Raw genomic sequence first — 72089 nt, forward strand, 5'->3', positions numbered from 1 at the left:
GTACACTTGCTAATCGCGGATCAGATAGACTCAAAAAGCTGGAGTAACTCAGCGGGACAGGCAGCATCTCTGGAGAGAATGAATGGGTGATGTTTCGGGTCGAGACCCTTCTTCTGAGGTGATACTCTATTGGACTGTTTGTAAGGAAAAGAGTTTCACTGCGTTAACAATTAACATATGTGACAATAAAAAGCATTATTGACTATTGATTATTGCTGGATAGTTACGATCTTACTGCTGTTTCTTTGACCGATCTCTTTCACTGCATATCCTGTGTTTCCAAGAATGGGACAGTGTCTCTCTCTCTCTTGCTGTCTAAACCCTTCATTATTTGTAAACTTTGATTGCCTCTGAGCTTTCATGTGTGTATATAAAATGATGAGAGGCATAGATAGGGTAGACAGTCAGAGCCTTTTTCTCTAGATGGAAATATCAAATACCAGGGGACAAATACCAGGTTTAAGGTGAGAGGAGCAAAGTTTAAAGGGCAAATCTTTTACAAAGAGGGTGGTGGTTGCCTGGAATACACTGCCAGGGGAGGTGGTGGAGGCAGATAAGTTAGTGGCATTTAAGAGGCTTTTGGATAGGCACATGGATATGCAGGGAATGGAAGCATATGGATTATTTGCAGGCAGATAAATGGGTCTTGGCATCATGTTCCGCACAGATGCAGTACGCCGGAGAGCCTGTTCTTGTACTGTACTGTTCTATGTTCTGAGAAAGCCTCTTGCTTCTTTGTTTATTCTCAGAGCTAAAGACTCTCTTTCCTGGCAGCATCACGCAAATATATACTTTCTGCAAACTTTCAAAGACGTTCACATCCTTTCTGCAGATTCAAGGAACTGCAGCCGCTCGTTTATTAGAAAAAAGACACAAAGGACTGGAGTAACTCAACGGGTCAGGCAACATCTCTGGAGAACATGGATAGTAACGTTTTGGTCCGAAGAAGGGTCACGACCCAAAAACATCATCTATCCATGTTCTCCAGAGATGCTGCCTGACCCGCTGAGTTACTCCAGAATTTGGTATCTTTCTTTCACATCTTTCCGAAAGTGCAATTGTTCAGCTATTGTTCTGTAAACATTCATCATGACTTCTTTATTCGAACAGTCTCTGCCTCCGTTTTATAAAGACCAGAAGCTGTTTGCTTTTAAAGTGTTTTCTCACTCTGCCCTGCCACTTTCAATGACTTGGACACATATGTCTCTAGATCTGTGCTCGATATTCCTCTCAGATTTATGCCGTGATTTATATCGCGTCTCCTTGCTCTTCTCAACAACTCGACACTGTTCATTTTTTTGCATCATCTCTCTATTTGCCATGCATCTGATCATTTCACCAATCTATACACATTCTCTTCAATATTCTTCCTATCCTTCTCACAGTTCACCCTAACTAAACCTCCAAGTTTTGTGTTGCCTGTAAATCTGGAAATTATGTTTTGTACCCCCAGGTCATCAAGATACAGCTCAAGAAAATCAGTAGAGAGGCAGCCCATTGGAACACCACTGCATTTCCCTCCACACTGGGAAACAACAGGTTATTTATTTTGAGCATTTACTTTGAGAGGACTAGAATACAAAAACAGGGATGTAATGCTGAGGCTTTATAAGGGGCTGGTCAGACCGCATTGGGAGTACTGTGAGCAATTTTGGGCCCCATTTCTGAGATAGGATGCGCTGGTCCTGGAGAGGGTCCAGAGGAGGTTTACAAGAATGATTCCAGGAATGGTATGATGAGCGTTTGACGGCACTAGGACTATACTTACTGGAGTTTAGAAGGATGAGGGAGGACCTCATTGAAAGTCCCGAATAGTGAATGGCCTGGATAGAGTGGATGCGGAGAAGATGTTTCCACTCGTGGGGGAGTCTAGGACCAGAGGTCATAACCTCAGAATAATAGGATGTTCCTTTAGGAAGGAGATGAGGAGGAATTTCTTGTCAGAGGGTGGTGAATCTGTGGAATTCATCACCACAGAACGCTGTGCAGGCGAAGTCAATGGATATTTTTTAAGACAGAGATAGATAGATGTTTGATTAGTACAGGTGTCTGGGTTACAGGGAGAAGGCAGGAGAATGGGGTTAAGAGGGGAAGATATATTAGCCAGGATTGAATGGCGGAGTAGACTTGGTGGACCATATGGCTTAATTCTGCTCCTATCACTTATGAACATTTCCTATTGTCTGATGATCCTTTCTTGTTCTACATCGGGATGATTATTGAATGTCGATAAACATTGCGTATTATAGGGTGTGGCAGAAGCAATGGCCAAGTAGTTTCTGTGGATCCTTTCCTAGTTGCAGATATGATTCAGTTCTCCATTGCCTTGCCCAAATGCCACATCCTGCATATCAAGAGAAGATTGGTCGGCACAGGCAAGTTGGGCCAAAGGACCTCTTTCCATGCCGTGTGATTCTATGATCTCAACACTGCACTGGACAATAGAGGGGGCCACTAAATGAAAACTGGGCCATTCAGAGACACATAGAACAGGCCCTTTGGCCCACAATGTCTGACACATACAGAAGCTCCAGTAAAGAACAATCCAAAAACCTCACTCAACTGCCAATGAAAAGATTTTAAACTGTTCCAGAGTTGACGTGGAAAAGCTTTTCCCACTGAGAGTAGGGAAGATTCAAACAAGGGGACATGACTTGAGAATTAAGGGACTGAAGTTTAGGGGGAACATGAGGGGGAACTTCTTTACTCAGAGAGTGGTGGCTGTGTGGAATGAGCTTCCAGTGAAGGTGGTGGAGGCAGGTTCGTTTTTATCATTTAAAAATAAATTGGATAGTTATATGGACGGGAAAGGAATGGAGGGTTATGGTCTGAGCGCAGGTATATGGGACCAGGGGAGAATACGCGTTCGGCACGGACTAGAAGGGTCGAGATGGCCTGTTTCCGTGCTGTAATTGTTATATGGTTATATGGTTATATGGTACAAATAAATACAAGAGCTAATTGTACAAACTGGTGGGAAGTAACCGTGTTGGTTTCCTGCCTGGGGCAAAGACTGCAACTGTGAAATTGAATCAAAAAGTATTGTCAAACATACAGAGAGAAAGTATATCAATGTAAGCTGCAAATAATATAATGTCATTCCATCGAGAACACAAAGGACATCTGTAGACAATCAAAACTCTTTCATTACAAAACAGGTTGCACATTGGAAAGAAAAGCACTAAAACAAGTATTTGCACCGAGATCTATTTAGTTCACAGTAATAAAACTTAATTTAATGCACAATTCTAAGGTGTTCTTAGAATATAAAACTTACAGAATCTCTTCGGAGATAGTTTGAAATTCAACATTCTTTTGAGGCATTAGCCGTTGATAGTGAGATGCTGATGCCCAGAGGATTCACATGTGTGACATCTGTGAGAATTTACACATCTGAAGAAAGATCTCGACCCGAATCGCTGCATATTCCTTCGCTCCTTAGATGCTGCCTCACCCGCTGAGTTTCTCCAGCTTTTTTGTCTACTTTTGATTTTTCCAGCACCTGCAGTTCTTTCTTAAACATTTACACATGTGATATCAGTGAGTGTGTGTAGGATGGTATTAGTGTGCGGGGATAGTGGTTGGCGCGTGGACTAGGTGGGCCGAAGGGCCTGTTTCCATACGGTATCTCTACAGTAAACTAAACTAAGAAGGCGTCAGGAGATATGGCAATGCTGGAGACTGGATCATTGACACAGTAGCAACGAGGGAAGAAAACAGAAGCTTGGACATTATCATTTGTGGCACAGAGCAATGGTACTAACATGTGAGAATAGGTTTCAACAGAATAACACTCGAGGATCATTGGCACAATGCTACGACAGCCAAACAAACAACCCACAAACAGGTGAAGTTGCAACTTCAAGCAGATTTTGATTGGACAACATGATTTACAAGAAACTTTACAGAAAAAATGGTGGTGAATCTGACAAATATGGAGTCTCAGTCTGAAGAAGGGTTTCGGCCCGAAACGTCGCCTATTTCCTTCGCTCCATAGATGCTGCTGCACCCGCTGAGTTTCTCCAGCAATTTTGTGTACCTGACAAATATAACCATATAACCATATAACAATTACAGCACGGAAACAGGCCATCTCGGCCCTACAAGTCCGTGCCGAACAACTTTTTTTTCCCCTTAGTCCCACCTGCCTGCATTCATACCATAACCCTCCATTCCCTTCTCATCAATATGCCTATCCAATTTATTTTTAAATGATACCAACGAACCTGCCTCCACCACTTCCACTGGAAGCTCATTCCACACCGCTACCACTCTCTGAGTAAAGAGTAAATATGGAGTTGGCAATTGCATTGTCCTCAGATCCATGACAACAGCTTCCATGTTGTGTGTTCAACATTTTCACAATGCGGGTCCTGGAAGGACGAGGCTAAATAACTTATCCATACTTCTTTACAATGCTTTTATGGAGCTGTAGGAGTGTACATTCCACATAGGAATCAACAGTGTGCATGGAATCAACAGACTTGCACCTGGACCTTCCACATTCAACCAAAGACAATAAGAAGGGTTGGCTTTGATTGTGAATCTAATCATTCTATTGTTGATGGCACACCAATCTGTTTGTATCCTGGGGGACTTGATGTTAATGTAATCTATGCCATATACACAGAGCTGTGTTATTACCATACATTGAGTTTTATCACAATCTCAATATTATATTAAGATACAACAATGAAGCAATAATGCACAAAACTTTCAGATTTATTGCATGTTTTAGCAAAGCACTAAAGCTGCATTATCATCTCCACAATTTCAATAAACTGATTCCCATCCATAGCTTCCAGCACAGGGGGATGTGTTATCCCGCCAAATTTGTAATAATACTTTATAAAACTGCATGCTGACTGTAATAAAGAAGAACGGGAGAAGACAAATAAAATATTTCTTAGTTTTGCGTTGGTAACTTTTTTGATAGGTAATTACAAAATAAATTTCAAAGCATTTTAATATTCTCTTTCCGGGGATGTTTTGATGTTCATTTCTTTTGTGCCTTGAACTCGAGTGGGTTGAAGAATTAGCCGTGAGCCACGGCTTGTGTCAACTGATCTCCGGGGGTTGAGTTCTGACTGTGCTGGTTCCAGAGAGAAGATGACTTGATAAACTATTACTTGGGGTCACATTGGTGCTCCCAATATAGCTGCTGACAGAGGAGATAGAGATGATAGCAGCGGGACTGACCTTCCCAACACCTCATGTAACATTATTTATTTTTATTTACAACTTATATTATTATGGACAATAGACAATAGGTGCAGGAGTAGGCCATTCGGCCCTTCGAACCAGCACCGCCATTCAATGTGATCATGGCTGATCATTCCCAATCAATACCCTGTTACTGCCTTCTCCCCATATCTCTTGACTATGCTATCTTTAAGAGCCCTACCTAGCTCTCTCTTGAAAGTATCCAGAGAACCGGCCTCCACCGCCCTCTGAGGCAGAGAATTCCACAGACTCACAACTCTCTGTGAGAAAATGTGTTTCCTCGTCTCCGTTCTAAATAGATTACTGGTTCTGGGCTCTCCCAACATCGGGAACATGTTTCCTGCCTCTAGCGTGTCCAAACCCTTAACAATCTTATATGTTTCAATAAGATACCCTCTCATCCTTCTAAACTCCAGAGTGTACAAGCCCAGCCGCTCCATTCTCTCAGCATATGACAGTCCCACCATCCTGCGAATTAACCTTGAAAACCTACGCTGCACTCCCTCAATAGCAAGGATGTCCTTCCTCAAATTAGGGGACCAAAACTGCACACAATACTCCAGGTGTGGTCTCACTAGGGCTCTATACAACTGCAGAAGGGCCTCTTTGCTCCTATACTCAACCCCTCTTGTTATAAAGGCCAACATGCCATTCGCTTTCTTCACTGCCTGCTGTACCTGCATGCTTACTTTCATAGACTGATGAACAAGGACCCCCAGATCCTGTTGTACCCTTTTCCCAACTTGATGCCATTTAGATAGTAATCTGCCTTCCTGTTTTTGCTACCAAAGTGGATAACCTCACATTTATCCGCATTAAACTTCATCTGCCATGCATCTGCCCACTCCCCCAACCTGTCCTAGTCACCCTGCATGCTCATAGCATCCTCCTCACAGTTCACACTGCCACCCAGCTTTGTGTCATCTGCAAATTTGCTAATGTTACTTTGAATCCCTTCATCCAAGTCATTGATGTATATTGTAAATAACTGCGGTCCCAGCACCGAGCCTTGCGGTATCCCACTAGTCACTGCCTGCCATTCTGAAAGGGATCCGTTAATCCCTTCTCTTTGTTTCCTGTCTGCCAACCAATTTTCTATCCATGTCAGCACTGTACTCCCAATACCATGTGCCCTACCATGTGCCCTAATCTCCTATGTGAGACCTTATCAAATGCTTTCTGAAATTCCAGGTATACTACATCCACTGGCTCTCCCTTGTCCAATTTCCTAGTTACATCCTCAAAAAATTCCAGATTAGTCAAGCATGATTTCCCCTTCGTAAATCCATGCTGACTCGGACCGATCCTGTTACTGCTATCGAAATGTGCGGCTATTTCATCTTTTATAATTGACTCCAGCATCTTCCCCACCACCGATGTCAGGCTAACTGGTCTATAATTCCCTGTTTTCTCTCTCCCGCCTTTCTTAAAAAGTGGGATAACATTAGCTACCCTCCAATCCACAGGAACTGATCCTGTCTATAGAACATTGCAACATTTTCCTTATCATTGTTTTTATTTGCATAGCGGATGATGGGTATATGGAATGAGGGGGTAGTTGAGGCAGGTACTATCACAGCAATTAAGCCATTAATCTGGGCGCTGCATATCCATCTCGTCATGAGTTTCCACAAACTTTGCATCTGATCTATGTCTGCATGTCATCTTTTTTCAGACTTGTCAAGTTGTTCTTGGTTTGTCATAACTTTTATTTCTTTCAAAGGGAGTTCCAGAATTTACCATTCCATCTTTTGGCATTTTTTAAAACTGCCACATTTATCACCGTTTTGGAGTCCTATCATAAATGCTTCCACATACACGTTAAAAGCTGCACCTTCAAATCTGCAAATGATTCCATTCAGGAGAGGTCCATCTAACTTTGTGCCAACGTTCACCTCACAGATGCAGATGATTGTGGCCATGTTTGGGAGCAGCCAACAGTCTCTGTCAACTGTCCATGACGAATGGAGATATCAGGTGGGCCCACTGCTGGTCCTCACAAATCATGCATGCATTCAGATAAGTTTAGTTTAGTTTAGAGATAAAGGATGTAAACAGGCCCTTCGGCCCGCCTAGTCCACACCGATCAGCAATCCCTGCACATGAACACTATCCTACACACACTAGGGACAATTTACACATACACAAAGCCAATTAACTACAAACCTGTACGTCTTTGGAATGTCTTTGAAGTGTGGGAGGAAACTGAGGGTCTCAGGGAAAAATCACAGGGAGAACGTACAAACTCCGTATAGACAACACCCGTAGTCGGGATCGAACCCAGATCTCAGGTGCTGCAAGTGCTGTAAGGCAGCAACTCTACCGGTGCGCCACAGTGCCGCACAGCAAGGCTCATTAGAACATCATCCTGCTACCTTTTGGAGAATTGCAGCCCAAAGGTGAGAGTGTTAAATACTGATAGAATAAAGGGGAGGTCATTTAAGACTGAGGTGAGAAAAAACATTTTCACCCAGAGAGTTGTGAATTTATGGAATTCCCTGCCACAGAGGGCAGTGGAGGCCAAGTCACTGGATGGATTTAAGGGAGAGTTAGATAGAGCTCTAGGGGCTAGTGGAGTCAAGGGATATGGGGAGAAGGCAGGCACGGGTTATTGATAGGGGACGATCAGCCATGATCACAATGAATGGCGATGCTGGCTCGAAGGGCCGAATGGCCTCCTCCTGCACCTATTTTCTATGTTTCTATGTTTTCCTGTTCACTCAGTAACCTCACCATAACTAGAAAATAGAACAACGCAGTACAGGAACGGGCCCTATTGTCCATATTGTCCATGCCCAACATGATACCAAGCTGCATGCTTGAACCACTGAATTACTCCAGCATTTGTGTCTTTTTTTAATTAATCAAGTATCATTGCTTTCATCTTACATTATTTATTTTTATTTACAACATAAATTATTATCATTCTTTTTATTTGCGCAGAGGGTGGTGTGTATATGTAATGAGCTGTCAGTGGAGGTGGTTGAACTAGGTACTATGACAGCATTTAAAAGTCATTTGGACAGGCTCGTGGCTATGAAAGGTTCTGGGGTATATGGGCGAAACATGAGCAAATGGGACTAGCTTCGATGGGGCATCTTGGCCGCTTTGGATGAATTGGGCCGAAGGGCCTGTTTCTGGGCTGTATGACTCTATATTGAGAATCATGCAGTTACACAGGGAAGTTTTAGAACACATGCCTTCATTTCTCTATACTATGCATGAAATACATCACACATTTATATGCATTACAATGTGGGAAGCCTGCGTTTTGGAAAGTTGTTCATTGTTCTTGCTGTCACAATGCCATTTATTCTGATTGCTTTAAATAGAGAGCTGAGCATGATGAAACTGTCAGAGCAGTTCTTCAGTCTTCAGTCTTGTCATCTATATCTGCAACCCCCCCCCCCCAGAACCACCCAGAGCGCACAGTTTACTGGGCTCTACTCTCTACTTAATTCACATTGGAAATTCATTTTTTACTCCATGTATTCCTTGGGATCGTTGCGTGTAGGGGACCAATTTGCAAATGTATTTTGTATGATGTGCTGGTGCATTGGATGGGAATCCCAGAGTAGGGCAGGTACCCTGTCCTATTTCAGCCAATTGAAATCGCTGCTCAGGATTATTTCTGTAATAGACTATGAAGACCACACAAAGATGTACAGAGTCTCTTGCTCAGAGTAGGTGGAATCGAGGTCCAGAGGACAGGTTTAACGTGATGGGAAAAAAAATTAATAGGAATCTGAAGGGTAACATTTTCACATGGGTGTTGCCAGTGGAGGTAGTTGAGGCAGGGCCAATCCCAACATTTAAGGCACCGTTAGATAGGTAAATGGATAGGACAGGTTTGGAGGGTTATGGGCCAAACGCGGGCAGGTGGTACCAGTGTAGCTGGGACATGTTTACCAGTGTGGGCAAGTTGGGCCGAAGGGCCTATTTCCGTGCTGTATCACTCTATGCTATGACTCTATGACTCTATGACCAGGGACTAGGAACTATTGTAGCAATCCATGCCAATCTCTGACAATAACTGTAATATAAACAGCGTAACTCTGGGAAAGGCAGCTCTGGCTTGTGGTCAAATGGCATTTGAGTAGGTGTGTGTTCACTTGACTCTAGCCATAAACCTAATCCACCCGGTGTCACAGCAAGCAGGGTGGGTTACATTATCAATCTCTGTTACCGTATCAATATCTGTTACATTATCAATTTGTTATCGCACCAATATCTCTTACATTATCAATATCTGTAACATTATCATATGAGCTACATGGTCAATATCTGTTCCATGGTCAATATTGTAGTCATTGAAACACACAGAAGCCTTGGCCTGCCTATAGTCATTGAGATTTCAGTCTGACCTGAGAGTACTTCCATGCTCAAACCACTGTCCATTTGTCTATGAAAATGTGTGTAATTGAAACTGAAAACAGCCACAATAAATTCAGCCTAAACAGATGACATTTTGTGCAGGGGCAGATCAATAGAAACAGAGTCAAGTTCAAATTTCAGCAATTTCCAACTATGGCAACAGTGAGACAAAAATGTCAATAATGTGATGTTATTATTGATTTGCACTATTCCCCTTTATTACAGATGTAACAAGCAAGACAATTCTAGCAGGAGGCATTTGTAATTTCACCAGTATTGCCTGAAGGGTTGCTTGATTTTAGTGGAACAGGAATTAAAGATTAGTCGCCACTTGTTACAATATGTTAGATCAGAAGGACGCCTTCCCATGTGAAAGCCTTTTAGAACAGAGCAAAATACTGTTTAGTATGAGAGTGATCTATTGATTTTCTCAAGAAGAAATCTTCCAAACTCCTGCCTGTGCATGTCACTGAAATGTCCACTCAAAGTTGCTCCAATCATGAACAGCAATGTTTATAACGAGACCCAGAGTTGAGGCATTCCAAAGAAGTACATCTTTGTGGGTTAATTGGCTTGGCATAATTGTAAATTGTCCCTAGTGTGTGACGGATAGTCTAAGTGTGTGGGGGTTACTGGGCGGCGCGGCTTCAGTGGGCCGAATGGCCTGTTCCCACGCTGTATCTCTAAACTAAACCAAACTAAACTAAATAACATCTGCATTAATGACTTGTATACGGAGGCATGGGTCATGCCACATCCAGTGCGCAGGGAACATTTGCCTATTGTACGATTCAAAGTAGAAAATTAAAATGCTGGATAAAATCTCCAGTCAAGACCATAACTGGTCTATTTAAACTGATAATAGAGCATAGAACATTATAGTACGGGAGCAGGCCCTTTGGCCACCAATGTCTGTGCTGCTACCTGCACATAATCCATATCCCTCTATTTTTTTCCATATCCATGTGCTTATCTAAAAGCCTTCTAAATGTTACTATCATAACTGCCTCCACTAACACACCTGGCAATACTTTCCAGGTACCCACCACCCACTGTGTAAAAAACCTGCCCCGCTCATCCCTTTTAATCTTTGCCCCTCTCATCTTAAAAATCTGCTCTCTAGTCCTTGACATTTCCACCCTGGGGAAAGAGGTTCTGACTGTCTACCCGATAATGTATTAGTTTCTATATCCTTTAATGTGAGAAATCTTCAAGATAAAACATTCATTGCAATGAAAAAGAAGGTGGAATTTGCAAGAGGAATGGTTGTGGTTGGAATGGAGACAGAGAGAGAAAAATGACCCCAGTGGTGGTGATGGTGCCTGAGAGAGAGTGATCATCCTGTTTTAAGGAGACAGAATAAGAGAACAGTGAATAAGGGGAATTGCAGGGGGACATTGAGATGTAATTTGCTAGTGCTGGAAATATTCAGGCCAGGGAGCATCTGTGGAGAGAAAAGCAAGTGTGTGTTTACGTTTGGAATGACCACTCCACATATCACCACCCCCCACCCCTCCCCAAATCCCAGATTCACCGAGGCCGGCAGTGGAAGACTGAGCTCTGCCCTGGTGCCCTTTCCTGAGACACTCCCAACGTGCAGCGAACCTTTGCTCTATACAATCCGCATTCGTCTCGTCTGGGGTTACTCAGCGGGTCAGGCAGTATCTCTGGAGAAAAGTAATGGGTGACGTTTTGTGTCGAGACCCTTCTTCTTGTCCTGGTTTCTTAAACCAATTAGGCAACAAAGTCTACATGTGAACTTTTGCAAAGTTGACATTTTCTGGAACCATAAATAATGAACAAATGGGATTTAAAAATGACTGGACGTAAGTACCGTTGTAATTGGGGGCTTTGGTTTTCATTTTGGTTGGTAACGTGTAAGTGAATTCAGTTTTAAGTAAATAGTATTTGCCACAGTGAAGTTTAGGGTACAATAATGAACCCACTTCAACTGATACCATCTTAAGATGGGGACGACAGATGGCACAATGGGCTAAGTGTTCGGCTGGCGACCGGAAGGTAGCCAGTTCGAATCCCGCTTGGAGTGCTTACTGTCGTTGTGTCCTTGGGGCAAGACACTTCACCCACCTTTGCCTGTGTGTAAATGTAATGTAATTATGTGAAGCACTTTGGGGTCAATGCAAGTTGACTAAAAATGTGCTATATAAATAAGATGATTATTATTATTATTATTAAGGGCCTGTTCACTTGGGTGTCATTTGCACGTCACGTGCGAAGGTTTTGTCCATCCCAAAATGCTGGGGCGACCGCGCAACACTGCCTACGTCACCGCTCGTAATGCGCACCATACGCGCATCTCATGCACGTCATTTACGCGTCATGCATCATGACGCGTAAATGATGCCCAAGTGGGACAGGCCGTTTAGTAACATTAGAAATGATTAAAAGAGTTCATATATATATTGGTTCAGATCAGCAGGTTAATAGCTGATCTGAACCAATATATATATGAACTGATATATTTTTGGAATTCCAATAAATTTAAATCACCAATCAACATGAACAATCTAAAAGAAATGAATGTGGAACTTAAAAACCGGTGAACATTCTCTGTGACGGGCCAGTGCGTTTTGTCCACAATGGTTCCTTGTTATATGTGTATGTGCTGTAGGCACATCAGTGTATTCTCATCTTATATGAATAGACTATTTTAGCAAATTCAGAGCCTTTTGTTGTACGGCTGCAAGTTGTTAATGACTGATTAATGGGGTTGTCCGTAGACAATAGACAGCAAGGTCACCTTAGATCAGTGGGAGTGTACTGAATGCTCCCTCCCGTCGCGTGAGTGTCGCTGGGCACAAATGAACGTTAGAAAACCTATTGAAAAATAAAACTCTTATCATGACTGATGCATGGAAAGGCATATAAATGTAGAGGAGAGACAGAGCAATGCAGGCAAATGCTGCACTGTTTTAGCTGGGAGCTTGAAAATTGTCGATATATACCGTAACAAGAGGTACAGGAACTTGAAAACACATATCTGCAGTTTCAGGGACCGTTTCTTCCGTGCTGTTAACAGGCAACTGAATCATGCTACCACAACCAGAGAGCAGTGCTGAACTGCCATCTACTTCATTGGTGACCCTCAGACTATCCTCGATCAGACTTTGCTGGCTTTACCTTGCACTAAACTTCATTTCATTATCATATATCTGTACGCTGTAAATAGCTAGGTTGTAATCATGCATTGTCTTTCCGCTGACTGGTTAGCACACAGCAGAAACTTTTCACTGTACCTCGGTACACGTGACAATAAACTAAACATAGAGTCATGGAGTGTACGTCCTTCAGCCCAACTTGCCCACACCGGCCAACATGTCCCAGCTACATTAGTCCCATCTGCCAGCATTTGGTCCATGTTCCTCCAAACCTGCCCTATCCATGTACCTGTCTAACTGCCTCTTAAGTGTTGGGATAGTCCCAGCCTCAACTACCTCCTCTGGCAGCTTGTTCCATACACCCACCACCCTTTGTGTGAAAAAGCTACCCCTCAGATTCCTATTAAATCTTTTCCCCTTCACCTTAAACCTATGTCCTCTGGTCTTCGATTCACCTACTCTGGGCAAGAGACGATGTGCATCTTCCCAATCTATTTTTCTTATGATCTTATACACCTCTATAAGATCATCCCCCATCCTCCTGCACTCCAGAGAATAGATTCCCAGCCTGCTCAACCTTTCCCTATAGCTCAGACACTCTAGTCCTGGTAACATCCACGTAAATCCTCCCCATCAGTCATATCAGGCCAAGGGTGGGACAATAAAATGACAGCAGAATGCAACAGTTTATCTGAGAACTCTCGATCAGCAATTGTTGAAGATTAGCGTTTTAAGAGTCACGGGGTGGCCACGGTGGCGCAGCGGTAGAGTTGTTGCCTTAGCGGTAGTGTCTAGTGCCAGAGACCCAGGTTTGATCCCGACCAAGGCTGCTGTCAGTACGGGGTTTGTGTTCTCCCCGTGATTGCGTGGGTTTTACTCCGAGATCTTCGGTTTCATCTCACACTCCAAAAACGTCCAGGTCTGTAGGTTGATTGGCTTGGTGTATGTGTAAATTGTCCCAAGTGTGTGGAGGATAGTGTTAATGTGTGGAGATCGCTGGTCGGTGCAGACTCAGTGGGCCCAAGGGCCTGTTTCTGTGCTGTATCTCTAAACAGAACTAAACTAAAAAGAAGGCTCCTGACTGTAAACCATTGACCATGGTCACCTGTCCATGTTTTCCAGAGATGCTGCCTAACTCCAGCATCTTTATTCAGTCAGTAATGTGATGGTGCTGAGGATGTTTTACAGCAGTGTATCACTACCCAACATGTGTAGCACAGAGAGCACGCACACATATCACACGGTAAAGCACATATAACACAGGCGTGTCCACGACTTGACCCGTGACTGGGTATCAGACCATGATTATTTGCAAGCAAGTTCACAGTTGCCCTTTGGTGCAATCATCTCTACATAGGTTCATTCTAAAAGACAATGATTCAGGACAACTCGTCTGACGTACAGACCGGATAATAATTCTTAACAGGTGTGCTGCAAGCTGCGATCAAAAAGGGTTTTTTAAAGACTATTTGTCTCTGTGCAGCTGGGAGCTGCACACATTTTCTCTGGCTCCACTTTAAAGCCCCTGTCACGTTGCAGAGGGGACTCAGTCCGGGGGCGTTGTTACTAGCTGCCTCGGCCCACGGTCTGCTGTCTTTTTTTTTTATTTGTTATGTTTAGAGTGTGTTTTTTTTTAGATTTTTCAGTATTTTATGTGGGGGGGGGAAGCGGGATAGGGTAAGGGGGGAAACCGTCCTTCAGTAGCTTCCTGGCGAGGATGCGGCTATTATCCCCCCCGCCCCCCGCGGCCTATCAACTAGATTGGTGCAGCCTTTCCTGCTGGGACCGGACCAGAGCTTCCGCAGCGGCGGTGAGGCGCTGGAAACATCGTGGAGCGCGCGGGGCCTTCCTGGGATCTCCGCTTGGAGCTCCAGAGTGTTGGGCCGCTGCTCCAACATCACGGAGCTGTGGGTACGGAGCTCCCAATGTGGGCGCCGCTGACTTTAACATTGCGGAGTCCTGGGACCCTTTGCCGGGGGTCGCCAGCGCGAATCTCCGCCCAGCGCGGCTCGTGGACATTGGGAGCCGCGGACTCCGGTGGAAGGTGGAAGGTGGAAGGTGGCCGATTCAGAGGTCCGGGCCGCTGACGATGTTCTCCAGTTCGACGTTGGGGCTCCATCGTTCCCGGCGAGAGGGCCTGAACATCGGGCCGCCCGTGGCGGCGACTGCGGGATGCTCGGGAGGCCCCGACCATGGATGAACATTGGGGAACATCGATCGGTGAGGATGTTGACTGGATTGTGGTTCCTTCCCTCACAGTGGGGAACTTTGGTGCTGCGTGTGGGGATGTTTGTGTCGTGGACTTCTGTGTTCTGTGTTTTTTTTATTTTATTTTTTGTATGACTAAGGGAAAAATAATTTTATCGTCTCTTAATTGAAGACAATGACAATAAATTAAATCAAATCAAATCAGTGACTCCTCGTCCCCTCTGGAACAGTTGGCCCCTCCATACTCAACTCTTGATCCTCTCCTGGTTACATAGAACATAGAACAGTACAGCACAGGAACAGGCCATTCGGCTCACAAATATGATGCCTATAAACTAATGCCCTCTGCCTGCACATGATCCATATCCCTCTTCTCCCAATGTATCTATGTGCCGATCCAAACACATCTTCAACACCACTGTTCAATCTGACCTCCAACTCTACTTGCCCCTACACCACACTTCTCCTGGACCTGCCGAAGTTCAACAATCTTTCACTCCACTCCAAAGCTTGAGGAAGGGATATATATGCTGCAGGGTTGGTGAGGAGCTGCATTGCAGAGCTACGAGACTGTGGCCCGTCCACCCAGTGCGGAACGACCTGAGCTGGAATGAGTTGTGGGTGAGAGTGTGGGCAGCAGTGGGTGAAGCAGAGATAATATTACTGAAGTGAAGCCCAACACTTGTTGTTCGCTGCATTGGGTGTTGGGTTCAGTCGCCCTGCTGCAGGATAGATGTCATTAAACTGGAGAGAGCGCAGTGACAATTTGTGAGGATGTGAGGGCCTGAACCATAGGGAGAGGTTGGGCAAGCTAGGACCTTATTCCTTGGAGCGCAGGAGGCTGAGGAGTGGTCTTATAGAGGTGTATAAGAGGGGAATACATTGGGAATGTGTAAAGCACAGAGCCCTTTTGCCTGGGTTGGGGAATGACAAGGACATAGGTTTAAGGTGAGGGGAAAGATTTTCACACAGAGGGTGATGGGTATATGGAACTAGCAACCAGAGGAAGTAGCTGAATATAAAATGGAAAAGACATTTGGACAGGTACATGAATAGAAAAGGTTTAGGAGATGGGAGAGGCACAGGTAAATTGGACTGGGCATAGATGGGACATGTGGTATGAGTCGTTCCAGGTGCGACAGAGGTTTACCTGTATCTCCTCCAACCTCATCTACTGCATCCGCTGCTCTAGATGTCAGCTGATCTACATCGGTGAGACCAAGCGGAGGTTGGGCGATCGTTTCGCCGACCACCTCCGCTCGGTCCGCAAGAACCTACCTGACCTCCCGGTGGCTCAGCACTTCAACTCCCCCTCCCATTCCCAATCCGACCTCTCTCTCCTGGGTCTCCTCCATTGCCAGAGTGAGCAACACTGGAAATTGGAGGAACAGCACCTCATATTCCGCTTGGGGAGCCTGCATCCGGGGGGCATGAACATTGAATTCTCCCAATTTTGTTAGCCCTTGCTGTCTCCTCCCCTTCCTTAGCCCTCGAGCTGTCTCCTACCATCCCCCAGCCCTCGGGCTCCTCCTTTTTCCTTCCTTTTCCCCGCCACCCCCCATCAGTCTGAAGAAGGGTTTCGGCCCTAAACGCTACCCATTTCCTTCGCTCCATAGATGCTGCTGCACCCGCTGATTTTCTCCAGCGTTTTTGTGCACCATAGATGGGACATGTTGGTCGGTATGGGCGTAAGAGTCAGTTTCTGTGTTCTTAGACTATGACTGATTGGAAACAGAAAACCAGCTCTAGGATGCTAAAGTCACAAGCTAATTAATTCAACCTTGACTCGTTGATGGGAAAGGTGTGGAACAGTAGTGGTGGAGTTTGAGGTGGTGACTATCACACCCCTGTATAACCTGAGGCACCTGCAGGTCTGATCATCAGGTGCTGTAGCTATTGTGCCAGCATGGAAAATTTGGTGCAGAGTTGCAGCTCTGCATAGATAGAATAGCGTATAGTATGTACCTTTCACTGCACTTGATAATAAATTATCGTTGAACCATTCCTTCTCAGGTTCACTCAACTCTGGCAAGACGTCGTAGGTTGACAGAACGTTGACAAACAATGATGGGGAGTAAATTGGAAAGATAGCGAAAGAGCATTCCCAAAAGGAATCTTCAACTTGTCATTTCAAGGGACTTGACTTCTTAAAGTCTGATTCTACACCCTGGGGAGCTCAGTTTGAACTATCTTTGTATTTTCACATGATGTTATGGACAGAATACAAGAAAAAAACAAAATATAAATTTGATTTGTGTTGTGGTAAACCTTCATGGGAAAGAGACAGGCGATTGGGTTTCAATGGGTAATTTGTCAAACTTAAAAACATAGAAAATAGGTGCAGGAGTAGGCCATTCGGTCCTTCGAGCCTGCACCGCCATTCAATATCATGGCTGATCATCCAACTCAGAATCCTGTGCTTGCCTTCTCTCTGCCTTAGGACTTTGTAAACAGAATACAAAAGCCTTTGTTTTGATCACGCATTTAAGACGATGGAGAACTGGGTCATTACTACTGAAAAATGATACACACTTTAAACCCATAAAATTAGCTTGTTGTGTAAATCATGATAAACATGTCAATATTACCCATCAATTTGGTTAATAGTACTTCACTTTTAATCATTTCTAATGTTACCGAGATGGTATCAGTTGAAGTAGGTTCATTATTGTACACTGCTACAATGCTGGAGCAGAGATCATTTGAGAACAAACCAGATGAGTGCACAATTCCATGAGCCAGCTCTCGTGTGAAGGGATGCGGTGGTGGCCAACACCACTACAAGATCTTCCCCCAGCACAGCACGCTGTTCAATCCCACTCCCGGTAGCAGTTGTGTGGGGAAAAAAAGTCAAAGTGCTGGAGTAACTCAGCAGATCAGGCAGCATCTCTGGAGAACATGGATGGGTGATGTTTCAGGTTGGGACCTTTCAGAATCCACAGTGCTGGAGTAACTCCGAGGCAAAGGCTGGAGCACGTGTGTGGAGTTAGTGCTCTGTGAATGCTATCTCTCTGTTCATAATCCCATTGACAGGAGTGTGCATCAAAATGTAAACAGCTCAGCAGGCAACCTCCAGAAAACAGTATTTTGGGATTTTGTTTTGAATTGAAGACTGATCTTAAACATTTTGTTAATATTAATCATTTTTCTGCATGTGATCATCACTGGTAAGGTATAACTATGTCTTGTTAAGCAATTTCCAGGGCAATTGAGAACCAGTCAGGTAAGGATGGGCTTCCTTGCATCAATGTTTGAGGCTATTTTCAGAGATTTAATTTCCTTAAGATCCACAGGTCCACAGTGAGATTTGAACAGCTCCCTGGATTGCTAGCTCATACACTGTAGATCTAGCACACGCCACTGGATCACTGGGCATTTAACCACCATGGCCATGCAACATTTCCATTATAAAATATAAATCATACACATCTAATGCTCATGTCCCTCCTCTACAGCCACACTAACTAACTACATTTAAAGTAACCTTAGCAATGAATTGGGGACATCAGGAGATAAAGTTTCAGATTAGCCCATTAAACTTACTAATATCGCCCATTTTCATGACCTTGTTCTTCCAAAGTCATAAACAGCCAGCGTCATGACTTTAAACATTTAGAGAGTCATCCATTAACCATTTTAAATGTACACCAGACTTTCATCTTGTTTGCTAGATGGATGACCAATAGCTCAAACCAGTGTCAATTCCAAACGGATATCCTTCTCACAGTCACCACATATCCCAACAAGTGGTGAAAGCATAACATTGACATCCTGCAGGTTGCATTCATGTGGAGGCAGCAAGCAAGCAACAGCATGGAGGAGGTGAAACACCAACTCATCTGTGCAAAGATTCTCAATTAGCAAGGGCATCAAAGTTACTGGAAGAAGGCAGAAGAATAGGGGTGAGAGAGAGAGAGAAAGCCATGATCGAATGGTGGAGCAGACATGATGGGCTGAATGGCCTAATTCTGCTCCTGTGTCTTATGAACAAAGATTGTGGTTCCACTGACACTTAAAAGTCCACCACTGTAAAACAGGAATGGACATCTTCAAGTGATGGAGGTTTGCAGAAACAGCCCGAGATTTCTAAGTGGAGTCTGAAGGATCTTGACCCAGAACGCCACCCAGCCACGTTCTCCATAGATGCTGCCTGACCTGCTGACGTACTCCAGCATTGTCTCTCTTTTTTTTTTTTTTTTAAACAGTGCACGCAGTTCCTTGTGTCTACGTCCTCAGTTATTTAGTTGGCATTCAAACACAGGGTTCATGAAAGCAATTCAACTCATTGAGCAAAGCCAAACAGCAACGACAATACAGGTGGTACATCGTTCCACTTTGCATAAAGTAGTTTCAGATGCAGGTGAAGGACCGACAGCCCCTTAGCATCTTTCCCACTGCAGAAATATTGGTTGGAAAGCTACGAGGCCACTAGCCAGAGGAGAGGAGTTTGAACACACTCAGGTCAGGCAGCTTGAAACACTCGGGTCAGGCAGCTTGAAAACCTCGGGCCAGGCAGCATCTGTGGAAAGAGGACGTGGCAACGTTTCGGGTCAAAGACCATTCATCAGAAGTGTGAAAGAAACTAGTTTCCGGCAGCAAAGGTGGACGATTGGACCCCATGAAAGGGAACGTCTGACCCTGGCCTCACCCTTCTGTCCACCCATTTCTCCCCCACCTCTCCACAATTGAAAACTTGGTCTCTTTACAGTTTTGTTCAGGTCTCAGCCTCACCGCTACCTCCAGCACTCTCCCCAGATGCTGCCCGACCAGCTGAATCTTTCTCACTCAGCTTGCAAACCACTGCTCCAAGTATTGGCAGCAAAGTGGAAACCATCAGGTGTGGTTTCTCAGGATGGAAACAGGAGCATATCTCACCATGACCAAGCGTGCTGCAACTGGAACAGGAATGCCGAGTTTGGGCTGTCAGTATCATTGCATTACCTCCCAACAGTCAAGCTGTTTACAGGAGCAATGATTCCCTGGATCCTAGTTAACCAATACATTCATCTTTTGAGGGCAGGTAAATGGATCTTTTCCAAAGCAATGGCATTGAAAGGCATTTTGCAAAGTGTTGCAGCGTTGTACTCGTCTAAACGGAGAGCTCCCCCCTTCCCCAAGCTGCACATGTGTGTGGGAAGCTCTGCAGCTTTGAGCCGTTAAACTGAGGCAGCTTCTCAGAAGAGTTTCAATATCACGTTGGCATTTCCCCCCAATCATGTCCCCAAATAGTCTACAAAAAGGCACTTCACAGGCAGAACATTTCATCTCCTTTAATGCACACAAGTAATAATAAAATTGCAATACATTTATGTAAAATAAATGTTCCAGTTTATATATACAGAAACGGACTGTACATTGCCCTTCCCAACCCAACATCACAAAACGTACAGGCAAAGCGATGCCCAGCTAAAGCAGAGCTGTGCATCTAAAATCTTAACTGCTCAGTGTTGGAGATTGTTACTTAATCCATCCCGGACTATTTGAAGAGTTGCAAGCAAGCATTGCACTTCACCCCACAATGCTCTAGAAGGCCATGGGCAGTCACTGAACCTGCGATGAGAAGCTTCCGTTCATTGCTCCCTCCTCGTAGTCCATTTGGCAGAGGATCATGTTATTCTTCAGAAAAAACTTGTCTCCCACACAAAACCTGGAGAACAAACCACAAGCTAGACTGAGTTTGGCATCCCGTGAAAACGGCATTAGACCAAGAGGCAGATCACATAGCCAGAGAGGAGAGTTACTGGAGGAACTCAGCAGGTCAGGCAGCATATATAACCATATAACAATTACAGCACGGAAACAGGCCATCTCGACCCTTCTAGTCCGTGCCGAACACGTATTCTCCCCTAGTCCCATATACCTGCGCTCAGACCATAACCCTCCATTCCTTTCTCGTCCATATAACTATCCAATTTATTTTTAAATGATAAAAACGAGCCTGCCTCCACCACCTTCACTGGAAGCTCATTCCACACCGCCACCACTCTCTGAGTAAAGAAGTTCCCCCTCATGTTACCCCTAAACTTCTGTCCCTTAATTCTCAAGTCATGCCCCCTTGTTTGCATCTTCCCTACTCTCAGTGGGAAAAGCTTATCCACGTCAACTCTGTCTATCCCTCTCATCATTTTAAAGACCTCTATCAAGTCCCCCCTTAACCTTCTGCGCTCCAAAGAATAAAGCCCTAACTTGTTCAACCTTTCTCTGTAACTTAGTTGCTGAAACCCAGGCAACATTCTAGTAAATATGGAGGGAAATGGACAGATATCCCAGGTCAGAGTGAAGGGACGGAGCCAGTTTCAAAGAGTGGGAGGTGAGGGGAGGCAACAGTTAACAAGGGCCCGTTTCCATGCTGTGAGAATACGACTATCATGGTCTTAAACCTATAGGTTGCTGTCCTGTTCACAAACTGATGTCACCTCATCCCAAATATAGGAGGTTGGATATCATCCATTTGCAGTGAACAGGGCTGAGAGACAGGAATGCTGAGCTTTATGGCAATGAAAGTTTGGATGATCAAATGAGCAAAGATGGTTTAAATTTGAAAAGTCTAACTGGGCACCAGGTGGTTTGTGGGATCCAGCCCAGTAATATCATTCAGAGTTGCTTCAGATTTTTTCCAGACCTCAACTGCCCAATAATCAAGGTGCTGGATTAACTCAGCAGGTCAGGCGGTATCTGTGGAGAACATGGATAGGTGACGGTGTAGGAACAGACCCCAGGAAAAGTAAACCAGCAACTGCACTTCCTTGTGGGTCTGTCCAACTTGACCTAACTGTCCAATCCCAAGAGGGCTCTGGAAGATTGTGGGTCAAAATTCCTGGCTTCCTGTCAGTCAAGGGCAGTCTGGGAAACTAGGCAGACACCAACCACCTCCTCCCTCCATATTACTAGTGACAGGTTTAAGATGCATTGGATCAGTAAAGTGGTGTAAAACAAAGACAATTGTTTATTCTGCAAAATTTTCTGCTCAAAAAGTATCGACTCAAAAGGCACCTTCAGCTGTTGTCATAATATTTAATTCATGTAATAAGAAAGCTCAAGTTCCAACCTTTCTACATTTAGAGGTTGAAAAGAAAGGCTCTAAAACGTTGACTTAAACTGGAACAAGAGCATCTAACCTTTGGAAAAATTGAGGAAGGCTGTGCTTTTGTTAGCCATTGACAATGAAATTCATTTCACTCCAACTTACCTCTGATTACAAAGTTGACAGGCAAAGCAGTCCAAATGGTAGACGTTATCACGTGCTCTCATCACCATCTCAAAGGCAGGGATCAGTTTACTGCAAGCTGCACAATTCCCAGTGGTACCAAAGAGCCTGGACAAATCAGTGATAAAATGCAATGAACAAAAGAACAAGGCAAATGGTACAAATTGCAGATACGTGGCCGTACAGAAGATAGTGACAATTATTACATCGTCATTTTAAGACAATATGCAATTTGGCAGATTGGTGTCCTCTCTTGGGAATCTAAACGTTTAGCCCACAAGCATTTGATATAGTATGCTGCTTAGTGCAAAGTATTTCACACAAGAATTAGAAATCTTGTTTCCCCAGAGCATCCAGCAGCATCTGTGGAGAAACACATTTTAGGTCAGACCTTCAGAAAAGGCGAGGGAGAGCAGAATGTCACAGTATGGAATTCAACATCAAGGATGAAGGTGCAACGCCAGAATAGCACTTTATCACCGCAGACATTTCAAAACCTAAAAGCAGACTCAATCTCAGATGCTATCTGGATGCATATTACAAACTTTCATTTCTCTAAGACACACTACCCCATTTCTAAAATATTTGGTCAGGGGTGCTCCATTTGATCACTGAATCCACTCAAGTCCGTCGATTTCGTCCACCTATATTCCCCGTCCCAATGTGACATTCGTACACTTTCCCTTGCAACTCCCGTCCCATTCTCCCAAAGGGAGTGTGCCACGTGTTACCATCTCCAACTCTGGACTAATTATAAAGAGCATATCTCTGGACACTTGCAAGAGAACACACACCATCTTTGTCCACCGACTCATTAATAGCATTGCCATGTTCAAACACATAAGCAGCTCAAGCTGCATTTCAAACAAACTACACCAGCGTATCTGTGAATACCAACCTACTGTTAATAATAACACGCCCAACCCCAAAAGGAGAAATTGGTTCAAACTTGCAGGCTAGTTTGCTGCCGTTCCCAATGGTCAGAAAATTGGTGTCATTTGTCAGCTAATTAGATTGAATAATATGCTGGTGCAGGTGGCAATTGTCACATCCATTTTTTGCAATTTTGTTTGTTATTTAGAACTATTTATACATTAAATTCACTGATGTTATTGGGGGGGGGCGGGGGGAAGGAGCGAGTGAGGCTGGGCAGATTAATCTCTCAGTAAAGCATCCCATTTTAAACTTTACTCTGATGTTTAAAACAGCACACGCCACTCCACAGTACAAACGGCTTACCGCTGATTGGCCCCAAATAGCCACCAGTCAGATTTTGCAGCTGGCAGCACTACTCAACCTAGATCCAATAACGAGGGAGCTCTGGGGCAGTCCACATTCCAGCAATCTACCAACCAATCCCCGTCTATTGATACTCTCCTCCACCCAGCGGAGTTGGTCCTGTCCCTTAATAACTTTTTGGTTGACTCCTCCCATTTCCTCCAAATACAAGGCATGGCTATGGGCACGCGCATGGACCCCAGCTATGCCTGCCTCTTTGTCGGGTACGTCGAACTATCCTTGTTTGAGAGGTACCAGGGCCCCATCCCCGAACTCTACCTCCTCAACATCGACAGCTGCATTGGTGCTACCTCCTGCACCCACACACAACTCACTGACTTCATCCATTTCAACACTAACTTCCATCCGGCACTCAAATACACCTGGACCATTTCCGACATTTCCCTACCATTTCTTGATCTCGCTATCTCCATTGCAGATAAGACTCCTGACCGACATCCACTATAAACCCACTGACTCCCATGGCTATCTGGACTACACTTCTTCCCACCCTGCTTCCTGTAAGGTCTCCATCCCTTACTCCCAATTCCTCCGTCTACGCCGCATCTGCTCCCAGGTTGAGGTGTTCCACACCAGGGCATCGGAGCTGTCCTCATTCTTCAGGGAATGGGGGGTCCCCTCTTCTACTATAGATGAGGCTCTCACCAGGGTCTCTTCTATACCCTGTGACTCTACATTCACTCCCCATCCCCCCCCACTCGTAACAAGGGCAGAGTCCCCCTTGTCCTCACCTTCCACCCTACCAGCCGTCACGTACAACAAATAATCCTCAGACATTTTCGCCACCTCCAACGTGACCCCACCACTTGCCACATCTTCCCATCTCCTCCCCTGTCTGCTTTCCACTGAGACCGCTACCTCCGTAACTCCCTGGTCAATTTGTCCCTTCCCACCCGAATCACCCTCTCTCCGGGCACGACACTTGTCGCTTTACCTCCCCCCCCTGACCATTCACGGACCTAAGCAGTATTTCCAGGTGCAGCAGAGGTTCACCTGCACCCCCTCCAACCTCATCTATTGAATCCGCTGCTCTAGGTGTCAGCTGCTCTACATCAGCGAGACCAAACGCAGGCTTGGCGATCGCTTCGCTGAACACCTCCGCTCGGTTCGCAATAACCGACCTGATCTCCCTGTGGTGCTGCACTTCAACTCCCCCTCCCATTCCCAATCCAACCTTTTTGTCCTCGGCCCCCTCCAGGGCCAGTGAGGACCACCGGAAATTGGAGGAGCAGCACCTCATATTCCGCTTGGGCAGTTTACACCCCCAGCGGTGTGAACATTGACTTCTCAAATTTCAGGTAATCCTTACCTTCTCCTCCCCTTCTCAGCTCTCTCAGCCCTCTGGCTCCTCCTCTTCCTTTCTTCTCCCCTCCCCCCCCCCCCCCCCCATTTCCTTCGCTCCATAGATGCTGCCTCACCTGCTGAGTTTCTCCAGCATGTTTGTCTACCTTCGATTTTTCCAGCATCTGCAGTTCCTTCTTAAACATCTAATCTATTTGTTATTCTTAGATTGAATGAAACTAACCATTTCTTCAGCTATGAGATTTCATGCCGATTGTATCTTCTGATGTAATTTGTACCCTACTTCCTGGCTGCTGTTTGAAGGCCTGTAAATAACTCCCATCAGGGTCTTTTTACCCTTGTGGTTTCTCAGCACTACCCACAAGGATCCTACACCTTCTGATCCTATATCACCCCTTGCTAAGGACTCCATTCCTTACCAGAAGAGCAACCCCACTCCCTCTGCCCACCCATCTGTCTTTTTGATAGGAAGTGTAACCTTGGATATTCAGCTCCCAACTCAGATCCTCTCTCAATTCCATCTCCGCAATGCCCACAATGTTGTACCTACCAATTTCTAACTGCACTTGATGCTCATCTACTTTGATCCGTATACCACATGCATTAAAATACAACACCTTTAATTTGGTACTCACCTCCCCCATTCTCACATAGGTCCCGACTCTACCTGACCTTTGTATCCCATCCCTTCTTAACCTCCCTGTCCAATTACTTCTAGAGGCTTCCGTAACCTCTCCTGCACTCTGCTTTAGTTTATCTTCATCCATACATTTACAATTTGTTGACCCCACCCCCCTCTATTTAGTTTAAAGCCCCATCTACCGCCCTGGTCATGTGGTTTGCCAGGACCCTGGTCCCAGCTGGGTCCAAGTGGAGTCCGTCCCTTCAGAACAGCTCCCTCCTTCCCCAATACTGGCGCCAATGTCCCACTAATTCAAACCCACTTCTTCCAAACCAACCTTTGAGCCATGAACTCCTTAATCTTCTCAACCCTATGCCAATTTGCACGTGGTTCGGGTAGCAATCCTGAGATTATTACCTTTTTTAGTTCTGCTTTTCAATTTAGTTCCCAGCCATCCTAGCTGGCCTCTCCTTACATTCACTGACATGCATGGAGTTAGTGCAATATTTAGTTCCGAACACCGATTCAGCTTCCTTGGTGTCCCCTCCTCGTCTCGGCTCATCTGGTCAAGCTTCTAAGATGTAAAAGATCTTGCTTTCACACAATTAAACAATGCTCAGCACTAATACCACAAGTGAGGGACACTGGAGGACTCCATTTGTAAAGTCAACCAATATGCCCTCGCCTCCTCCAAAAAAACCCTCTGCTGCATGTTTGACATCCAACCTGTAGCTTTATCATATTATTATAGAACCTCTCCTGGTGCCTCTACTATTCTTTGCTGCCCATTATTGGAATAGGCTTCAAGATCATTTCAATAAAATGTCAGTTGACCAACATTCTGAGGAAGGGTCTTGACCCGAAATGTTACCCATTCCTTTCCAGAGATGCTGCTTGTCCCACTGAGTTACTCCAGCATAGTGTCTATCTTCAGTTTAAACCAGCATCTGCTGTTCCTTCCAACACATCCCATTTTCATAAACCCTTTTTACTCAAAACAGTCATTTTTTTAAATGTTGATTTTTGATCATTGACCCTATCATTTGCCATTGTCAACAATTCAAACTTGCTTCCATGTTGGAATATAAAACCTCGACTACAGGGTTAGTCTACTTTATTATTGGCACATGTACTGAGGTACAGTGAAAAGATTTGTTGTTATCTAGAGTCAGGGGATATGGGGAGAAGGCAGGAACTGGGTATTGAATGTGGATGATCAGCCATGATCACAGTGCGAAGGGCCGAATAGCCTACTCCTGCACCTATTGTCTATAATGAAAAGACTATACACATTATACACTATATCAAGCTGTCCACAGTGTACAGATACTGGATAAAGGGTACAACATTTAATGCAACATAAAGTCTGATAAAATCAGATGAAACATAGTCCAAAGGTCTCCAAAGTAGGTCAGGACCAAACTCTAGTTGGCGAGAGAATAGTTCATTTGCCTGATAACAGCTGGGAAGGAACTGTCCCCAAATCTGGATCAATTCAGCACTGCAGCAATGTATGGCCTTTCCCTCACCACATACCCGATTGTACCACAAGTGTTAAGGCCAGAATTCCATGAACCAGAATTTCTGAAGTCTCACACCCACAGGATCTATACCATTCCGTAGTTTTACCATTGGGAGCTTTCTTTCCTCAGTTTAGCTCCACTGTAAATTAGTACATCTCATTGAAACGTTCAGATTTTGTAGTTCATTGACAATACCATCGCTTCATGAATCAAACAACGTTACCTTAATTATTCAATGCATATTATTATTAAATCACTTTATTCTATCATCCAAGTCCTTTAATGAGCAAGATGCTGTGGGCCCTGAAATCATGCCATGCCAGAACCTGCCCATCCATCATCCTTTATCTCCTGCCTGCCAGCCAGCCATTTCACATACGCCACAAGGAGCTCATATTATTCCACGAGTTTCTGAAGTTATTCAAAACTGGTCACTTCACAGATGTCTATTTCCTAGTTTATTGAACTGCAATAGAGAAACAGCAGACAAACACAATCTGTGTCCAATCAAAACTTCCTTCTGCAAGGAAACATTGCAGTAACATCCACACATTCCGGGCAGAAGCACAAGGGCAGATCTGTGCTCAGTCGGAGCCTTTAAACCATTTTGAGTTTGTGGCTTGCATTCTGAATTAATGTTCCAAATTTCAAAATATAAAATTAGAGGGCATAGCTTTAAGGTGAGATGGGTCAAGTTCTAAAAATGATGCACAAGGTGGCAAGTGTCTGGAACACACAGCTGGGGTAACGGTCGAGGCAGATATGATAATAGCATTTGAAACTATTGGATAGGCACGTGTATACGTAGGGATATGGATCATGTGCAGGTAGATAAGACATAAGGTCTTAGCATCACATTCGGGAACAGACATTGTGGGCTGAAGGGACTGTTCTTGTGCTCTATTCTGTGTAGAATGTTTCCTTACTGCTACCCTTAATCACATAGAGATTTGCTCTCTTCCTAGTAACTTGAGGTGAAAGGATTGTGAGCACAGCAAAACCTGTTGAAGCCACACTGACAAAGTCCACCTGCCCAGTTTCAGAAACATAGAAAATAGGTGCAGGAGACAACAATTCGGCCCTTCGAGCCTTCATTGTGATCATGACTGATCATCCCCAATCAATAACCCATGCCTGCCTTCTCCCCATATCCCTCAACTCCACCAGCCCCTAGAGCTCTATCTAGCTCTCTCTTAAATTCATCCAGTGACCTGGCCTCCACTGCCCTCTGTGGCAGGGAATTCCACAAATTCACAACTCTCTGGGTGAAAACGTTTTTTCTCACCTCAGTCTTAAATGACCTCCCCTTTATTCTAAGACTGTGGCCCCTGGTTCTGGACTCGCCCAACATTGGGAACATTTTTCCTGCATCTAGCTTGTCCAGTCCTTTTATAATTTTATATGTTTCTATAAGATACCCCCTCATCCTTCTAAAGTCCAGTGAATACAAGCCTAGTCTTTTCAATCTTTCCTCATATGACAGTCCCGCCATCCCAGGTATCAATCTCATGAACCTACGAAAAAGGTTTTTCTCACCTCAGTCTTAAATGAACAAATATGGCCATTGAACCAGCACTAGGTATGGGGTGCAGCATTCGTAACTTTGACTCAGAAGGGTCTTCCCCAACACTGGGTAAAAATGCTGTGCATCCACCCTATCTATTCATTAGGGACCCCCCATCAGTCTGAGGAAGGGTTTCGACCCGAAACATTGCCTATTTCCTTCGCTCCATAGATGCTGCTGCACCCGCTGAGTTTCTCCAGCATTTTTGTGTATACCCTATCGATTCCCCTCGCATTCTTAAACTTCAGCCTCAAGCCACAATATTTACAAATTTATCGTAAAGTTTACCACATTTGTGCAACTAATGGAAGAGGAAAAAAAAAAATGGTTGCAACTGTACACAGAGCAGCCTTGTGATATGAATGGCTCTGACAACCTCTAAAGTGCACATGGCCGACTTCTTCCAACTAATCAAATTGACGGCAGCCAATTTGAAATGAAAGTCACTTCAGAAGCTGGCTTTGCAATTTGCAGAGAGATTTCACTGGTGGACACGTGGAAATTAGACTACTGTATGTAGTTCCGTGGCGCTTAAAGATGAGCTAATAAACATAGTTTATACGCTGGATAAAAGCCGCCATTAATATCATGGAATGAAAACTGCAAAGCACAAAAATCTCTGGAAGTCCATGGCATGAACAGAACAAATCACGGACTCAATTACAGAAGATGCATTGCTCTGGAATGGGCTCAGAGGAAGTGAACTGGGTTTATTTTTAGTCGATGGTTAGATTACAGGCCAAGATGAGATCATTTCCTCCAAAAAACTAGCTAAACATAGAACGGATGCTCAAAATAAACAAATCTAGAACAGATCTAGATTAATCATGGAAAGGATTAACTGGAGAAAAAAATCGATTCAACCTCCAAAATCTTGTGACAATACCATGTGTATTACAGAGATGTGCAAACCATGACTAGTTTGACCAGTCCTTACAGTAAACCAGTTACAGCAGCCGAGGATCCCTGTGAAACATAGCTAATGCTCAACGTTTAATTGCAAACTAGTTCAACACAAGCTCAGTCATACAAATGAGGTACACAAGTGCTCAATTGAAGTGAGCTGCACATAATTTTAATGCCCTGTGAATATTTGAGGTCATTGATTAACAAAGTCAGTTAATAACATTCTCCAATCCCCGCAGCAGAACCGCTGGGTTTTGCTCAGTGGAGGGTTCGGGGAACATATCAAAACAAATCCTACTGCTTAAAACTTAGATTCCCAATGCCCTACATTTTCCTCATTTAACTAAAAAGTAAAAATATTATACTCTGTATTTTGCATCTAACGCACCATTTACACCACGGACAGGGCACAATTGTGTAACAGATCAGCCGGCCCGATTGAGTGGAGCCAGTTTACTGAGCCCAGGTTTCAGCAAACTAGCTAAAAAATGTTACACTTTCTCAGAACTTGCACTTTTACAGACGAATCACTGCTCATTAAAATGCTTCCCCTCGCGCCCAGTTGTGCTGTGAAAAGAACTGCAAGGAATAGAGTTTAAAGTTTGCAAGATCTCCCCCACGTAACATGAAGAATGCATTACTTACATTCCAATGGTAATGAGTTTCAACTTGCACCTTCTACACTGCATAGCAATTATACAAAGTACCAATTCTGAACTCCATCAGGGATTGATCCATTCTAGTATTGCATAACATGCAGTCTGGTCTCAACACAAAATGCTGGAGGAACTCAGGTCAGGCAGCATCTGGGGAGGCAATGGACAGACGATGTTTCAGGTCAAGACCCTTCATAGGTTGCTTGCTAGATACCTCTGCAATAAACAAATCGAGACAAGGCCCCTTGCATTTCTATAGTGCTCCATTTTAAATTGAAACTTCAGAATTGATAGGCAATTTGCATCTCATTGATAAAGAACCTATACTCAAACATTATGCTAATTTTACGACAAATTATTCCAAACAGTTGGAGGCCAAAGTATTTTTCTTTAAATGCCTTCCAGTGATGTCTCCCCCAATTTAACTATGTGCTCTTTACCCAAACTAAAACATCCCTGTCATTTGCTCAAATAGGACAGAAATCAATGCAGATATCTTCACCATCTCACCTCACATGGCCAATACTAAATCAGTTCTTCCTCTTTCTGCAAGCTTTACATTTATCACGTTCCCCAAACAGAACAAAGTCCTGGACTACACACATAAAGTCAGGACAAGTGGCTGCTGGAACCGGGACCATAACAAAGTTCTGAAGCCACTCTGAGTCGGGCAGCATCTGTGGAAGGAAATGGACAGTCCATGACCCAAAAAAACAACCCATTTCTCACCAGATGCTGCCTGACCCACCGAGTTCCTCCAGCAGTTTTAGTTGTTAGGATCATGTCTGCAAAGATTGAGGCAAATACAAAAAGTTCAAGTCGAAGGGTGAAATGGCCTAATCCCACACCTGTTCTTCTACGTTTCCAAGTCTAATGTTTGGATACAAAGAAATGTGGAAGAATTTAGTGTAGCTAACGATCCGGTCATATTTGAACGGGCTGGAGATCAGGATTCTTGAAGCTGAGGAAGTAGTATTTGTTAACTGAGGTTATGGAAACACTCGATTATCCAAATTCAACATCAGAGGTCTGTCCTTTCTCATGTAACCTTACAAACTCCGCATATCAATTTAGTAAACTGGCACTATGGCATTCAACTCCCTTTCCTCCAATTGGCCAGATGAGAACTGACTAAAGCTTTAATTGGAAGTATACCACAGTTGAAGGAATTTAATGTATTTAATAAATGTGTATCGGAAACCCATGCCTGTCTTTGCCATTTGCTTCCCTGACAAACAACAAATGGTGGAAGGCAAGTCTCACCTCAAGTTCATTTCTTGGCTATTTTGGAACGTTAATCCCACACCGCTGTTGGATATTCACAAATTCTCCAATGCACAATGGAAATGGGACTCGCTGAAATCCATAGAAGCAGATGTCCAATTGGGCCCTTCAATTCGAATTACAGGTAAGAAGACGTGGTTTCTAGATTTTGTACATGTTTGATATTAACTCATTTATGGAAGGCAGGGTCCTGACCTGAAACATCACCTCGCCAAGTTATCCAGAAATACTGCCTGACCTGCTGAGTTACTCCAGCAGTCTTAAAAAATTGTTTTTAAATTAACTTTTCCCCAGGCACTACCTTCAACCCAAACGCAGCTTTCCCCATGTTTGTTATCCATGGGGTGTGGAACAGTGATTCCTTGAACACATTACCTACAGAGTAACCGATACAGATCTTGTATCAATCTTCAATGAGTGTTTCCGACTTTAGATTTTTTGCGCTTTTTCCCCCAACTACATTTACCTCAAGTAGTCTCGACGGCAGAGAATTAGGTTTGCTTTTGTGTAGAGCGTAGACCCGACCTCTCCAAGGCGGCAGTCACAACAGGCACATTTTAGACAGTCTTCATGCCAGTATTTGTCCAGTGCCTTCAGCAGGTAGCGGTCCTTGATCTTGCGATTGCAGCCTGCACAGCCCTTCTGCTTTCCTTTCGGTTGGACAGAAAGCATTGGGACACCTGCAATTCAAGAGGAGACTCGTTAGAGATTAACATTCAAGGAAAGCATCCCTTCAGGGATTAACAGTATTAACAAGGAACACAAAACAAGTAATTCTAAGTGTGTAGGAAGGAACTGCAGACGCCGGTTTATAAGATAGACACAAAATGCTGGAGTAACTCAGCGGGGGACAAGCAACATTTCTAGACAGAAGGTATGGGTGGTGTTTCGGGTTGAGAGTCTTGAAGAAGGATCTCGACCTGAAGCATCTTCGATCCAGAGATGCTGACTGTCCCGCTGATTTACTCCAGCTTCAGAATCAGAATTTACTAGGGTACTAGTAAAGCAGTTAAGATGGTAAAATGGCCAAACTTAGAACTACATTTATATAATGCTTTCACAGGATTGGGGACTCAATTGAAGGAAGAAATTAGCAACTTTTTAAAATATCTGTAAACATAAGTGTAGATTTACATAAAGGTTGGTGGATGTATGAAACGAGCTGCCAGAGGAGGTAGTCGAGGCAGGTATTATCACAACATTTGAGAAATGTTTAAACAAGTACATGGATAGGATAGGTTTGGAGGTGTATGGGCCAAACGCAGGCAGGTGGAACTTGTGCCGTTGGGACATACTGGGCCGAAGTGCCTGTTTCCATGCTCTATGACTCTGCCTCATGTTTATTCTACTACAAAATAATAATGTCATTTTGTAGTTTGTGCAGATAATTGGCTGTAAAATCAGAGTGGCAGCCATGTGAGCAAGGATTGTTGATCTTCCAACTGCTACAAGTAGTCATGGTCCTGGAGACCGAGGTCAAGGTTTGTGGCCTTCCTTGTCCAGGAGCACAGAGACACTGCAATTGTTAATGCAAGGGTGCAGGCTGAAGTGTTTAAGAAGGATCTGCAGATGTTGGAGAATCGAAGGTAGACAAAAGTGCTGGAGAAACTCAGCGGGAGTGAAGGAAATAGGCAAGGTTTCGGGCCAAAACCCTTCATCAGACACCAATGCAGTTCGAAAACTGATGCCGTTTAATTATTTACAAACATTCATGAAGATCTACCTGGTGGACTTGCGGCAATCTTCTAGCAGCAGTGAGACTGGGAACAGCAGAAGCTGGTTAATATGCAAAAGTGCTGGAGTAACTCAGCAGGTCAGGCAGCATCTCTGGAGAACATGGATGGGTGGCATTTTGGGTCGAGACAGTTTCAAGAACTCCAGCACTTTGTGGCCTTCCCAGCAACAGCTGATGCTCAACTCAAGACACCTTCCAGTCCACCGTAACCATGGCTTCCTTTGTGAGCACAAGCAATGTTGAATGCTGCATATTGGGTCATTCCAACGCTTAGACCATCTGACAGACAGACTTGAACTTGCCACAGAAGGACTGATGGGGAATGACCAGTTTAAAGCCTTTCCACCATTTTAAATGATCTGGGCATTGCCAACCCTGGGACTGTATATCACAGAGCACTCTAAAGGCAATATTAATAACATGCACAATGCAAGTAAAATTATCTCTTTGTGCAGAGGGCAATGTAGTGTATTATTATACATCTGCAAAGTCTAAGGAAACAGCAACAAAATCAATCTGTCAAATGCAGAGGCAATGTCACCTCTGGGTCTAATTTCAGGCCAGGATCCAAGTACACTATCCAACTGGAGAAGAGCTCAGTTTGAGTCTAAATTTGTCATCCTGGTTTGGTTTTGCCAAAAATGATACAAAATCAATTCTAAAAAAGGCACTATTAGTAAACTAAAACTGAAGATGCTGGAATCTTAAGCAGAAAAGTCAATGGAACTCAGGCAAGCGCAATCAGTTACTGTTTCACGTTGAAGACCCTTCAGAATCAGAGGCGCTAATCAAATAAAATCCTATGTTAAATCTCTCTGAACCATCTAATTCAGAACATTTGTACTGTTTGTGGTTTAAGTCAGTTTCTATGTTCAGTGATCCATTTGCCGAACTGTAGTGTGGTCCTGACATACAACGTGAACTATTTAAGCACATGTTTAATTCTACAACTCAATTTAATTCTTTGGCCACAACACTCAACTGGATAGATTCTGTTTGGCTTGTCTGTAGTGTTTAAAACAAACAAACCACATTTTCAAAGTCTGAAGGAATGCGATCAAACTAAAAAGACTTGAAGCATAAATCATGACGACTACTTTAATGCCAGACACCAAAACATTAACTTGCCATTTCAGTAGCCGATTTAATCAAATAGCAATGTAAAATAAGAACTTACTAATATTAAAACACCTTTAACTGCACATTCCTTTTGGCTCAGGATAGAAAGAGAGAGATTGATTTCCACATCCCCAGATTCTCTTGTGGAAACGTTCCCACAATGTGCCAAGGTTCCAATCCTGAAATCAGCTCAAATCTCAAGGAAACTGAACCAACTTGATGCAAGCCAGCTATAATAAAGACATTTGTGGGACTAATGTTACATAGACCACTTCCATTAAATGTTTTCAATTACATGAAATGGAAACCAAAGTTGCAGCCAGATAATCCATTAGTTTACAATCTGAAGAATGCAGGAGTCAGGGTTATAAATTGGGCAGGAGAAGAATCACAGTGGCAAATGTTGCACGCTCCACAGCAGGGAACCTCCAATGGGCAGCCAATGGCATTTCAAACAGTGGGCTCGTGTTACTGTTCAACTTTAACATCAAAACTTTAGATCCAGGGAGGAAATTGGAGTCGCCCCGTCTCCCAGCACCAGAGAAACTTCATTAAACAGGATGTGGCAGGGATGCGACAGCGAATGTTTCATGTGCAGGAGTTGGAAAGAGAGACTCAAAATTCACAACATAACTTTTCACAAAGATACAACTGTACTTTTCTACAATGCATCATTGTATTTGTAAAGGGGACACACAATTCTCAAATTTGCAGTATCTAACCGCGTTTGCTCAGTTCAGATCATCTCTGGGAAGATGGCGACCCATTAATAAAGAGGGCTGAACCCTTACTGAATCGTTTACTCTCGTTTCCACACTAATGCATTCCCTTTTCATAAGTGCTCATGAAAGCTTTCACATTGGGTCAAGGGTCAATAAAATGCCTTTTATAACATTGTTTGCAGATGCCTCGATCTGGCTTCTGGCTCCAAAACTCTCCGCGTTGTGCAAGATTCAAAGTGAACGACTTGGTGAAAATATCTGCCAAACTGAACTTTCGCTTGGAGTTGCAGCCCCGCCATCGAAGAAACCACACATCATTGGCCCGATACCCATCGGCTAACCAAGGAACCTGTCCAATAAAACTTATTTGCATCCAATAATGGTGGCGTCTATATACCATTCTGAACAGTTTCTTCACTACAGGTATATTGGGATTGAGGGTTGACCTAAACAAATTAGTCGAACTAAAAATTAATTAACAGAAGGTAAATTGACAATTGTATCTGCAATTGAATGAAACAATTTAGGCCCATTCTTTACTCACCATCCTCAAGTATATACATACGGTTTTAAATATCACTACCATGATACATAGATGTTCAGTCAATGAATAACATTGTTCCCAGTTACAACTGAAGTCAAACCATGTTTATTGTGGCAACACCTTTCAGGTGAAGAAGTGATACCCAAGCACATCATGAATCGCGTTTACTGACTGTAGATGATTCGTGGGCTAGAGGGTAGACAGTATAATGCTCAGCTGCTTAACATGTACACAGAGAGTCAGTCAGAGCCATATATCATGGAAACAGGCCCTTCAGCCCAACTTGCCCATGCCAACCAAGTTGCCCCATCTAAGCATTTAGCCAATATCCCTCTAAACTTTCATATCCATGTACCTGTCCAATGTCTTTTAAGTGCTACTGTGCCTGCCTCAACTACCTCCTGTGGCAGCTTGTTCCATATACCCACTTTAGGAGGCTATTATATCTTTCCATTCTTACCTTAAACCCATGTCCTCTAGTTCTTGATTCCCCTAAAAGATTCACCCTATCTATTCCCCTCATAATTCTATACACTTCTATATCGCCACCCCTCAACCTTCTGTGCTCCAAATAATAAAGTCCTGGCCTGCCCCACCTCTCAGGCCAGTCCTGGCAACATCTTAGTGAACCAGTAACTGAAGCAGTTTGCCCATCATGTGGCAATGTAAGGGAAGGTTCATCCATCTCAAATCTTCAGGGCTTATTTTACATCAAATTAATCAGTTCTGCATTAAGCACACTCCCTTACTAATGGAGTTAAAGTGAATGACTTGACCCATATTGTTAATCTGGTGCAAGGCAAACAAACCGGTCAGAGATTGTGCTGTCACGGTGGGATCAGCAAAGTGGCCCTTAGAGTCAGGTGCTCCCAATGCTAGTCACCCACCCCCACCAGACTGCACCCCTCCCTCCCCACCCAGCCCCCCCCCACCCAGGCTGACAGTAACTGCATTATGTGGAAGAGTTGCTGACAGCAATCTAAAGGCATCCTGGTCACACTCAACACTCAATCAGCTGGCCCATTCAACCTCAGAGTTTTATAACCAAACCATGTTTAAAATGTTCACTGCATTTTTGCAAATTGTTTGTTTTAGATAGAGGTTGTCACACGCACACTTAAGATCGCACTAATATGCCTTTCAAAGTTTCCCATTACTGCTGCAGCTCTCCAGGCAGATGTCCCCACCAATTGGTCAAGTTGGAGAGACCACAGCAGTTTCCTGCTGCATTCTGACCAGGTGCCACATGTCACAGTTACACAGGGATTGCAGATGAAAGCTTCCTTAACTGAAGACTTTCAATTTGATTGTCAAAAAGTGCTCAAATAACAAATTGGGATATGTTGCAATAGGGACAGAATCCACACCTTGCACCCCATCAGCCGTTGCATACAGCACATGATCCTACAACATTTCTGCCACCAACGGGATCCCACAAGTAGACACATCTTCCCATCTCCACCCCTCCCTGCTTTCACCATTCCTTCTCTCCATAGATGTTGCCTGTCCCACTGAGTTACTCCAGTATTTTGTGTCTATCTGGGGCCTGTTTCCGTGCTGTAATTGTTATATGGTGTTATAATGAAGATTTACGGGTCGTACCTGGAAAGTGGGGTTTGAAATACAGCCGGATCACATTGTACTTCCAATTCCACATTCATGGGCAGTTTGTGAAGTTACTGGGAAGCGAACAGCATTGCCAAAGTTGTGTACATGAATCGGATGCCAAGAAGCCACCTATCAACTTCTGGAGTTGATAAGATCACTTGTTTAGTTTATACTAAATTGGTTTAATCCAAGTTAAATGTTTTCAAAAACACACTTTGTAAAATGCAGCAACTCCACTAGGATGTGTTATTTTCATTCACTACAGATGCAGTCCTCATTAAACAGCCACCTCATCCACTCAGCAGATGGTGCAATGTGACCGAGACCTCCGTTATGAGGCAGGATTGACCCAGAGAGGACTTCTCACCACTGGCCCAGCCGAGCCATGCGCTTGTTCCAGCTCCAGTGAAGAGATTTGCAAAAGTAGCCGAGGTCTCAGGCCACTACAGGGCGTTCCATGCCAACCACTGCCCAACGGCCACTCTTCCTGCAGCAACCTTTACCATGGACACCGGGGCAAGGCCCAACTGAGTTCTGCAGTTACGATGACCTCGTCTCATCTCTTTCAACAATGGGGACAGGCAGAACCTCACAGGAAATGACATTTGTGTAACCAGACTATGCAGCCACACACATTCGGACATGGTTTCCATGCTGCATCTCTAAACCAGTCAGCCAAAGCCTTGTACACTGTACTGTCAATGGTGGCCAAGGCATTCAGGGATTGACCATCTACACTGGCCAGGCTCCAGCATACATCACCAGCTGCCCGTAGATTCGGAACACATTTCCCCCCACCCCCGGGGACAAGTCGAGAGTTCGAGCAGCAGGTTTGGCCAGGACAGGACAACCTGGGCTATTGAGAAATGGAAGTGGCAGCAGATGTAACTGGCCTTGCAACACAAGGGGTGCCTACAAGTTACGTAACATCGTGCATTAGTGCAAGAGGCAGCCTGCCCTGGAAAAGCTTCAGTCAACCACTGACCCAAAACAGCCGTGGCCAGGATTGCAATGAGGACCACCAGCATTGAGCCCCAACATTATACCCTTTATCATGTATCTGTACACTGTGGACAGCTCGATTGTAATCATGTATAGTCTTTCCGTTGACTGGTTAGAATGCACTAAAAGCTTTCCCCTAGTCCCTCCGACCAGTTTCACTGTCCTGATTAATGGTACTGATATTTTGCCTGGTTATCACCTTCCCCACAGCTCACAATGTGCCATACTACATTTCCTTGACCATCGTCCACTTTGATCTGCCATTTTCACACCATATCCTACCATATCTCGAGTCTCCCCCTCAGTCTGAAGAAGGATCTGGTTCATATACGTCACCCATTCCTGCTCTCCAGAGATGCTGCCTGTCCCACTGAGTTACTCCAGTGTTTGATGCCAATCTTCGAGTTGCAAACCAGAATCTGCAGTTCCTTCCTACACACATGCTACACACGACAATAAACTAGACTCAAACACACACCTCTCTGGCAGATGCCCAGTCTGTACAGGACAAGGAGGACGGGCAGTTGTCATACTCGATACAGTGGGTACGAGTAGCTAGAATGCGACGAGATTCTCCAGCGATGTGCAAGAGAACCTGTTCCTGCAGTCAGCCGTCTGACCCTACATGCATCAGTCCCTGATCATTGGAACAGCAGTGCCCCAGAGAATGAAATACAAAATGTTGTCAATTCACCACAATGAAGGGCTGACCAAGTATTCAGTTTAGTTGCAGTTCATAAACCTCCACATTGAAGGTTGCAATCACCTCGTGTACTTTACAGACATTGTATAGAGCAATCTTACTGCATGAAACACCAAGACCAGCTGAAGAATCCAACAACCATTCCTGCAGCCTAAAAATCAAACTGTTAATACAGTTTAGTTTAGGAAGGAACTGCAGATGCTGGTTTACACTGAAGATAGACAAGGTGTTAGAGTAACTCAGCGGTAGGTACAGGAAGCATCTCCAGATGGAAGGAATGGGTGACGTTTTGGATTGAGACCCTTCTTCAGATTTAACGTTGGTAACTGACTTTTAACCATTCCCATTGTAGGAGGTAAATTCATCTTTATGGTAAATACAGGAACTCCAGGCAGATGTCATCCAGTAGGGAAAGGGCACCCTGGCCTGCTCATGCCAACCACAGATCATCTACACCAATCTCGTTTCATTCACCCCCACACACAATGGTTTAGATTTTACCCCTCACCCAGTCTAGAAACAAATTATAGCAGCCCATTTTCCAACCCACAGCTCTTTGGGATGTAGGAAATAACTGGTGCATCCATGGGAGACAATCGCATGCAAACTCCACACAAACAGGACTCAAAGGCAGGACTGAATCCAGGATGTTGGAACACGAGGCCGCAGCTCTACTAGCTGCACCAAAGAACTCTTCATGGGTTAGGATGTCAGCTGTCTAACCTACATGCAACCAATCTTCTTGCACCAATATCACTAACGTAGATATCAGGAAGGATAGTATTAACGGTGTGGGCAAGTTGGGCCAAAGGGCCTGTTTCCACACTGTATAACTCTAAAAAACATTTAATACCAAGCAGAAGGCCTTGTGTTTGAGAAAGAAATTAGAAGTCAAAAGACCAAGCCATTGATGTTGAAAAGTAGGACGAAAAATTGAAAGGTTCCAGCAATGAACAAATCTGGGTCCCGTAGATTGAAGGATGTTTATTGGAAAGAAGGAACTTGTAGATTAATTGTGTTAACTGAAGCCAAATTTCTTCCTGGGAATTGTGGAGAACTAAAGGGCAAAGCGAGCAAAGGAATTCACATTCAGAAATAAAGAGTTGGCGAGACTAAAGGATAGAAAGCCCCGTGGATTTTATGACCAGCATCATCTCCTTGTAAACAAAGGCGCATGCAGCAGTCACCATCCAACAAAGCAATTCCAGGGTGGATAAAGTAGTGAGAGTACTTGAGAGCGTGGAGAAAACAGGACCACAAACTGGTAAGCTTATGCAGCATTTAGAAAAAGTGTTTGAGGAACTCAGTGGGTCAGACAGCATCCCGAGGGAATGGACAGATGATGTTTTGGGTCAGGATCCATCTTCAGACTGCTCAAGATTCCAGCATTTGCAGTTTCTTGTGCCTCCATTTAGAAATAGGACTGCCAGAGACAACATGGATTTATGTTCAGCTGAGTTTAATTAGTTAAGGATGAACAAGCTGCTGTATTTAACTTGCAGAAGGCCTTCAATAAAATGCTACACGGACAGTTATCCAATGGAAGTGAGCACTGTACTAACATAGAAAGTTAATGAACAAAATGTATAAGAAATAATGGGTTTTTGCAAGGACCATGCTGGGCCCCAGTGTCCACAATCTACATGATTTAGTTCATGGGATCAAGTGGAATATATCCAAGTTTGCTAATGCCTCTGTCCCACTTAGGAAACTGAACGGAAACCTCTGGAAACATGTGTGTGCCCCACCCAAGGTTTCCGTGCGGTTCCCAGAGGTTGCAGGTGGTTGTCGGAGGTTGCAGGTAGTGGAAGCAGGTAGGGAGACTGACAAAAACCTCCGGGAACCGCACGGAAACCTTGGGTGGGGCACAAAGTCTCCAGAGGTTTCCGTTCAGGTTTTCTAAGTGGGACAGGGGCATAACTGTACAGAGCTGGGCAGCAGTGTGGACTGTGAGAAAACTGGAGAAGGACTGACATGTTCAATGGGCAAGGACATGATGGAATGATGCATCGTAGAGAGTCACTCAGTATGTGGAAGAGTGAAGTCTCACTGGGGTACGGGAACAAGAGTGGCACAATTGAACAATGCTGTGTTTGTGTTCAGAGGGCCTGGTGCTCTTGTAAATCCACACTAGACCCGCTGCCTCCGACTAGGAAGACAAATGTTCCTCGTCCGCCTTGCAAGGCAGAAACGAGGGGCTCTTTATTGGAGTTCTTGGTGACTCAACACCTGGGTCACTGCAGTGGTCTGCTTTCCCAATCCAAGGACCAAATATCGAAGGGGGGAATGAAATTTAAAATAGCTCCTGAGATTGTTGGAGAGGAGAAACAATGAGTCTATATTCAGGGTGAGAACTTGGAAGAAACTGGGAGCAGAATAGGACGGTACTGCTGAGATACGACACATCACCATCTCATTGAACCGCAGGGCTGGCACATGGACAGGGTGTCCTCCCGCCATTATTGCCAAAACAAGAGCTAGATTTACACATGCCAGATGGAGAATGGAAATTCTGATCCATTATTAATGCTTTTGCACAAGAGGCTTAATTCCAAGCAAAATGAATTAAAGCACAATATCCAAAACAAATTGAGTGTTCAGGTGGTGAATATGCAGCGGTTTATTGCAGAACGGCAGTAAAGATAGATGTGAACTATATGGGATTCATGGTCTAATGCCCAATGTACAGTAGGATTGTATTCAACAGTTTGCCAAAAAATAATTCACTGTACTTAGGTACTCATGACAATAAAGTACCCTTGAACATTGAGGGTCACTGCAAACAATGTGACAATTGAAACTCTCTGCTACCAAAACATGGCCCCATCCTTTAGTTCTCCAACAGGAACAAGGACTAGCCCAACAAAATGTTGACATTTTGCAATAATTTTAGTCCTCAAGGTGACAAAAATATTGGAATACAGCAAGAAATATATTCTGCAAAATCTTAAACTTCATACTCCAGCATTTTCAGAATAAACTAACATAACAAGGCTAATGCATTTACATCAAGGATACCACGCACAGCAAGTCGACCTACACCACTGCACAATAGTTTGTGGGCAGGTTAAAACAGAACCATCAAGACAGCAGTGCATTTTCACATTATCAGTAGAAAATCCACAAGATGATCAAAATGGATCCAATTTATTTATACACGAAAGAACACTACATGAAGGTTACTGGCCAACAGTTACACAGGGAAGTTTAAGTTTCTTACATCATATATGAATGTGAACATGGTACATTCAGGGCCAACACAAAGGTGAGCAAAGGTGTCCCTGTCAGAATGGCAGGCAGTGGCGAGTGGAGTGTCGCAAGGCTCGGTGCTGGGGCCGCAACTATTTACAATATATATTAATGATTTAGATGATGGAATTAAAAGTAACACTAGCAAATTTGCAGATGACACAAAGCTGGGTGGCAGTGTGAACTGCGAAGAGGATGCTAGGAGGTTGCAGGGTGACTTGGACAGGTTGAGTGAGTGGGCAGATGCATGGCAGATGCAGTATAATGTAGATAAATGTGAGGTTATCCACTTTGGTGGCAAGAACAAGGAGGCAGATTATTATCTCAATGGTGTCAGATTAGGAAAAAGGGAAGTGCAATGAGACCTGGGTGTCCTTGTACACCAGTCACTGAAAGTAAACAGAAGGTACACAAAAATGCTGGAGAAACTCAGCAGGTGCAGCAGCATCTATGGAGCGAATGAAATAGGTAAAGTTTCAGGCCGAAACCCTTCTTCAGACTGAGGGGGTGGCAGGGAGAAGGAAGGATTACTGAAAGTAAACATGCAGGTACAGCAGGCAGTAAAGAAAGCTAATGGCATGTTGGCCTTCATAACAAGAGGATTCGAGTATAGGAGTAAAGAGGTCCTTCAGCAGTTGTACAGTGCTGTGGTAAGACCACATCTGGTGTGTTGTGTGTAGTATTGATCTCCTAATTTGAGGAAGGACATCTTTGCTATTGAGGCAGTGCTGCGTAGGTTCACGAGGTTGGACGGTCATATGGGGAAAGATTGGAAAAACTGGGCTTGTATTCACTGGAATTTAGAAGGATGAGAGGATATCTTATAGAAATGTATAAAATTATAAAAGGACTGAACAAGATGGATGCAGGAAAAATGTGCCCAATGTTGGGAGAGTCCAGAACCAGGGGCCACAGTCTATGAATGAAGGGGAGGTCATTTAAAACTGAGATGAAAAAAAACATTTTCACCCAGAGTTGTTAATTTGTGGAATTCTCTGACACAGAAGACACTGGATGAATTTAAGAGAGAGTTAGATAGAGCTCATGGGGCTAGCGGAATCAAGGGATTTGGGGAGAAGGCAGGCATGGGTTACTGATTGTGGATGAACAGCCATGATCACAATGAATGGCGGTGCTGGCACAAAGCACCAAATGGTCCCCTCCTGCACCTATTTTTTTTATGTTTCTGTGTCTGCACAGATCACATCCTGAACAGGAATCAGGGAGGTCCCAAACTCACATTCAATTAGGCTACTGTGCATCAATCAAAATACAATCCCACACAGCTAGTCACTGTGACTTTGATGCCATCCAACCAGAATTTTCCTCATCTGAGAGATGCACAAGAATTCCATAATCAAAATCCTCCAGTTTGAAAGATCACTAGATGTATAGGTGCTATCATTAACCAACCACGCCAATAGCAAGTTATATTCAAACCACCATATATCCAAACAACTCCCGACTACATACACCCAGTAATTACATTTGTACCTTCACATCCAAATATTACAGATGGACAGTTCATAGCTCAAAATATTGACAAATTAATATTTCCCCCTTAACCACCATGCATCGCTATCATTTCCCAAGCCACCGTTTCACTATCCTCCCTACGGTGAAGAACCAGGTCGAAGCAAACATTTCTTACCGACAATTTACTCTAAAAAGCTCAGTTCAGAGTAGGAAAGCAGTTTTGCATAGAGTTAAAAATAAACCAGGTCCATACCTGTCACACAGCATTGCCACAATTTCTCAGCATTTAATAGCGTTAAATGCCTGTCTGGCATTATAATCTGAAGATCAGCTGTGCACAATCTACACCTGCGTGTGCCCATGTTCACTGTTTCCGACCAAGCACAGGCACTTCATTGGCCTCGATGCCAATCCAAATTTGTGGGAACTTATAGGGAAAAACAGCATATTGAATTCAGAGTATATAATGCAGAATTCAGCAATTCACTACCGAAACTAGTTCTACAAAGATCATCTCCAAGGATTTGGGTATTTAAGATATTATAATCTATTGGAAAAATTAAACTTGCTTCAAAACGGATCTTTGACCAAGTTTGTGAAGCGATATCAAAAAAAAACATTTAAGTCTTTTGCCCTTAAAGAACCAAAATCCTCCTTTGTGACATTTTAAGGTGTTACTTGTATGGCAATGTAGGAGATAGCAATAATTTATCCAGCACTCTTTCAAGAATGACTTAGCATCCGTTACCAAGGAATGGTGAAATATTGGCTGTCATCAAGAATATATTTCAAATGAGCAACCGCAAGTCATTGACACTTTAAAATATTGGGGCAAGGGGAGGAGGGAAGAGGAATGGTCGTTAGAATTCCAAACTACAGATGGATTCATACCAGGAATTTTGAACAAACTAGGAGCTCTGGTACAATTGACAGGAACATTGCCGACTACTTTTCTAGCAGTGGCGTGTGAACAGACAAACCACGATAAGGCATAAAAACACAAAACTTCAACATTTCTAAATACACAAAATGCTGAAGCCCATTTTTTTTTTGCTCCATCAGCAGACTAGTATATTAATATTTGCAAATGTTGCAGGCAGGTTACTCTATGAACATCACTACACAACTGATAACGAGATCTCGGAACAAGTGCATATTGTGTTTAAACTTTCCAAAGGCAATGTTCAGAAACAATCTGGTAATCGGGGAAAAAGTGAAGCTTACAACAGACTGGGTAAAATGAAAAAGGTATCCAAGTTTAAAGGCGACGATTATCTCATCAGTACTGAACTGAGATTAATTAAAGCTACCCGATGGCACCAAATAACATCTTGACCAAATAAGACAAATTGTGAAAATTTGTGCAGAATTTTATTTTGAAGTCAACAGAACGGAACAGTCAAAGACCTACACCACACGATAGTCTCAACTTCAAAACCCAATTGAAGGAGAAAGGCTGAACATAAGGACCAGCGGAACATTGATGCACGGGATGCAGCTGCAGTTTGTGGAATCAGATGTGAAATCCATTTCGCCCTCAACTGTGTGGCAATGTACCAGATACATCAACCCCAACCCCAACATAGACCAGAACTATTCACCTTACTAGAGTTCTTGTAATAAAAACCAGCATTGTCACAATTACACCATACACTACCAGGTGCCTGCGACAGAACGATCCTGTCAGAGACAGCACCCACCACACAATATAACGGGAGCTCCCCATGTTAAAGAGATCGCCTGCAACATCCTCTCACTTTAGGACTTCGAACTAGTGTAACACATCCAAAAGAAACTCCTGCTTCCATAAACCAAGGATTGGTTTCTGGTTCTAGGTACAAGTACAGTTGGAAGATGCAGGAACGTGTACTGGAAAGTAACATACACACCAACTGCTTATTCAGTCGCTGAATCAAGTGGGGAAAGATACAACAGGACAACAGCCAGACAACACTTGCCCTTGTCCTCAGCTTGCCAAATCACAAAATCTAAATACTGTACATTATAAAGTACCGCACATTATCGAAACAGAACAGCCCTCAGATTTCCCCATCTATAAATTGCCATTGTCAAAAGTAGTGAAGCGTAAACATTCCTTCAAGTCTTTCCCGCAATCATTCATGCAGTCCTTCATTTCAATCCAGGCTCAAATCCAATAAGGACTGAGGTACATTTTAAAATGCAATATTTGCATCAGTTACTTTTCAGCCTTGTGGAAAACTCACTGTCCAAATGTCACCGTAACCCAGATTTATTAAATTCTACTTGTTTTCACCAACTCATCCATGAAAGGAGGCAGATTGTGGCAAATTAGTCGGAGGGCAGCTTCACAGCTACAATTTCTCCTCGACAGTAGATTCTGTGTCTGGCCAGTTAGATCAGATTATACAAATGCAGCATATTACAGACAAAAGGAGCATCAAATGTGGAGATGGAAATGTCAATAAAGCTTGCAAGTATAGGTGGCGTGCAAAAAAAAATGAACAAAGTGAATAAACCAAGGCTATCTGGTGCTGGGGTTGGAGAGGAATAAGGCAAGTTACACTCAGTCGACCAGACCAGCACACAAAGGGTGAAGCTTTTAGGCAATAAACAGCAGGTGATCACACTCTCCTGGAAGTCCTAATGCTACTAAAAGCCACTCTGGTGCAGTGTAATTGGGCTTCAGTAGTTAATGTGGTATTGACTGCATTATATGGCCCTGTCTGTCCTCTTTTACTAATGCCATTTGTATCGCCTTTGTACATTTACCATATTGCTCAGCCAATATCTGTTAAAAGCAATCCAAATCATGAATCATACTGAAAACTTTTAACAAGAGACATGCAGAGCAAGGCATTCACAGTTGACTTGGTGCACGGCCCATTTAGAGAATCCGGGTTTAATGTTACCGACTCAACTTGTCATGTGTTATGGTTTTCATTAATTACCACTTACCCAGACAAAGCACTCGCCCTCTACTCCCACCGACACACTGCAAGGCACCCAGCTTGGAGTATGTCACCAATAGCCCGCTCTATATCCCTCCTCCCTGCTCCTTGAGATTCAGAGGAAAGGTGGCTTGAGAGAGGGTGGGTAATAATCCAAAACATCACCCCAAACACCCCTCTCCAGTTGTCCAGTCTACAAATTGTTACGTGTGGGGTTAGTTTCCCTGGAATCGGTTGGAAAACAGACACCGCAGATGAAACGCTGCCATGTAGTGTCGTTTGTAATACATTCATTCAGCACTTCAGAGAGATTTCGGGCTAAATCGTGGCAGGTCGCGGCGTGTTGCGCGGGCGGACGGGAAGGGTACGTGTGGAGAGGAGTGTCAGGGACGGGTTGAAGTAATCGTGTTAATTGTCAACTCCATCTCCGTAGCAACAGGGCAAGCGGCGTGGGGGATGTGGGAGAGACAAGGGGCTCGGCCGTGAGTGGAGGGCAGGCAGCGCCGGCAGCCCCCGATAGATAATGTTTCACATCTATCACAGCAACAGCCCGGCAATCGGCTGCCAACTTTAGCAGGGGGCGAGCGGGACAAGCCGTGATATTGAACCAGCCCGCTCACCGACACGAGTCTGCAGTCCTGTCCCGTCCCGTTCTTGCTGGGGGAGCGGGGAGAGGGAGCTTCAGCGGCGGGGAGACGGAGCGTCGGTGGCGGTGGCGGGGAGAGGGGGTGGCGGGGAGAGGGAGCTCCAACGGCGGGGAGACGGAGCATCGGTGGCGGGGAGAGGAAGCTCCAACGCCGGGGACGGGGAGGAGACGCGGTGTTTACGGGGGCGATTGCATGCACGGAGCCGGGAGGAGCAGGCACCGTGTGCCGGGGCCCGTGGTGGTGGTGGTGGTGGTGTGGGGAGCCGCTGGCAGCGAGCGGAGTAATGCCCGACTCACCTTCCTCCTTGTCCAACACCATGGTCTAGCGGAGACCCGGGCTCGGCGCTCCCTCCTCGGCGGCCAGCGAGAGTCGGTGCGGATCCGCGATCTCTCTCGCCTCCCGAAGACGGGGGAAACGGCGACAACCGACCTCTCGGCGTTGCGGGCTTGTACAATGATCGCACACCTTCCGCGGCTGCTAGCTCAAAAATTGCACGAAGCCGCTGTGAAAAGCCGGCAAACGGCGAGGCTCAGCTTTCCCTTCCAATTTATGTGGTTCTCTCCCCTTTAGGGTCCCTGGCTGGTGAATAAATGCACACATTTCCCAGTATTCCTCAGGTTCCCTGGTTAATTAAATCAATTCATTATGCTCATATCTGATTAGCAGTCCCCGAATCAATTATTCAATACACAAACATAATTGCTTGTGCCAGAGGTGTCTAAGTTTTAGCTTATTTAACTCCAAGGACACTAATTACCCCTAGGGCAAGGGAACTTTTCTCATTAATTCTGACAAATACAAAAGCCCATTTAAGGAGTGTGCGTGGTCGGTTCACAAAGGGATCATTCTGTAACACACGTGCATTCAGCAATGGAGATCGAGAGGGGGGAGGGAGAAAGGCGGGAGGGAGAGACTGGAGGGGGGAGGTGAAGGGGGGGAGCTGAGAGGAGGAGGAGGGGGAGGCGATGGGGAGAGGGGGGGGTGGGGGGGGGGGGGGGGGGGTGATGAGGAGGAGGAGGAGGGGGGGAGGTGATGAGGATGAGGGGGGAGGCGATGAGGGGGGAGGGAGGGTGGGGTGAGGAGAATGGGGGGGTGATGAGGAGGAGGGGGGGAGGTGAGGGGGAGATGAGAGGAGGGAGGCGATGAGGAGGAGGCGAGGAGGGGGGGGGAGGGGAGGGGGGAGGGGAGCGGAGGAGGTAGGGAAGAGGAGGAGGGAGGGGTGAGGAGGAGGGAGGAGGTGATGAGGGGGAGGGAGGAGGAGGGAGGGAGGGGGGAGTGAGGAGGAAGGGGGATGCGATGAGGGGGGAGGGGAGATGGATGAGAGAGGAATGGGAGTGAGAGAGGGGTTGAAGGGAAGGGGTGGGCGGGGGTCCACATGATATTAATTTATAAATGGTTAACCTAATTTCAGATACGACGCAATAATAAACCCCCCAACCAATTATTTATTAAACCTGAGGAGGATACGTGAGATTTGTTTTTTTTGTGTGGGGAGGGGACATTGGATTCAAAGCGATCTTCTCGTGAAATGATAACATACTAATCAGATTCCTTCCTTCCTCCCCACCCTCTCACACCCCCCCCAGCCCCAACACACAGCCCCTTTACCCCTTTTCAACATTGAGCCCAACTTTAATCCCAACCATTAGGAACCGGGCATGCAAAACCGGCCAACCACAGTTCTAAATTACAATCAAACGGTTACCAATTACACAAATTATTGACGGCAGATTCTCTTTTCAACTGCAAATTAAGGCTATTAAGAAAGCCTTTTTTAATGCAAAAGTGACTAATTAACCAACGGATGGGAAATCTGCGGCCCAGATATCAAAAAGTGCTCTGTGCACATTGCGGAAACACAGGGGAACCAATTAGTTTAATTATCAAAACAGCTAATTAAAATTGCACAGTTCCTAATTAGTTCTTTGCTTTTTCCTCTAATTGACAGGATGGAGATAAATGGGCGGCCGATGAAAAAAGAGTGAAGGAAAGAGAGAAACTCTGGCAGAATATTTATGCTGACTTTATCTTGGTCAGTGTGGCAGCCTTGAAATTAGGAAATTAATGGCCTTAATTCGCAAACTCTTTTACTCTTAACTACGCACCCTTCTTCTGTGTTCCCTAAGCATTCTGATCTGTACGAGTCGAGCCACCCCGCCAACAATTTACACGGGGAATGAAAGCTCTTGGAGACGAGGAGGATCCAGCAATTCGCCGCCTAATGTGACAGCTCGCAGTTTGAGATACAGGGGCCTCTTTGTGCCTCTGTCTAATAGATGCCAGCAACCCGATCTGGACGCGTCGTGGCAAGCTTCGGCCCACTTCCAAACGGGATAATTAAACCAGATTCCAGCTCTCTGGCCGGGGAGGGGAGGGGAGGGGGAGGGGAGAGAGAGAGAGGGGTGGCCAGAAACGGTTGTGTGATGAGATGATAGCTCTTCCTTTGCGACCTGGTGTATTTTTGATGCGAAACTGCACAGCGGCGGCGCAGCGTCAACCAAAACAAAAATGATAACAAGCGCTTGTGAATGTAAACTGACTACCCGGATAGACTCTGCCATCTACCCCAGGAGATATCACTGATTATAACAACATTTAAGACACTTTGACCGGTACACGGATCGCAAAACTTCAGAGGGATCTGGGCCAAGCGTGGGACTAGTGTAGATAGGACATCTTGGTTGGAACGTGCAAGTAGGGCTGAAGGGCCTGTTTCCCTGTTGTGTGACTATCCTAGGGGACTTTGCTGTGCGAATGTTTAAAGTCTAGCGGTATTTACTCGAGTGCCGACCCAAAGTGTTGCCTGCATTAAGGAGATTCTGTTTAAATAGGCCCCTTTGGTAGGCGTGCGTCAACTGTGAATGCTCCTGTCTGCCTCTCCCCACCCTTCACTCACCACCCTCTCCCCGTTGAATGGAGCGACTTTGGCCCTTGTGTGGGACCCCGCTGGACCACCATCTCCCAACAGAATAGCTGATAGTTAACATTTCTCAAACCAAAGCACAAAGTGCTGGAGTATCTCAGCGGGTCAGTCGGCACCTGTGGAGTGCATGTCCTCGAGAGATGCTGCCACACCCGCTGAGATACTCCAGCACACTGTGTCTTTTTTCTTGCAGACCAGCACCTGCAGTTCCTTGTGTCTAAAATCCTTGACGTGATCTTGACCCGTAGACAGTCCGTGTTCACACTGCCCGCTTCGTTGGGATGTCCGGGGTCTCGTTTCACTCGCATGGAGATAGATGATCTGCAAATCAACCCCTGGTAGACCCTCCTCAGCCCAGAAACCAACAACATACCCAGCTGGACTGCTGAAGATACTGCAAGCACGGCCCTGCTAATAATGAACTGACAACTACCTTGTAATAAATGTCCCTCGTACCCCGGTGTTTTGTTAACGTCCTATTTTGATAACAATATGTATTATTAATTAGCTTGATTAAAAAACATTATCTTTACAGAACAGGTACATTGCGAGTGTTATATCGCTCAGTGTCCAGATGGAATTGGGAGAGCAAAGCACTTGCACTGCAGATCTTGCAGAGTTTGCAATGCATTCACCAATTTCCGCTTGTGTTCCACCAGGACTAATGGTATGGTCCACCAGTAAATAAATATGTCTCCACAACTCACTCATGAAATTGCCAATAGTTCAGCTTGAATTAATCCTGTACATTTTAAGTTTATTTCGGAGAGCAGTGATTTCAGGAAAATAATTATGCTCCTCAGGATATTGACTGTAAATGTGTTTTATGTGTTCGTTTAAAATATTCCATTGAAAGAAAAAGTAAATAAAAATTGTGGGCAAAATAATCACATCAGATGATAAATGGAGGATGTGGAAAGGCACAAAGTGCTGGCGTAACTCATCAGGTTAGGCGGCATCCCTGGATAACATGGATGGGTAATGTTTTGGGTTGGGACCCTTCATCAGACCCTTTGGTAACCAGCATCTGCAGTCCTGTAGTTTAGAGTTGAGAGAATCAGGGCTGAAAGGGCCTTTGGGTCCCCGCACACTAACACTATCCTACACACACTAGGGACAATTTACATTTCTACCAAGCCAATTAACTTACAAACCTGCACCACTTTGTTTCAACAATGGAAAATGTGGAACTGTTTTTTCTGACTTCACCAATGAAACCTGGCATGTCATCTTTGCTTACTGGTTCCATTCCTTTCCATTTAAACCATTACCCTGGAATCTGAGTAAATGTGAATTTCACCACACCCTGCATATCAAAATGGGCAGATTTTGGCAGATAAATGGCATTTGAAAAACATGAATGTTTCATATTATAACTGAATTTACTTGACCCAATGGGGCCTTGGCATAAACTATCCAAGAGGCCACTCAGCTTGGTTTGATTGATGCTAGTTTTGCCACTGAGACAGATAGTTGGCGGTACGAGCCTTTTCCAATTCAAGATTTAGCTGTCCATTGTATGAGACTGTCATGGAGGGACTTGTCCAGCCCATCATGTGAGCCTGTGATGGAAGTACATGTATTGTCCATTGTATGATGCTCACAGTTACATGTCCTGTCCCAATAACTCACTGGGTGTGATAAAGATTCACAACATGGTTTGAAGCTGGTCAAGTTGCATTGGTCGACATCCCTTCCTCAGAAGGCAAGATGAATACCGACTAATTGGTCATTCGCGTTGTTAGTGATTTTGCCAGCAGAAATGATAAATACAGTTTCTGTCTATTGAACAGCTGAGAACAACCTGACAATGGTGTTTGTAAGTAATTCATTATTGGGAAGGGACTGAATTGCTTGAACAGTGAATGAAGATAATGACACTTCCTGGTGGCATTTTACTGTATATATAATGAATAAAGCATTTTTGAAAGAATGTTAAGTTATTCATTATTTTATGAAGTACTGAGAGAGATGATCACATGTTATATAAATTCAAAGCTATGAATTAATTGGAAGAACTTATCTCTGACTGATATATTCATGAATCATATGCTGGTTGGTTATATATAATTTAATTTTTACATAGATTTCAATTACAAATATTGAAATGTTTTTGGTCATCATATTAAGTCATTGATTTAAATATTTCCATCTCCTCATGATGAAAGTATAGATTGCGCCCATGCCTAACGAGGTACATTTTCAATATAAAAGACTGTCATGTCAACATAATGGTAAAATAATGGTTATTCTACATATATCATCTTTTAAGTGAAACTCAACAAAACGCGCATGAGTTGTAGAGATCTGAGCAGGTTTCACAATGTGACCCCGCTGAAAGTTATTCAGAACAAATGTGAATGATTCTAACTCCTGGACACGTCGAATAAACTACTTGTTGTAGGAAGGAGCTGCAGATGCTGGTTTAAACCGAAGATAGACACAAATAGCTGGAGTAACTCAGCGGGCCAGGCAGCATTTCTGGAGAGAAGGAATGGGTGATGTTTCGGGTCGGGACCTTTCTTCAGACTGGGTCAGGGATGAGGGGGATACAGAGATCAGGAAGTGTAAGGTGTGAAAATGAGACAAAGGGGGGTGGAGATCAAGGAAATTGTAGAATAGATCATTGTGAGTCTCCTCCATTGTCAGAATGATGCGCAGTGCAAGTTGGAGGAACAACACCTCATATTTCTCTGGGGTAGCATTCATCCCAGTGGTATGAATATTGACTTTTCCAACTTTGTAACCCTTGTCTGCCCTCTCTCTCCATCCCTCCCCCCTTCCCAGTTGTCCGACTAGTCTGATTGTCCGTGTTTACATTTTATCTCTGTTTGCTTTGTTGTTACCTTTGCCTAGCTATCAATGATCTATTCTACACGTTCCTTGATCTCCATCCCCTTTGTCTCATGTTCACACCTTACACTTCCTGAGATCCTCTTCCTGAGAGAGGGAGCAGGAGGGGGCAGAGAGGGAGGGGGGTATAGTTTGAGGGGTGGGGGGGTGTGCAGTGTCACAGGGGTAGGCTGGTTCCTGAACGCAATAATCCCTCACTCCGGCTCCAGGAACCTCCCCACCATGCGCGGACCCGGGGGCGAGTACAGCCCCCGACTTGCTCGTTCTTTCTGCGCCCCTGGGGGGGTGTGCCATCACTCGCAGCACGAAGAAGACGGCACGCGACGCAGACCCATTGTGACATCATCACGAAAGGCAGTTGTTTTTAAATTCAGTTATGTCATATTTTTGAATATTTTCAGTAATAACTCGAGAAATAAACCGTGACATTTTCAGATAAGGCGAGTTTGGATTCCATGGGAAAAATCTCTACCGGAATATGTAAACATTTTACCGTTACCGTGTCGTTTTTTCGCGAAGATTATACACAAGACAAACACACAAACGCACACACACACTAATACACATACACATACACATCCAAGATCAGACTTTTAAGTATATAGATAGATATGAGAGTTTCATAGAATGGTACAGTGTGGAAGCCGGCACTTCGGCCCAATATGCCCACACGGGCCAACATGTCCCACCTGCCTGCATTTGGTCCATATCCCTCCAAACCGGTCCTATCCATGCACTTGTCTAACTGTTTCTTAAATGTTAGACATTCTTGCCATAGAGGGAGTACAGAGAAGGTTCACCAGACTGATTCCTGGGATGTCAGGACTTTCATATGAAGAAAGACTGGATAGACTCGGTTCGTACTCGCTAGAATTTAGAAGATTGAGGGGGGATCTTATAGAAACTTACAAAATTCTTAAGCGGTTGGTCAGGCTAGATGCAGGAAGATTGTTCCTGATGTTGGGGAAGTCCAGAACAAGGTGTCACAGTTTAAGGATAAGGGGGAAATCTTTTACGACCGAGATGAGGAAAACATTTTTCACACAGAGAGTGGTGAATCTCTGGAATTCTCTCCCGCAGAAGGTAGTTGAGGCCAGTTCATTGGCTATATTTAAGAGGGAGTTAGATGTGGCCCTTGTGGCTAAAGGGATCAGGGGGTATGGAGAGAAGGCAGGTACAGGATACTGAGTTTGATGATCAGCCATGATCATATTGAATGGCGGTGCAGGCTCGAAGGGCCGAATGGCCTACTCCTGCACCCAGCCTCAACCACCTCCTCTGGCAGCTTGCTCCATACACCCTCCACCTTTTGTGTGAAAAAGTTACCACTCAGATTCCTATTAAATATTTTCCCCTTCACTTTAAACGTATGTCTTCTGCTCCTGGATTCACCTCCTCTGGGCAAGAGACTCTGTGCATCTAACCCGATCTATTCCTCTCATGATCTTGTACAATAACTCAACTATTTGTTGCTTATTTTCCAGAATGCCGAGGAGCATCAAGAACACCTGGTTGTGTATTTTTCATGTCTGCAGTTATTGAATTCCCTGAGGACAACGTGAATATGAAGTTTTACTTTTAGTTTTCTTTTGGGTGCAAAGAAGTATCACACGATGAACAGGATCTGTTTTATTCTCTGTGCGAAGACTTGTTCAATCAGCTAACTTGGAATTCTCTGCAGCAAATACAAATACATCACCAGGAACCTCAAAAACAAGGAAGAATAAAGTGGTAATTAAACAGTACAATTGCAGTGATCATCTCCCTTTCTTGTTTGCATATCTTTCATTCATCTGTTCAACATCACCCTGACTCTAAGCCTGAAGAAGGGGCTCAACCCGAAACGTCACATATTCCTTTACTCCGGAGATGCTGCCTGACCCGCTGAGTTACTCCAGCTTTTTGCGTCAAACTACCAATGAATATATTGTTCAAGAAGGAACTGCAGATGCTGGAAGATCGAAGGTACACAAAATTGCTGGAGAAACTCAGCGGGTGCAGCAGCATCTATGGAGCGAAGGAAATAGGCAACGTTTCGGGCCGAAACCCTTCTTCAGACTTGAGCCCCTTCTTCAGTCAGGGGAAAGGGAGATGATAGTTCTAGACGGTGATGTAGGGAAATATTGAACAGATGAATGAAAGATATGCAAACAAGTAGTTATATGCTTTAAGATGATGAAATCACTCCAATTGTACTGTTTAATTACCACTTTATTCTTCCTTGTTTTTGAGGTTCCTGACAGATAAAAGGCAATCTCTGGCCAACCTCTCTAATTAGTTTTGTATTTGCTGCAGAGAATTCCAAGTTAGCTGATTGAACAAGTCTTCGCACAGAGAATAAAACAGATCCTGTTCATCGTGTGATACTTCTTTGCACCCAAAAGAAAACTAAAAGTAAAACTACATATTCACGTTGTCCTCAGGGAATTCAATAACTGCAGACATGAAAAATACACAACCAGGTGTTCTTGATGCTCTTCGGCATTCTGGAAAATAAGCAACAAATAGTTGAGTTATTGTACAAGATCATGAGAGGAATAGATCGGGTTAGATGCACAGAGTCTCTTGCCCAGAGGAGGTGAATCCAGGAGCAGAAGACATAGGTTTAAAGTCTGAAGAAGGGTTTCGACCCGAAACGTTGCCTATTTCCTTCGCTCCATAGATCCTGCTGCACCCGCTGAGTTTCTCCAGCAATTTTGTGTACCTACCAATGAATATATTTTCATTCATACTGTCGCCAGAGAGAGCACACGATGGATTGATAGATGCACTGAAATATTTCATGTTATTCTGACCACATAATTGCATCTCAGTCACAGAACAGCAGCTAATTCTTTTAACGCCATTAATTAATTTTAGCGGTGTGTTATATTGGACAGCTGGAGTGAAAGAGCCAAAACTGTTTACATAGGACAGTTAGCTTTGAAAGAAATACTATAATTTCATCGGTCTGGTCTGAATTTGCACACACGTCTCAGAGAGGAATGGACATACTTTGACCAGCTGTGAAAACTGCTTCTCCAGGATACAATACTTCATTACACTTAATGGCAGGTGCGGTGTAGGAGAGGATATATATATCTTATCTTATATCTATCTATCTATATATCTATAAACTCTGTTCTTGACCGGTTTTGGCGATCTGTGCTGCGGTTTCTGAGAGAACGCCGCCACCCATTGCCGTCATTTTTGGCCACCTTGCTCAGAGCCCCCCTCCGCCGTATGTGTGCGGTAGAGGATCGCTTTTCTTTCTCCCGTCGATGAAATATGACGAGATGAATTACATGATTTTTACAAAATTCCCCATTCTCCCCCCTGCCCCCCCCCGCTGGCGGCATTTACATGGGACTATAAAACCACAAAGTTGGTGTGCCTCAATTAGTCTGCAAGCTGTGAGGCAGGCAGGGGAGGGTCACGATTTTTTTTCTCTCCAGCTGTGAATAAAACTGAACACTTTTGAATGCTCCAGTTCAACTGGATGAGTAAGTACCCTTAATGTTGGTTTGAAAATGAAAATATGGTTAAAGTAAAAAAGCACTGCCTAAAAAAAAGGCACTGCCTGCAAACGGGTTGTTTGGATTGTAAATTAAAAAGGTACTCTCTCTCTCCCCTCCTCCGAGAGAACTCCCCCCTCCTCCTTTTCCCCCCTTCTCAGAGCCCCCCCCCGCCCCCTCACCTCACCCCCCTCTCAGCACACCCCCCTCACTTTACCCCCCATTCTCTCTGCTGCCCCCGCTGGCGGCAGGGGGAGGGACTATAAAAACCAGGAAGTCTTCTCAATTATTCCCCCTCTCCTCAGAGGGTCACGTTTCCCCCCTCTCCTGAACTGTCCCCCCTCATAAGTACCCTTAATGTGGTTTGAAAATGAACATATATGGTTAAAGTAAAAAAGCACTGCCTCAAATGGTGTTTTCTCTGAAATAAAAAGGCACTCCCCCCTCCCCTCCTCCCCTCCCCCCCCCCTCTCTTCGCCCCCTCCCCCCTCCCCTTCCCACTCCCTCTCCTCTCCCCCCCCTCTCCTCCCCCCCTCTCCTCCTCTCCCCCTCTCCTCTCCCCCCTCTTCTCCCCCCCCTCTCCTCCCCCCCTCTCTTCCCCCCTCCCCTCCCCCCCTCTCTCTCCCCCCCTCTCTGTCCCTCTCTCTCTCTCTCTCTCTCTCCCTCTCTCGCCCTCTCCTTCCCCCTCTCTCCCTCCCCCTCTCTCTCTCCCTCTCCCCCCTCCCCTCTCCCCCCACCCCTCTCCCTTTCTCTCTCCCCTCTTTTTCTCCCCTCCCCCCTCCTCCCCCTCTATCCCCTCCCCCACTCCCCCACCGCTAAATCCCCCCCCCCCTCTCCCCCCTCCACACTCCCCATACCCCCTTCCCCCTCCCCCCTCCCTGCTCCCCATCTCTTTTTCCTCCCCCTCCTCCCCTCAATCCCCCCCCCTCTCCGTCCCCCTCTCTCTCCCCCTCCCCCCCCTCCCCCCTCTCCCCCCTCCCCCCCCCCTCTCTCCCCCTCCCCCCCCTCTCCCCCCCCCCCCCCCCCCTCTCCCCCCCCCCCCACCCCCCCCCCCCCCCCTCCCCCCACCCCTCCCCCTCCCCCCCCCCTCCCCCCCCTCCTCTCTCCTCTCTCCTCTCCTCTCTCTCCCCCCCCCCCTCTCCTCTCTCCCTCCCCCCCCTCTCCTCTCCCCCCCCCTTCTCCTCTCCCCCCCCTCCCCCTCTCCCCCTCTCCTCTCCCCCTCTCTCTCTCCCTCTCTCTGCCCTCTCTCTGCGCTCTCTCTCCCTCTCTCTGCCCCTCTCCCTCTCTCTCTCCCTCTCTCTCCCCCTCCCTTTCCCTCCCCCTCTCTCCTGCCCTCTCCCCCTCTCCCTCCCCCTCCCTCCTCTCCCTCTCTCCCCCCCTCTCCCCCCACCTCTCCCGCCCCCCCCTCTCTCCCCCCTCCCCCTCTCTCCGTCTCTCCCCCTCTCCCCCCCCTCCCCCTCCCCCTCCCCCTCTCTCTCCCCCCTCCCTCCCCTCCCCTCCCCCCCCCTCCTCCCCTCCACCCCCTCCCCTCCACACCCCCTACCCTCTTCACCCTTCCCCCGCCCCCTCGCTGCTCCCCACCTCTCCCCCTCACTCCCCTCTCAGCACCCCCTCTCTCTCCCCCCTCACTCTCACCCTCTCTCTCTTTCCACCCCCCCCCCTCACCCACCCCCCCCCTTCCTCTTCTCCTCCTCCCCACCCTCCTCTCCCTCTTGCCCCTCTATCTGTGTTTCTGTCTCTCTCTCTGTCTCTGCCGCCTCCACCCCCCCCCCCTTCCCCCACCACCGCATTTTGGGGGAACAGACCCAACGGGTCTGCACTTGGTCTATTATAGATATATATATAGGATAGGTGACCCTTGTTTTGACTGATTGTACGGGTGGGTGGGCTGGAAAAGGGGAGAGGCAATTTTTTTAGCAATTGTCAGAAACAATATTGCAATGGTTTATTACTTAAGGCGTAGGTTTAGGTTTATTATTGTAACATGTACCGAGGTACAGCGAAAAGCTTTGTTTTGTACACTTTCCAAACAGATCAGATAATACTAGTGGCCCTCCACCAGTCTGTGACCAGCCCTATGTCTGAACCCCTCCCCAGGTCTGTAACTCTGTACCTCTTCTCCCCCTCCCCCCTCAAACCTCCAATCACGGATCAGAGTACACATCCTACTATACATAGGCGGGTTTCTGTTTAAGCAGAGGTTGCCAATCTGTAGCACCTGCCCCATCGCTTGCCCATGGATAAGGGACATTTCAGATTGGGACCCTTGTTCAGACTCTGAAGAAGGGCCCTGACCCAAAACATCACGTATCCATGTTCTCCAGAGATATTTGCCTGCCCTGCTGAGTTACTCCAGCACTTTATGTATTTTTATTTTGTAAAATGGCATCTGCAGTTCCTAGTGTCTCCATTGATGGTATAACTACCGAATGGTGGTTTGATGGAATAGAAGGATTGAATTTAAATTTCCACAAGTTTGCCCAGAGGATTCAAGTGGCAAGGACAGAAGGAAGATTTCCTACCCCATTCAATGACCATGCCATCACTGTGGAAGGTCCCCAGAAGCAGTAGCGTGCCAGCATTTGGCCTGAGAGGCTGCTTTAACCGTATGAAACTGGACACTTGTGTCATCAGCCCGTTAAGAAAGGTTGTCGTTACTGCTGCCCCTCAAGTCTCTTCGATCTTCGATCTTCTTCGATCTTCTTCTCTATATTTGCTCATTCCCAGCAAAAAAACAAATTATTGATCAGGAGAGGGGCGGACTTTTCCCTTTCATTCACATTTCTTTCATGGAAGCAGCCACAGTCATAGACTGGTGCAGGTCTGGCACAGCTCAGAAAGGGTTGCTAACCTGACACGGCTTGATCTGAATGACAGATGTAGCATCTACTCACAAAGCCATTAAGGATGGCTTGAGGGAGAATTGTGAAGGAAACTATGAATGCTGAAAGATAAACCAATCTGAGCCAAAATGGATGTGTCTGAAACCAGTTGTTGAGGTTGGTTTAGTTAAATGATAGGTTTCTTTAAAATTGCTAGGCCAGACTGTTTCAATTCAAGGATAAAATTATAAAAAAATATTCTTAATAAAGCTCTTAGAAATTACTGCCAATTTATTATCTTAATATCATTTTATGAAGTTGAGAACTTGAATAGATGTTTTCATGCAATAAATCCCATTATCATATTATCTTAATGACAAGTTAAGATATAGTTTCTCATAAACTGCAATAACCTTTTCACAGTTAGGTTTGAGGACCAGCCCCTTATCTGACGTGTCACGGGATGGAACTTGTTTGAGTTTTATGTAACTTGAGGCGGCAAGGCTTTCATTTTAAACGCCTTAAACTCTGCCCTGCAAGGGGCAAAGTGATCAGTGAACTTCACCCACTGACACTGAATTAGTTTGTATGGCACAAGGGTTGACATGTGCAAATTAATTTGAGATGGATGGAGTTCAATAACTAGCCCACCCATGTAATGGGGAGCTTCTAGAGTTCAAGGAATAGTCCCGATGACTAACAGATTATATTCATTGAAGGTAATGCACAGGCCTTGCTGTCAATCACAAAACCACTTTAGTTGAGAGAGCAGGGCGGGATGTTTAGACAGTTGTTATTGGCATCTGTCCTGAGAACAACCACTGCTGGAGGTGCAGAACAAACAGCAGCAGTGTCTGCAAACTCAGTGTCGTTTGTCCATTTACTAATGAGTACGGTGACTTTATCATCCATATTGACTGCACTCAGAAACCACCGAAACTGCATTCCACATTTATCAAATGATGAAAGTGGATGCATGACACTTAATGCGATCATCTTAACCGTGTAGGGCCATGCCACACATCTCCTGACACTGCACCTAGTGGTCATTGGATGTACCATGACTTGCCAGATTGGGTGACAACACTTCCCCCATGGGCAGGTGGAACTCAGTGCAGTCGTGTCACTCCAAGGCACGACATTGAAAGGAGGGCGTACGAGGAGGATGGATCAATGTACCTCACCAGAGGAGGTTGGAGAAATGTCACCACCAGCTTCGCGAAGAGTGGCCAGGACAAAACATACAATGGTCAGGCCTACAAATGAGTGAAAAAAAGAGTAGAATATAAGAATAGTTGCCATTTCATGTCAGGGGAATTCAGTAGCTGTGCGTAAATTACATTGGGATGTAATGTTAAAATTGTACAAGGCATTGGTGAGGCCAATTCTGGAGTATGGTGTACAATTTTGGTCGCCTAATTATAGGAAGGGTGTCAACAAAATAGAGAGAGTACAGAGGAGATTTACTAGAATGTTGCCTGGGTTTCAGCAACTAAGTTACAGAGAAAGGTTGAACAAGTTAGGGCTTTATTCTCTGGAGCGCAGAAGGTTAAGGGGGGACTTGATAGAGGTCTTTAAAATGATGAGAGGGATAGACAGAGTTAAACATAGAAACATAGAAACATAGAAATTAGGTGCAGGAGTAGGCCATTCGGCCCTTCGAGCCTGCACCGCCATTCAATATGATCATGGCTGATCATCCAACTCAGTATCCCGTACCTGCCTTCTCTCCATACCCCCTGATCCCCTTAGCCACAAGGGCCACATCTAACTCCCTCTTAAATATAGCCAATGAACTGGCCTCAACTATCCTCTGTGGCAGAGAGTTCCAGAGATTCACCACTCTCTGTGTGAAAAAAGTTCTTCTCATCTCTGACGTGGATAAGCTTTTCCCACTGAGAGTAGGGAAGATTCAAACAAGGGGACATGACTTGGCAATTAAGGGACAGAAGTTTAGGGGTAACATGAGGGGAGAACTTCTTTACTCAGAGAGTGGTAGCTGTGTGGAATGAGCTTCCAGTGAAGGTGGTGGAGGCAGGTTCGTTTTTATCATTTAAAAATAAATTGGATAGTTATATGGACGGGAAAGGTATGGAGGGTTATGGTCTGAATGCAGGTGTATGGGACTAGGGGAGAATACGTGTTCGGCACGGACTAGAAGGGTCGAGATGGCCTGTTTCCGTGCTGTAATTGTTATATGGTTATATATGGTAAAGGTTTGATAATGGATGCATTACAAGTTAAAAAGCTATGCAAGGAATTTAGTAATGTTTTACAGTCTGTATTTATTAGTGCACATGACATATTATTGTGTTCCTGAGGGCACAGTGCTGATGAACTACCAAAGACATATTGCCAAACTTTCTCTCGAGCCCTTCACTGGTTGATTGCAGAGTAAACTAACTGGTGGTGCTAAGTCAGAAGCACGTTGCAATGCGTTCTGCAAATGCTTCCTCTAACACAAGCTCAAGATATCAGTGTACAAGTGGGTCATTCGAAAGAGTTTGTTGAAAATATGACTGGTGTTTCAATGAGTTAATTGGTTTGCAGTCTTCACTTCAAATGTGAAGCCAATCCTCCATGGAACGAAAGGACAATTTGAATTATGTAAAATCATCCACTTTAAGTTTTGATGATTAAAAAATAATGCAGGCCAGCCTAAGGTGTGCTTGGTTTGTAGAGAGTGGGCTTTATAAAATGTATACACCAGCTGTTGCTACAGTTATCTCTGTATGTTTTTTAGGCCATTTCTTTACAGACAGCCTCTGATGAAATTCTGTTGTGGGAGCAATGACTGGGGATGGGGCAGGGGTGAGCTGAGGGTTTTAATCCCACTGATGTTTCTGAATGGACAGGCATACTGGTGGGAACTTTTAATGGAAGGTCTGTAATCAGAATACGCTTGTATTCAGCTCCGACAATAATGAATCTCATCAAATGTTAAAGCACGGGCATGTGTGGAAGGATAGAATTTCAAGGTTTTAGACTGTCCCCATTTCAGGCACTCCTCTGGGAGTGTGTGATTACTCAGCTTTAGCAGGTTATTGCCTCATCTTTCAATATCCAGTGAAGCACAAAATTCTAATCTAAGTTGTTCTTTCTACTTAAAGAAAAGGGCTCGATATGCTCAGAGACTTTTGTTAACATTGTGGAGAGCTATTTCTTGCTCTGATTCAAAATGATGTGGGCAAAATGATTTTCTGATGTGAACAGGCAGTCCATTATTGGTGCAGTTAACATTATTTAAAAAGAATATCAGAAAGACCAGGCTGTGCAATCTGAGAATAAATCAGGTCTTTTACAGTTTAAAAAGATGTGTGCATCTGATCAAAAGCTTAGTATCATTCTGGGGTTTTCATTACAGGGGAGACCGGTTAATCTGATTTTACATTAAAGAGGTAATAACACTTTTGTTTGAACTGAAAGGATTAAAAATTGAATGTACATAACACTCCCTTGTAGTCAAGTTTTTACAGTGAGGAATTTCAAACCAACAGGGATATAACCAAAGGATATAATGTTAAATGTTCTGAGTCTAGACTGAAGATAGACACAAAATGCTGAAGTAAGTCAGGCAGCATCTGTGAAGCAAATGAACAGGCGCCGTTTCTGGTCGAGACCCTTCTTGAGACGAGTCTGAAGAAGAGTCCTGTCCATTCCCTCCGCAGATGCTGCCTGAGCCGCCGGGTTCCTCCAGCACATTTTATTTTGCTCAATTGCAGCATCTGCAGATCCGGTGGGCGGCGCGACTCTGGTCAGCAGCGGCCTCTGCAGTCTGTCCGCGTTTTATTATTTTCTGTCTGTGTTTTCATGTAGTTTTTATTATTTATTGTTGGGGTGTGTGTGTGTGGGGGGGGGGGGGGTGGGGTGGAAGGGGGGGGGGGGGGAAACTTTTTTAAATCTCTCCCTGCACGGGGGGAGACCTGACCTTTTCTCGTCGGGTTTCCGTTATCGTTGGGGCTGCAACGAGGAGCGGCCTCCAACAGGAAGAGACCGGGGACTCTGGTGCTACGACTCACGGTTTCGCGGGGGCTGGCCAAGTCCGGAGCAGGTGGAGCTCCTGCTGCTGCTGCGGCCCGACCGGAGAGTCGGAGGCTCCAACGGCAGCACCGGGAGCCCGCGGGTCCCTGGAGGGAGACCGCTTTTCAGGGCTCTCGCAACGGCGACTCCCCCGCCCGAGTTGCGGGGTTGAAGAGCTCCTGGAGTGGGGCCTACATCACTGCCCCGCGCGGCTTGGAATGGCCGCGGGACTCTGCGAGCGCACGCCGTGGGCTCTAACACCAAGACCCGGTGTGCGACCTTGCACCACCCGGCGTGGCTTTAATGGCCACGGGACAATCGCCATCGCCAGCCGGGGGCTTTGACTTTGACTCTGACATCGGGGGGGGGGGAGAGTGCAGTGGAGCGATAAGTTTATTTGGCCTTCCATCACAGCGATGTGATGGATGTTTATGTAAATTATGTTGTGTCTTGGGTCTATGTGTTTGTAATGTATGGCTGCAGAAACGGCATTTCGTTTGGACCTCAAGGGGTCCAAATGACAATTAAATGTATCTTGTATCTTGTATCCTCTTGCAGATACAATCTGCAGTCTTTCTGGTATTTTCCTTTTCTATTTTGAATAGTACAATAGGCAGGCAAGGCGCACTTACCTGCAAACTAGCATAGCTTGCAATACGATGCCCAGAAATAAATTAAAATCCACAGAGGAATGTTCAACCTTTAAAGATTTATTTTAAGTGGATGACTAAGTCTACCAGAAGATAATATTTTTTATATACAACAGTCTCCCACTACTTTTTTTCCAATTGTGCAATTATCTGTGAAATTTAAATGTAATTACCCAATTCCTGTGGTTGCCCACACTGGCCATTTATTATTCATCCTCAGTCGTTACACAAACACCACAAAGAACACATTGATCACACGTTGACCACTGGAGAACTGGAACAAATAGAAAATAACAAAAGACCATCTCTGACAAAAGTCAGAGTTTAAAAAATACAATAAATATGAAACATTTCTAAACCGTAACATCCTTCTGTGGTAACATTTTATGCATCAATAATGAGTTATAGATTAGCATTTACAGAAATGGGGCTTGGGAGAATTTACTGTTGGAAGTAGCAAGATGATGATGGATTACTGGAGAGGCAGCTTCAATGTGATGCATTATTTCACATGTTGACCTGGAACTGCAAGAGTCTCCTCCAAGTCACTGCTGTCATCCAATGTAAATTCAAGAGAAACTATAACAGAATATTGATTACAATTATGTGTGATTTTAAAGTACAGCAAGTTAAGTTATATACTTGTGCGGCACGGCACGGTGGTGCAGCGGTAGAGTTGTTGCCTTACAGTGCTTGCAGCGCCAGAGATCCGCGTTCGATCCTGACTACGGGTGCTGTCTGTACGCAGTTTGTACGTTTTCCCTGTGACCTGGGGGGGTTTTCTCCGAGATCTTCGGCTTCCTCCCACGCTCCAAACACGTACAGGTTTGTAGGTTAATTGGCTTGGTACAAATGTAAATTGTCCCTAGTGTGTGTAGGATAGTGTTAATGTGCGGGTATCGCTGGTTGGTGCGGACTCGGTGGGCCGAATGGCCCGTTTCCATGCTGTATCTCTAAAACTAAAAATCTTTTAGGTCAATCCTTTTTGCTACATTTGATCTTTTTCCACAGTATTTCTTTTTGAGGCAGACGGGCAACGAAAGAAAAAGTGGTTGTGACTCTACGGGCCCATTCCTTCCACAATCAGATGCAATCAGAAAGGCAATTCTACCTCAAGGTAATGCTGCAAGATGCACTGATCTTCAAAGATCTAGTTTAGTTTAGTTTATTGTCACGTGTACCAAGGTACATGAAAAGCATTTTTGTTGCTTGCTATCCAGTCAACAGAAAGACTATACATGATTCCAATCAAGGCATCCACACTGTACAGATACAGGATAAAGGGAATAACGCTCAGCATAAGATAACGTCCAGTGAAGTCTGATTAAAGATAGTCTGCAGGCCTCTGTGGAGGATTATTGTAGAGGTTGATTTGTCACCTATCCTCACTGATTGGGGTCTGCTGGTCAGGAAGGTGAGGATCCCGTTGCAGAGATGAATGCTGACTCCAAGTTCCACGAGTTTGGAGATGAGCTTGGATGGGATAATGGTATTGAAAGCAGAGCTGTAGTTCAGGCCCATACAAAGCTTTTCAAAAAGGCAGGATTACAAAAAACTTAATGTGAAATAATGTGTGCGCTGCACACATCACGTGAAGTCCCTCGATGCCGGGGTCCAGGGCCCTTAAGCGGGCTCTGGAAGCCCAGGGGTATTAGATGCTCTCTGATCCATTCTGAGCCTTGTTTTGGAGCATTTTTGCACCAAATATATGACCAATATTTCAGAAATTAACAGGAATCTGAGGTAGCCTTTTCACACAAAGGGTGCTGGGTGTATGGAACGAGCTGCCAGAGACTATCCTAATGTTTAAGAGCCATTTGGACACGTACACGGATGGGACATGTTTAGATGGATATGAGCCAAACGCGTGTGAGTGGGACTAGTGTAGATGGGGTCCGATTAGGTGGTCGGTGTGGGCAAGTTGGGCTGAAGGGCCTGTTTCCACACTGCATCATTCTATGACTAAAAAGTGAAGAAGAAAAATGAATGTAGATAATTAGAGCAGATTTGAAAGAGGAGTGAAATGTAAAGGCAGAGAGAGGTTTATGGGTGGAAAGGAACATAGGAAAGGAGGGGGGAGAGTGGGCTTGGGCAGATGGGTGAAGGGAAAATAGACACAAAGTGTTGGAGTAACTCAGTGGGTCAGGCAGCATCTGCGGAGAATATGAATAGGCGACGTTTCACAGAATGCTGGAGTAACTCAGTGAGTCAGGCAGCATCTGTGGAGAACATGGATAGGTGACATGTCACAGAGTGCTGGAGTAACTCAGTGAGTCAGGCAGCATCTCTGGAGAAAAGGTATAGATTATATTTCGGGTCAAGACCGTTCTTCAGTAATATTCATGATGTGCCATGCATAGACATTCCTGAATGTTACCCAAACCATCGTGAGCTACTTTGTTACGGTGCTTGCCCTCTCCTATAATGTCTCTGCTGCCTTGGGTGATGCAGGACAGGACACAAGCTTTGGGACATGGTGTGAAGCTGTTGCCGTCTGTCCCAGCCTGGTAAAAACCTGGATGGAGTGGATGTGGAGAGGATGTTTCCACTAGTGGGAGAGTCTAGGACCAGTGGCCACAGCCTCAGAATTAAAAGATATTCCTTTAGGAAGGAGATGAGCAGGAATTTCTTAAGTCAGAGGGTGGTGAACTGTGGAATTCATTGCCACAGACAGCTGTGGAGGTCAAGTCAATGGACATTTTTCAGGAGGAGATTGATAGATTCTTGATTGATACGGGTGTCAGAGGTAATGGGGAGAAGGCAGGAGAATGGGTTTGAGAGGGAAAGATAGATAGAGTCTTAGAGTGATACAGTGTGGAAACAGGCCCTTCGGCCCAGCATGTCCCATCTGCACTAGTCCCACCTGCCCACGTTTGATCCATATCCCTCCGACCCTGTCCTATCCATGTACCTGTCTAACTGTTTCTTAAATGTTGCGATAGTCCCTGCCACAACTACCTCCTCTGGCAGCTTGTTCCATACACCTACCACCCTTTGTGTGAAAAACACACCCCTCAGATTCCTATTAAACCTTTTGCCCTTCACCTACTCTGGGCAAAAGACAACCATATCTATTCAAATCATGATTTTATAGACCTCTATTAGATCACCCCTCAGCCTCCTGTGATCCATGAAATAGAGTCCCAGCCTACTCAACCTCTCCCTGTAGCTCTGGCCCTCTAGTCCTGGCAACATCCTCATAAATCTTCATTGGACCCTTTCCAGTTTGATGACATCTTTCCCATAACATGGTGCCCAGAACTGAATACAATACTCTGAATGCGGCCTCACCAACTACTTATGCAACTGCAACTTGACCTCCCAACTTCTATACTCACCTGACCCTCTGAGTTACTCCAGCACTCTGTGAAACGTCACAGAACAGGGCAAGATTAGCAAGTTTGCTGATGATACAGAAGTGAGTGGTTTTGCAGATAGTGAAGATGGTTGTGAAAGATTGCAGCAGGATCTGGATCAATTAGCCAGGTGGGCGGAGGAATGGTTGATGGTTGCATGGTTCCTTGAAGGTCGTGTCGCAGGTATATCCGGTGGTCAAAACGTATTTTGGCACTTTGGCCCTCATCAGTCAGAGTATTGAGTATAGAAGTTGTGAGGTCATGTTGCAGTTGTATAAGACGTTGGTGAGACCGCATTTAGAATATTGTGTTCAGTTCTGGGCACCATGTTATAGGAAAGATGTCAAACTGAAAAGAGTGCAGAGATCCCCATCCTGGATCAGTCCAATCAGGGTTTTGTCATCCACAAACTTGAGAAGCTTGACAGAGGTGTCTGTGGAGGTGCAGTCATTGGGTGTGAAGTGGTGATTGGAGTGGGGTGGGTGTAGAAGGGCCCAGTCTTTGCAGACTGAGGTCAGGCTGTGAGTGGGTGTGAAGTGTTGGTTGGGGTGGGAAAGGTTCCACTCTTTTCATACTGGAGTCTTGCCTTAAGTAGGTGTGAAGTGGTGAATGGGAAGGAGAGGGTGCAGGGTCCATTCTTTGCAGACTGGGGTCTGGCTGTGTTTGTTGGGGAGGGGGTACCAGGGTTACGTTTCTGATTTTCAAACCTGCAGTAAAACTCATTCAGGTCGTTGGTCAGCTGACGATTGCCCAAAGAGCAGGGGGCTTTCCTCTTATAGCTGGTGATTTCTTGCATGCCCTTCCAAACTGAAGAAGAGTCACTAGCTGAGAACTTTCTCCTCTACATCTCAGAGTACCTTTCCTTGGCAGCTCCGATACCTCTTCTCAGCTCTTTATCGATTAGGCTATCTTTTAACTCTTTAACGATTAGGCTATCAACTTGACGCATATTTGCCCCCAACACCCCCCCCTTCCCCCCGATCTCAAAATGGAAATGTTACATCTGTATGTAATGATCCCATTAAAATGTGTATTTATGTCACAAACTATGGAATTCATATTTCAGTATTGTTATCAAGGAAAAGAAAGCAGTTCCAATTGTTTGATATTATTTTGATATTGTGTAAAATTATTCATATGGAGGAGAAAATATAATAGCTCTAAAACCTACCTTAATTTTGCAATCTCACTCAAGATAATCCCCCTTTCCCTCTCCCCTCCCCCTCTCTCACATCCCCCCTCTTTCTTGGAGGGGGGGGGAGGAAGATGAAGGTGGCGCGGGCCCAGTGGAGGGAGAGGGATGAAGGTGGCGTGGGCCTCGTGGAGGTGGCGTGGACCCAGCAGGGCTCAGCAGGGGTGGCGTGGGCTCAGCGGGGGTGGCATGAGCCCAGTGGGGGGGGGGGGGGGGGGGCCCAGCGGGGGTCAGCGGGGGTTGTGTGGGGGGGGGGGGGGGAAGATTGGTTGGGCCCCGGTGGCGGGGGGGGGAGGTGAGGGGAGCGGGCTCCGCCGCAGCGGCGTCTGGTGTTGGGGTTACAGCCATTGGGTTCAGATTCAGCTACTCCCGCCCGGGGACGAGAGAACAGAGAACTGGCTGTTTCCAAAGTGGAAACGTTGATTACAATTTTTTTTTTGTGACTTTTTTCTTAAAGGAAAAAAAGAGGGGTGCGGTTACACCCAATGCACCCCCCCCTTCGGACCATGTAGTTTATGAATAGAAGGCCAATGTAGGTGTCTCTCTTCTCCACGTGTTCCAGGGATGAGTGTAGGCTCAGGGAGATGGCATCAGTGGTGGACCTGTTGTAGATGTAGGTGAACTGCAGTGGGTCAAGGTTGCTTGGTATACTGCATTTAATGCATTCCATAACCAGCCTCTTAAAGCATTTCATGATGGTAGATGTCAGGGCCACTGGACGGTCGTGATTAAGGCATGAGATCTTTGGCACCAGGATGAGAGTGGTCGTCATGAAGCAGACGAGTACCTCAGAATGGAGCTGAAAGAGATTAAGGATGTCCATGAATATTCCAGCTAGTTGGTCCATGCAGTTTCTAAAGATGCTGCCAGGGATTCAGTCCGGGCCAGTTGCTGTACTTGGGTTCACTCTCAGGAAGGCCGATCTAACAGCAACAGTGAATCCGGGATGAGGCTAACTTGATGGGATGGGCGACATTGCCCCATTGGCCTTCTGCTTAAAGCGAGCGTGGAAAATATTCAGTGGGGCTGTACTATCGCCAGCAATCATCAGTATGAGCAAACCCCAAGTAATTAATACCAGGTTAAGGAACTGCTACTTTCCTACATCCATCAGGCTCTTCAACTGACCAACAAAACCCTAATCCTACCTTGACAATGCAACTCGCGTCTTGCATTACCATGAAGACAAGGAACTGCAGGTTGGAATCTCGAGTAAAACACAAGGTAGGAATGGACACATTGGCGGAAAATCCGGGGGGGCCAGGGAGGACGTCCCCCCTCCATGTTTTCAGAGGCGGGGGACGGTCCCCCTCACGTTACAAGCTTTAAATCTGTGGTACAGATCTGCAGTAATTGATTCATTCTAACGGTAACGGCCCCGTGGTAGAAGCATCCACGTCGCGGGCCTGGAAACTGGAAGAATCCCGAGCTAATTCAGGGCGCACGGCTGAAGCTTCTGATGCCTCGTGTGTGTGAGTGTGCGCATGCGCGCGTGGCTGCCAAGAAATTGTGTCCCCCCCTGACCCTCGGTCCCTCCATGTTTCGACAGCGGTTTCCGTCTCTGACAGACAACGTTTCAGGTATCAGTCTGAAGAAGGGTCACGACCCAAAATGCCACCTGTCCATTTCCCGCTACAGATGCCGTCTGACCCACTGAATTCCTCCAGCACTTTGCTTTAGGCCGTTGAGTGATTTGCTTATCTCTAGCAGATCAGCTTTCAGCACTTTAAGAACCCAGGTCATGTCCTTGCTTATTTTCTTTTAAAGGGAAGTTGTGCACCATTCTTCTCATTTTACACAAAGTGTTGCTTACATTATGACAATGGCCACATTGCAAAGTGCCTTGGAATGTACTGAGAGGGATGTACAAGGTGCAATGTAAATGCTGGAAGTTTGTTTAGAAGTTGCCTGAATACTCTGCAGAACATCAGTGTAATCAATTACTAAAAAACAAGCAGTGAGAGCCGTGTCTAAGTATGAAGTCTAACAAGGGAAATAATTTGGTGAAAATTGTTCGTACAAACAGATGTTTTAGTACAAATGTAAAATATATTCTACTGTGACGAGCAGGAATTGAGCAACTGTTCCCTTTAGCACTGCTTTCATCAGCTCGTTGGCTAATGTTTCCCAGGACCAAGTTCACTTTCTATGACATAATGTTTCTCCAAATAATGGTGTGAGCAAATTAATAATGTTGAGAATTTTAGGCCATAACAGGAACAAGTGTAAGGATTTTAAACAGTCTAAAATGAAAAGGACATTCTAATCTTCTGTTAGTGTTGAGAATACTAGCAACAATGGCCTACAGTCCATAGCCTACAGTCTTCAGAGGCCAAAAGGCAATAGTAACAAATGCCTTCATGGCTCTGCTGCAAATTGAAGGTTAACAAGTTGATTAAAGGTTGGCTTGGTTGTCTTCCTGGTGCTCGGCTCACCCTTCACATTTCTCAATTATCGTCCATGCTGGTATCTGCTATTTCCTTCAATGAACCACCATTCTGTCATCATTCTACCAGTCCCTAATTACCTATCATATTAGCTCGTCAACCTGTTAATCCTCTGATCAGTCCAGTCTGTCTGCCCCTTCATTCTTTGTTGTTTCATAGTATGTGTTAAATGTATGTTTTAGTGTTCTTTAGCTTGTTGGGGGATACTTAAAAAAAAAAAATCTCTTCCCTCGACAGAGATGCGTATAACCATATAACCATATAACAATTACAGCACGGAAACAGGCCATCTCGGCCCTTCTAGTCCGTGCCGAACACGTATTCTCCCCTATTCCCTTATACTTGCGCTCAGACCATAACCCTCCATTCCTTTCCCATCCATATAACTATCCAATTTATTTTTAAATGATAAAAACAAACCTGCCTCCACCACCTTCACTGGAAGCTCATTCCACACAGCCACCACTCTCAGAGTAAAGAAGTTCCCCCTCATGTTACCCCTAAACTTCTGTCCCTTAATTCTCAAGTCATGTCCCCTTCTTTGAATCTTCCCTACTCTCAGTGGGAATAGCTTATCCATGTCAACTCTGTCTATCCCTCTCATCATTTTAAAGACCTCTATCAAGTCCCCCCCTTAACCTTCTGCGCTCCAAAGAATAAAGCCCTAACTTGTTCAACCTTTCTCTGGAACTTAGTTGTTGAAACCCAGGCAACATTCTAGTAAATCTCCTCTGTACTCTCTCTATTTTGTTGACGTCCTTCCTATAATTAGGCGACCAAAATTGTACACCATACTCCAGAATTGGCCTCACCAATGCCATGTACAATTTTAACATTACATCCCAACTTCTATACTCAATGCTCTGATTTATAAAGGCCAGCACACCAAAAGCTTTCTTTACCACCCTATCTACATGAGATTCCACTTTCAGGGAACTGTGCACAGTTATTCCCAGGTCCCTCTGTTCACCTTCATTCTTCAATTCCCTATCATTTACCATGTACGTCCTATTTTGATTTGTCCTGCCAAGATGTAGCACCTCACACTTATCAGCAGTAAACGCCATCTGCCATCTTTCAGCCCACTCATCCAAATGGCATAAATCTCTCTGTAGACTTTGAAAATCTACTTCATTATCCACAACCACACCTATCTTAGTATCATCTGCATACTTACTAATCCAATTTACCACACCATCATCCAGATCATTGATGTACATGACAAACAACAGTGGACCCACTAGTCACTGGCCTCCAACCTGACAAACAACCATCCACCATTATTCTCTGGCATCTCCCATTCAGCCACT

The 72089-nt window shown here is 45.0% G+C and overlaps 1 protein-coding gene across 2 annotated transcripts; it reads right to left on the reverse strand.

Annotated features, from left to right (window-relative positions):
• Nucleotides 1-20179: 20179 nt before the first annotated feature.
• lmo1 (LIM domain only 1) lies at nucleotides 20180-47895 on the reverse strand. 2 transcript variants are annotated; one of them, XM_055649903.1, is made up of 4 exons: nucleotides 47319-47895; nucleotides 31754-31967; nucleotides 22114-22239; nucleotides 20180-20571 (listed from the first exon to the last, which is right to left on the reverse strand). In XM_055649903.1, exons 1-4 carry the CDS (start codon nucleotides 47338-47340, stop codon nucleotides 20466-20468), a joined length of 468 nt encoding a protein of 155 aa, XP_055505878.1. In that variant the 5' UTR covers nucleotides 47341-47895; the 3' UTR covers nucleotides 20180-20465. The 2 variants fall into 2 exon arrangements, with proteins under 2 accessions (XP_055505878.1, XP_055505879.1); XM_055649904.1 differs by lacking the exon at nucleotides 47319-47895 and adding an exon at nucleotides 46383-46557.
• Nucleotides 47896-72089: the final 24194 nt, after the last annotated feature.

Source organism: Leucoraja erinacea, chromosome 18, assembly GCF_028641065.1.
Source record: "Leucoraja erinacea ecotype New England chromosome 18, Leri_hhj_1, whole genome shotgun sequence".
Lineage (NCBI taxonomy): Eukaryota > Metazoa > Chordata > Chondrichthyes > Rajiformes > Rajidae > Leucoraja > Leucoraja erinaceus.

Coding starts and splice junctions, on each gene's coding strand:
- lmo1 (XM_055649903.1), bottom strand. CDS start 47,340: ATGGTGTTGGACAAGGAGGAAG. Junction 31,968..47,318: donor GGTGTTGGACAAGGAGGAAG/GTGAGTCGGGCA, acceptor CTTGAATTGCAG/GTGTCCCAATGCTTTCTGTC. Junction 22,240..31,753: donor TGCCGTCGAGACTACTTGAG/GTAAATGTAGTT, acceptor TGATTTGTCCAG/GCTCTTTGGTACCACTGGGA.